The sequence below is a fragment of the Lathyrus oleraceus genome, chromosome 7 (genome assembly GCF_024323335.1).
Source record: "Lathyrus oleraceus cultivar Zhongwan6 chromosome 7, CAAS_Psat_ZW6_1.0, whole genome shotgun sequence".
NCBI classification, from domain to species: Eukaryota; Viridiplantae; Streptophyta; class Magnoliopsida; order Fabales; family Fabaceae; genus Lathyrus; species Lathyrus oleraceus.
Window position 1 is genome coordinate 172973355 of NC_066585.1, and position 72089 is coordinate 173045443.

A 72089-nucleotide genomic window follows, 5' to 3' on the forward strand; every position below is an offset into this window, starting at 1 on the left:
ACGATTCATTTTACCATTACCACCCCTTGTCTAAATCATTTTATCACCCCTAATTTGAACCGTATTATACTAACCGGTATATTTACACATGTATATATTTTTTGTTACTGGATATAGGATTGGCTAATATATCTATATCACGATCTCCTGTGAACAACCAGATTTCTTAGTAACGACTCATTCTAACAAGCTACCCAGCTAGAATAAGCCTTATATCATGCCATTGAATTTTGTAATTGACATTGTGTTCTCAAATAGAAGCTTAGGTACAATGAAAGAGAACACTTTTGGTGCTATAAGAATGTTGAGAAATGACATGATTGTTGTCACATAAAGAAATTAAGAAAAACACCATTTACTTGTTGTTCACTTCAAAATGAAAAGAAAAATTAATATTCTGCAACCTTGTTAAAAGGTTCTCATCTTTGTTCACAAAAGACCATCAAAGATTGATCAATCATACCTCGTTATGAAAGTAAATATAACATATAATGTACATCTATGAAGTATATAGAATAAATGAAATCTAAAGCGACCATAATGACATTGTATCATGAACTCTTAAATATATTATTTCAGAGAATATCTTATGCATCCCCTTTCACCATCTCTAACCATAGACATTGACATTTATCACAAGACAAAGTATAAATGATATGCTCACATGGGTTTGAGTAGCATTACATTCTTTTCGTCATCTCACCTCAAGAGAAATTTAAAAAAAAAGATTAAATTCAAATGAGGGGGAAATGCGGCTTTTAAGTTAAAAAACCAGTCATGTTTATTTATTTTTGTTTACAATCCTGATTTCCTGGGTTCAAACATCCCCTTCTTTACTACTAGTGTTCTCAAATTCATTAACCCGTGCGTATCAAAAATTATCAATACTTGTGTTTAATGTTTTAAAAATTAGATCGGAAATTGAATCGATGAAATTTGTGGTTTAAGATTTAATTGGTTTAACCGGTTAAACCTACGGTCGAACCGTTTATTAAATAAACTAATAATATGAAACTAAATTTTATAGATATGTCACATATAATCATACATTCACAACTTAATAAAATAAATATTTTAAAAATCTATAACAAAGTTACTGCAACAATATCGATAATACATATAATAACATAATATACTTCTACACTTCATTTAATAATAATGTGACCAAATTAAAAAATTACAATAAAAAAGTTAAATTAATTCAAACCAAAATTAAAATAATAGAATATAATCATTAAAATAATACAATATAATAATTAAAATAAAATTAAAATAATTAAGAATAGCTAATTTAAATAAGATAAAATACCAAAAATAAATAATACAATATATTTCATTAAACAACAAAAAACGAATTTGAGTTGAACTACGACAAACAAGTCTTAATTGACAACAAACAATATTGACTTGAACGATAATCAGTATTAAGTGGATATCGTGACTATGTTTAAAAGAGACGGCGTGATGAAGATGAAATATAGTTGAAAGAAAATCATAATAGAGTGATAAAATTTAGAAGTTCATATCATTGTAAAAAAGATATGATTTTTTTTTTGTGATTAGGGAATTTATGTTAAGTTTTGATATTGACATATTAAAATTTAAAAAGAAAATTTTAAAAATGGTTAATTTTTTTTTTTTTTAACCAAACGGTTTTACAAAACCGGCTCCGATTCTTTGCCTCGAATGATTTTGAACGGTTCAATCTGGTTTTTTCGGTTTTGACCCACTAATGGTTTTAAAAGGTTGATCAAACCACTGATTCTCGATCCAACTGGTTGAACCGGACGGTTCGGTCCGTTTTTTAAAACATTAGTTGTGTTACAAAATTATTAATCAACAAAACATACTAAAACCAGAAAGTATTCACATCTTCCAAATTCAAAGATCTCAGTGTTTCCTTATCGAATAAACATCACGACTAATATCATTATCATTACTCTGAAAAACCTAGTTTGGTTAATACTATTAGAATCTCTTGGTATTGGTTCTCTTGATGATTGAGTTGAATATATAACATTGCTAAGATTTGAATAAAAGAAAGAAGTTTTGAGTATATCCCGTCCTTCACTATTCAAACATGTCACATGTGTAAGAACAAAGTGAAATTTTGAGGAAAAGAAAGAAGATTTGATGGAGAACTAAAATTCACGAGGTTGACCTGTTGTAACCGGTTTCCGCTGATACTTTGAGGTTTCTTAATTTTCAATCAAATGTATTTTCCCTTTTAATATTTTGTTCTATGTCTTGTATGTTTTATTCAAGTTCTATAGAATATGTGTTGATTAATTTTGATTGATATATGTTTCATAATCGCGTTTGCTTAATTCGCGTGTGCTTAACTCGCTTGCTTAATTTGGAATCTATTTGCTTAACTCAGAAATTAGGGACACATATCATATATTAGTATCAATGTGTTTCTTATTGTTACTGTAATCGAAAAGGGATTAGAATCCGTTTAGGGCATGAAAATTATATTAACCAATGATAAGTTAGAAAACTAAATTAGTAGATCAACTTATTTCATAATCACTTATTCTAAATCAAATCGAAATCCCCCTATTTAGTTTTCTTATTTGGTTAATTTGTAAAGAGTCTTTGCGATACGATGGTCAAGTGTCACTTCTCTAAACTACCGTTCTTAGTTACTCGTTTTTGACCCATATGCGACAGCGGATCAAATTGACGTCGTTGCCGGGGACTCTTGTAGATTTTAACCATTATTATAGTTTAACCATTATTATAGTTATAAGTGTTGTGTTTTAGCATTTTTTGCCCTAACTTTCTTGCGTTATGGTCTTTTTGCGTTTTAGGATAAAAAAGTATGTTTTTTAAGAAAAGTGTCTCAAATTATTCCGATTCTTTGTCGATTCAATAAGAAAAAATCAAGGATCAAAAGCCTCTACTTAGAGACTAAATAGTGGAAGCTGTCATAAAAATCTGAAATTCCTTATTTTTCTATTTTTTATGATATTTTTCTGTTTTGATAGTTTCTGAAAATTGCGAAAAAATTCTCAAAATTCTTAATTGATGTTATTAGATTAATTTTTATATTTTTTCATTTTTTGTCTTCTATTTTAATCGTTTTTTCCGTATTTCAATTGTTTTTGCTTAATAGGGATATTGTCGGTATTTTCCTATTTGTTGCTGCATTGCTGAATTAGTTATGTGTTTTCTCATTGTTTGTTGATTTTTTTTATTTTCTATTGAGTTTAACATGGATGACCAAAGAACCCTGAGAGAACTTGTTGCCCCAGATGTTGATTATAATGCTTTGTGTATTGAATATCATGTTGTTGTTGTACCTTTCGAATTGAAATTTGGTTTAATACACTTGTTGCCAAGGTTTAGTGGTCTTGCAGGTGAGGATCTGTATAGGCATCTAAAAGAATTTCAGGTTGTGTGTTCGACACCATTGAGGCCTCAAGGAATTACCGAATATCATGTCAAGCTTAGAGCATTTCCATTCTCACTACAAGGTGTTGCAAAAGTTTGGTTATATTATCTTGAACTAAATTCTATTACAAGTTGGAATAATATGAAGAAAATCTTCTTAGAAAGATTTTTCCCTACTAGAGCTTCTTCAATCAGAAAAGAAATGTGTGGTATTAGACAGGTTGACATGGAATCATTGGCCGAATACTGGGAGAGATTCAAGCAGTTAGTGTCGAGTTGTCCTCACCACCAGATTTCTGAACAATTGCTAATACAATACTTTTATGAGAGATTGTTACCAATGGAAAGAAACATTTTAGATGCTTCTAGTGATGGAGCACTTGTTGATAAGACTTCAGCTGCTGCCAAATCCTTGATTGAGAACATGTCACTTAACTTCCAACAGTTCACAACAAGGGATAATTTTATGGTCCACGTAAAAGGTGTGAATGAGATTCAGGTTTCTTCCTCCAACAAAGCTCTAGAAACCAGAATTGATTAACTTACCTCTTTAGTGAAACAATTAATGTTACCCCTTCCACCACCACCACCATATAATCCTCCCCAAGTAACCACCTTTATACCTTCGGACCTTCACTTGAGGATCTTGTTAAGCAAATGGCTGTAAATAATATTCAGTTTCAACAACGAACAGATTCTAGTATTCAAACTTTGCAAACACAAATTGGACAACTTGTCACTTCGATGAATGTCATGCAGCAATCTCGAGGATTGAACCAACTACCTGCCCAAACAGTAGTGAATCCAAAATTCCTCAATGTGAGTATTTTCCTTGAGATCCGGAAAAGTTGCAGAATCAACCCCAGAAAAAAATAAAATAAAATATTAGTGCAACATCTTAACCTTCTGTTGTTGTTGAGGCTGAAAAATAGTATGTTGATAACATGAAATTATATCACATTTTAGGACTTAATTCAATTAAATTATATTATTATTTACTTTAATTTATTTCATTTTATCAGATATTACGCGGTATTTCCTTTCTATTTATCTCAGGTACCTATTTGAAGCAAAAGTAAAAAAAAGGAAGAAAATGAGGTGCAAAAAGAAGTTTCTGGAAACAAATAGCAAAAGCCAAGCCCAGCCCAAAGAAGGCACAGGCGTTGTGCCTGTGACGAGCGTCACGCTATATGCACTTGTGTGACGAGCGTCACACATGGTGTGACGGACGTCATACCATTCCCCTATATTTGAGGCACAAGGAACGCTTCAGAGACGTTGAGAGAGAGTTGAGCCCTATTTCCACGCCCAACTATTCTGCACGTTGAAGACTTTTGACGCGGAAGGCAGTTGCAGGAGGTAGCATACAAATAGTAGCTTTTCGGAATGCTCAGGGTTCCACGCTTTTTCCAGATTTTTGCCGTTTTCGCATTTTTTCTTCTTCCAGCAGCTTAGGCATATTTTTACAGTATTACTTTGACAAATTTTTATATTGTTTTCCTTTTGCAATTCTATTTTCTTTTCCAGCTCTTAATTATTTTTTCGCACAATAGTTTCTACACCGGAAACTATTGTGTACCTTTTACCGGATCTAACCTTACGTTAGAATCTAGTTTTTTTATTCCTTCGTTTTATTTTTCTGCCTGATTGAAGAACTCAAGAACAAATCCAACCGGTCTGTGGTGGAGTGTTCAAGACTGCTATTTAATTATTCAGGTTCTATATTTATTTGTTGAATTTATATATGCTTGTTTTTACTATTAATTTATACTGTTTGCCTGCGATGAGTCTGTTTATGCATGATATTTATTTAAGTCTGTTTAGCATGTCTGGCTAATTTATTTAGGTATCGGTATGTAAAGTAAGCGGAATGAAGGAATCAAAACTAAGTTGGTTTATCTAAAGTTTAAAATTAAAATCACTCTTTTTACGGTCTCAATTTACAGATTTATTAACAAAGTTTTTGTACGAAAGTAAAAGACATAAAGAAGTTAAAATCAATAGAGCGAGAGTTTGAGGTTTTGACTGGACAGTGTAAATTGGACATTAATTCTAGATCAGGGCGAGAGCAATTTTTAGAGTTAATTAAATTCTAACCTTTTTCAAAAAGTATTTTTAAAGATTGAATGTGAGGGCGAGAGTTAAGCATTTGAACTTAATTATATAACCTAAGTCAACAGAGCGAGAGTTTGAGATAAGGGTGTTTAAACGATTAGTGTTTTCTTAAAAAGAGTTTCTACGGATTCTATTGTTTTCAAAAAGTGGTTTTTGACTTAACTATAAGTGACAGCTACGTTAATATAAAATCATAGTTTATTCAACAGAGCGAGAGTTTGAGATAAAACTTTTAACCAATAGCGTCAACTGAAAAGATTTACTTTAAAACCAAGAAACCAATAAAGAATTGATTCCCTAATTACGACGAATTACATACCGATATCCGCTTTATTGATATTTAATCTAGAATTTAGTTTACTTTTAGCCTTTTCCCCCAAAAGTCAAAGTATTACCTGCCTTAGCTTTACGAAGTAACCTTAGATAACGGTATATCGATTCATAAGTCCTTGTGGGATCGATATCTTTTAAAACTACGCGATAGAACTGTGCACTTGCAGTTTGTACCCCAGTTCGACTCATAAAGTCGAGTGATCAAGTTTTTGGCGCCGTTGCCGGGGACTTTTATTTAGTCGATATCGTAACTCTCCTGTTACGCTGTAGAGACTAAGGCTTTTCTTTTTCTTTTCTTTCTTTCGTTGATTTGTATGCCACGCACTCGCTCACAAGGCGAACCGCTCTACTTACGAATCAACGATATCGAACTATATCTCCGAGTCTTACGACGAATTCGGGAATATCGTGCTGCAAACAATCTCCCTCCTGTAGAACTTCCTGATTTTCAAAAATATTTTCCCTTCGATACCCGAGATGGCAGAACCAGCTCGTGCTCTTAGAGATTACGTCGCTCCATCGCAAGATGAACCGCATTCAAGTATTGCTCCACCCGCAATCGAAGCAAACAACTTTGAACTCAAACCTTCACTGTTGCAGGCAGTGCAACAGAACCAATTCTCTAGGAATCCTACCGAGGATCCTAACCTTCATTTATCCGTATTTGTCCAATACGCTGATACTGTTAAAGCTAATGGTGTCACTTTAGAGGCAATTCGACTTCGTCTTTTTCCTTTCTCACTGAGAGATAGAGGCAATTAAACAACTAGCAAGTAAAGTAGATGCCCTCGCTACTCATAACAAAATGCTGGAAACGCAAATATCACAAGACGAAGTCGAATTGCCTCTAAAGTGACACCATTAGCTTTAACAGTATCAGCGTATTGGACAAATACGGATAAATGAAGGTTAGGATCCTCGGTAGGATTCCCAGAGAATTGGTTCTGTTGCACTGCCTGCAACAGTGAAGGTTTGAGTTCAAAGTTGTTTGCTTCGATTGCGGGTGGAGCAATACTTGAATGCGGTTCATCTTGCGATGGAGCGACGTAATCTCTAAGAGCACGAGCTGGTTCTGCCATCTCGGGTATCGAAGGGAAAATATTTTTGAAAATCAGGAAGTTCTACAGGAGGGAGATTGTTTGCAGCACGATATTCCCGAATTCGTCGTAAGACTCGGAGATATAGTTCGATATCGTTGATTCGTAAGTAGAGCGGTTCGCCTTGTGAGCGAGTGCGTGGCATACAAATCAACGAAAGAAAGAAAAGAAAAAGAAAAGCCTTAGTCTCTACAGCGTAACAGGAGAGTTACGATATCGACTAAATAAAAGTCCCCGGCAACGGCGCCAAAAACTTGATCGCTCAACTTTATGAGTCGAACTGGGGTACAAACTGCAAGTGCACAGTTCTATCGTGTAGTTTTAAAAGATATCGATCCCACAGGGACTTATGAATCGATATACCGTTATCTAAGGTTACTTCGTAAAGCTAAGGCAGGTAATACTTTGATTTTTGGGGGAAAAGGCTAAAACTAAACTAAATTCTAGATTCAATATCAATAAAGCGGATATCGGTATGTAATTCGTCGTAATTAGGGAATCAATTCTTTATTGGTTTCTTGGTTTTAAAGTAAATCTTTTCAGTTGACGCTATTGGTTAAAAGTTTTATCTCAAACTCTCGCTCTGTTGAATAAACTATGATTTTATATTAACGTAGCTGTCACTTATAGTTAAGTCAAAAACCACTTTTTGAAAACAATAGAATCCGTAGAAACTCTTTTTAAGAAAACACTAATCGTTTAAACACCCTTATCTCAAACTCTCGCTCTGTTGACTTAGGTTATATAATTAAGTTCAAATGCTTAACTCTCGCCCTCACATTCAATCTTTAAAAATACTTTTTGAAAAAGGTTAGAATTTAATTAACTCTAAAAATTGCTCTCGCCCTGATCTAGAATTAATGTCCAATTTACAATGTCCAGTCAAAACCTCAAACTCTCGCTCTATTGATTTTAACTTCTTTATGTCTTTTACTTTCGTACAAAAACTTTGTTAATAAACCTGTAAATTGAGACCGTAAAAAGAGTGATTTTAATTTTAAACTTTAGATAAACCAACTTAGTTTTGATTCCTTCATTCCGCTTACTTTACATACCGATACCTAAATAAATTAGCCAGACATGCTAAACAGACTTAAATAAATATCATGCATAAACAGACTCATCGCAGGCAAACAGTATAAATTAATAGTAAAAACAAGCATATATAATTCAACAAATAAATATAGAACCTGAATAATTAAATAGCAGTCTTGAACACTCCACCACAGACCGGTTGGATTTGTTCTTGAGTTCTTCAATCAGGCAGAAAAATAAAACGAAGGAATAAAAAAACTAGATTCTAACGTAAGGTTAAATCCGGTAAAAGGTACACAATAGTTTCTGGTGTAGAAACTATTGTGCGAAAAATTAATTAAGAGCTGGAAAAGAAAATAGAATTGCAAAAGGAAAACAATATAAAAATTTGTCAAAGTAATACTGTAAAAATATGCCTAAGCTGCTGGAAGAAGAAAAAATGCGAAAACGGCAAAAATCTGGAAAAAGCATGGAACCCTGAGCTTTCCAAAAAGCTACTATTTATATGATACCTCCTGCAACTGCCTTCCGCGTCAAAAGTCTTCAACGTGCAGAATAGTTGGGCGTGGAAATAGGGCTCAACTCTCTCTCAACGTCTCTGAAGCGTTCCTTGTGCCTCAAATATAGGGGAATGGTGTGACGTCCGTCACACCATGTATGGCGCTCGTCACACAAGTGCATATAGCGTGACGCTCGTCACAACCTCTGTGACGCTCGTCACAACCTCTGTGACGCTCGTCACAGGCACAACGCCTGTGCCTTCTTTGGGCTGGGCTTGGCTTTTGCTATTTGTTTCCAGAAACTTCTTTTTGCACCTCCTTTTCTTCCTTTTTTTTACTTTTGCTTCAAATAGGTACCTGAGATAAATAGAAAGGAAATACCGCGTAATATTTGATAAAATGAAATAAATTAAAGTAAATAATAATATAATTTAATTGAATTAAGTCCTAAAATGTGATATAATTTCATGTTATCAAACTCCCCCATACTTAGATCTTTGCTTGTCCTCAAGCAAAATACGGTATAGAACTTAAAAATTTTAGCCAGATGAAATTTCAAAACACACATCAATTCGTACTAGGTTGCATGTAAACTTTGTTTAGAAGTGACTTGAGTTTAATCTTGACATCGTCAACCACCGTCACAACCTCTGATAACCTCACCTCATGCAAACCAGTTCAAGTAATGCCATTATAGCTGTCCTAGTTCCTTTACTCTTATTTCACCCGTTTTCATTCTAGCGAAATCACATTAAGCCCTTTATCTTTTCGCGCACATAGTGGAGTAACCGGTTAGTGATTCTGATCCCCTTTCAGCCAGAAGTTCTGGTACATAAGTCGGATAACTTCGTTATTCAGTCCAATGCAAATTGCGGGGGATCGGACCGTAGTCCGCCCTACCAAGTTCAGTACCAGATACCTACTGAACCAACTCATAATGGATCTCTCGTATTATGCTTTTGTATGATCTGCAACCTTTAGATTAAATGATCTGGTAAGGATCACCTAACTTAATTAGTGCATTTCCTGATATATATATACATATATATATATATATATTTTTTTATGTCACTTTGGGAATCATTCACTTATATTCATCGGCTCTCCACGTAGTTTGCTATTAAGATGGTGCTGACTTCTCGTATAAACTACTTGGGGTTACTATAAGGTTAAAAGTCCATGGACTTGGTATAATAGGTGCTTATCCTGATCTAACGTGTTGAGGTTCTCAGAGCGTTGTTATGGTAATGATTTTGTTTTTGATTTCACTCAAGTTTTATAAAATAAGCAACCTTTATACTTATTGAGTGTGTTAAATTTTTGTTATGGCTCATGAAAATTTGAGGGGAAATAGATAATAGAAAGTTTTTCGCGCTAGGGACTTAACTTAAAATAAATCTATATTTTTTTTAATTTTTTTTTATAAGGGAAATAACAATGAAAAGAAAAGTACATACTTGAAAAGGGAAAAAGGAGGATAGAAAGAACATGGTTTTCCCCCCCATACTTAAATTAAACATTGTCCCCAATGTTTTAAGGAAACGAAATACAAAAAGGAAAAGAAAAGGGAACTAAAATCAATGTGGCCTTCCGCCTCTTGTTCTTGGGCCTGGTGATCGCTGACGTAAGTCTAAGTTGTCGAACCTGCTAAACAACTCAGTGAACCGCTGATTGGTTATGGTATTCCTCTATTCCTGCTGTTGTTGCATTTGACGCATCATTTGCATCATCTCGACATTATGTGCTTGCATACCATCAATAGCATCCATGATGTCGTCGTTGGTTGCAGGCCTTCTTCGTCGACGACGTTGTGAGGATGGGCCAGTTGCATTATCGAAAGGGTTGAGCGGAACTGATTGTTGTGCAGGAGCGTTATCACCTTGCTCCATTTCTTCGAACTCGTCTGCAGACGGGTTTGTATGCGAAGGCTCGGTAGCTTCGGGAGCATTCAGATCATAGAGGTGGCGGTTGGGATTGGTGACATCTGTTAGGGAAATGTTGGGGAGAACAACGCTTGGGACGGCCTGGTTATTCACCATAAGGTAATATTTTCCGCCTATTCGGTTCTTTATTAGGCGGCTGGACCGACAGTAGCCTATATCCATAAATAGGGGAGGTAAAGATTCTAAAGTTTGGAGTCGGTCCCCTAGGTTTAAGCCAAGTGCTATGGTGGTGATTAATCCACCAATTATAAAAGGTTGTCGGCCTCTAGCACATAAGGTGCGGATATGATGAAATAGAAAGGAGGCGGCGTTTACCTTAGTATCCGGTTCGAAGACGCAATGGAGGAAGAATAACTCCTTTGAGTTGACCTTGCTGTTGTTCGGTCTTCCAAAAACGGTGTTTTGCAAGATGCGGATAAAGTACCGGATAGTTGGGTTATGTATGTGGGAAAGAAGGAGCTCTTCCCAGTTGTTGGCATCTACACCGGAAATTCGCTTGAAAAGGTCGAAAACGGCAACTGTGTTCCAGTTTGAGTTTGGAGGTATTCTGGGGTGTACCTGACCTTCTATGGGAAATTGTAGCATGGTACTCAATTGGTTTTGGGTTAAGGAGTACTCGGTGTTGAATGTAACACCCTTCTAAAATACCCCAAATATTAAATTAAAATACAATATATCAATCAGAGTAAATATGCAATTAAGGGTGTCACACACTCATTTCACACCATTCACCATAATATTTAGTCATGCTCATTATTTAACTCAAAACATAAAACATTGCACAATACGCAGCGGATAGAGATCAAATCGATCATCCAAAACGTGTAACACATTCCATGTAAGAATTATTCAACAAGGTAAAACATCCCGTCCCGATGTTACATCTATCAGAGCATGACCCACTAAGGAACTACACTAGACTCCAAGCACTAGCTCCTACTCAATCACTGCTCGTTACCTGAAAAATAGTTGTAAGGGTGAGTTCCTCAATCGATATAATAAGCATTATGAAATATCATGTAATGCTAAGTAAATAACACATTAATCACCCTAACCATATCACACATTCGGTAACGGCTTATCAACTCATCATCACAATCATACTCAACATAAACATCAAAACACACGTATAATATTGGAACACATCCATTCATATTATACACAACACATACATTATGCAATGAGACTCCATGCATGCGGTACCGACTATTCGTGAACATATAGTTCAACCTCACCGACCAAATCCAGGTACGGCTACCAAGCCCACTAGTCCCACTCATTTGAGACCTAGTGACTCACTCACTAATTCCTCACCATGGGAACTAGCTACCACCCCAAGGGCCATGCAATGCACGCTAATTCACCTAGCATGCAAACATCAACAACAGTCCATAATGACTAACTCACTAATTCCTCACCATGGGAATTAGCTACCACCATAAAGGCCACAATATGCATGCTAAATCACCTAGCAATGCAAAACCATCAACAATAATCCACAATGGACATATGCTCACACTCTAAGCCATAAAACAGTCCATTCCACATAATACATACATTCACAGCATTATGCATACCATCATACATCATCAACATATTTATTACATAATCATATCATGTCAATTAATAATCACAGTATTAGTACACTCTACTAATACCTACACTGCTCAAAACAACGGGAAACGATCCCTACTATATCATACATCAGCTAAATTACATTACTCAGCTGAACAACCAAAAACTGCACAACAACAACACAGAAAAATCACAATCCTGCCCATACGCGTAATGCCTAGTCCCATACGCGTATGGCCCATCTCCTGACCAATTCCCATACGCGTAACACCATCTCATACGCGTATGCTACGCGTATCACTTCCCCATACGCGTACCAACCGAGACCAGACCACGTTCAGAACATCATCTTCCTCATCCATACGCGTATTGCCTAGTGCCATACGCGTACCATACCATCTCATACGCGTATTGCCTAATGCCATACGCGTATGACCAGAAACCAATTTCCAGATCTGCTATGGTTTTCTCTGCTACGAGATCTCTCCAATTCAACCTTCCACAGTCCAATTCTTACATAACATTCGTTCATATCATCTAACACAAATCATATCCTATTCCATTTCACAAATCCTAACATTATTACATCTAATTCTTACGAATTTCCTTCAATTATAATCCAAATTTCGTTCATCCCAAAAGTTCACAATTTCATCATGCATCATTCTAATCAGAGTCAAACCCATGGTTTATCACTACCCACTACATGTTATCCCATAATACCCATTAAACGATGATAAACCCCCCTTACCTGAGTTAATCCGGCAATATTTTAGCTTCGAGCTCTTCCTCTCTTCAACCCTTGTTCTCTGGCTCTTTGCCCTTTTCCCTTTTCCACTTTTGAGTCGTTTCTCTGTTTTCACGTGAAAACCTCTTTTTACCAAATGGGACCTTTTCTAATTCCAACTTTTATTCCAATAATAATAATAATAATAATAATAATCCAATAATAATAATCCCAATAATATTCCAATTATTTAATTAAATTAATAAATATAATATTAACTTAAATTAAATAATTATCTTATTTTTATCGGGGTGTTACAACTCTCCCCCACTAAAAGAGTTTTCGTCCTCGAAAACATACCTCAAGCGAATAACTCTGGATAAGACTCCTTCATCTGACTCTCAAGTTCCCAAGTCACATTGCCACCTGCTGGTCCTCCCCAAGCTACCTTTACCAAGGCAATCTCTTTACCCCGCAACTGCTTCAACTCTCGATCCTCGATCCTCATAGGTGATGTTTCAACAGTCAGGTTATCTCTCACCTGTACATCATCTACTTGGACCACATGCGACGGATCATGAATGTACCTCCTCAACTGAGACACATGAAAAACCTCATGCAAATTCGCAAGTGACGGCGGTAAAGCGATACGATAGGCTACCTCCCCTATCCTCTCCAAAATCTGATAAGGACCAATAAATCGAGGTGTCAACTTCTTCGACTTCAAAGCTCGACCAACCCCAGTTATCGGAGTAACACGAAGAAACACATGATCTCCCTCTTGAAACTCAAGTGACTTCCTCCTCTTGTCGTGATAACTCTTCTGACGACTCTGAGTAATTCTCATCTTCTCCTGAATCATCTTAATCTTTTCCGTAGTTTGTTGAACAATCTCTGGTCTAACCACAGCACTCTCACCGGACTCATGCCAACATAAAGGTGTCCGACATCTCCTACCATACAAAGCTTCAAACGGTGCCATACCAATGCTCGAATGAAAACTATTGTTGTAGGTAAACTCAATCAAAGGTAAATAACAATCCCAAGCACCTCCCTTTTCCAAAACACAAGCCCTCAAAAGATCCTCCAGTGACTGAATCGTCCTCTCAGTCTGACCATCAGTCTGCGGATGATATGCAGAGCTCAATCTCAGCTTAGTTCCCAAAGCCCTCTGCAAACCTTCCCAGAACTTCGATGTGAATCTAGGATCTCGGTCCGAAACAATACTCGACGGAATACCATGCAAACTTACAATTTTCTCAATATACAACTCAGCTAATCTCTCTAACGGATAATCCATTCTGATCGGAATGAAATGAGCCGATTTTGTCAATCTGTCAACAATCACCCAAATAGCTTCAAAATTCTTAATCGTCCTCGGTAAACCAGAAACAAAATCCATACTGATACTATCCCACTTCCACTCTGGAATGGCCAACGGTTGCATTAGCCCAGACGGCTTCTGATGCTCAATCTTTGACTTCTGACAAGTCAAACAAGAATAAACAAAACTCGCAATTTCTCTTTTCATTCCCGGCCACCAAAATAACTTTTTCAAATCGTGATACATTTTCGTAGCTCCAGGATGAATACTCAGGCCACTACGATGTCCTTCCTCAAGAATACTCTTCTTAAGTTCGGTAACATTCGGAATACACACCCGATTACCAAATTTCAAAACACCATTCTCATCAACTCTGAATTCACCACCTTGACCTTGATTCACTAGAGTCAACTTATCAACCAAAAGCACATCGGATTTCTGACCCTCTCTAATCTCATCCAGAATGCCACTCGTTAACTTCAACATTCCCAATTTAACACTATTGTGAGTACTCTCACACACCAAACTCAAGTCTCTAAACTGCTCAATTAAATCCAATTCCTTAACCATTAACATAGACATATGCAATGATTTCCGACTCAATGCGTCAGCCACTACGTTTGCTTTCCCCGGATGGTAATTCAAACCAAAGTCATAATCCTTCAAAAACTCTAACCATCTCCTTTGTCTCATATTCAGCTCTTTCTGATCAAACAAATACTTTAAACTTTTATGGTCACTGAAAACCTCAAATCTTGACCCATACAAGTAATGCCTCCATAACTTCAGAACAAACACCACAACTGCCAACTCTAAATCGTGTGTCGGATAGTTCCTCTCATGAACCTTCAGTTGTCTCGAAGCATAAGCTACAACCTGCTTATTCTGCATTAACACACCACCCAAACCCAACAATGAAGCATCACAGTAAACCTCAAATGGTTCCAACGGACTCGGTAATATCAGAATAGGAGCAGTAGTTAACCTTCTCTTTAACTCTTGGAAACCTTCTTCACATTTTGAGTCCCAAACAAACGCTTGCCCCTTTCTAGTCAACATCGTCAACGGTAACGCCAACTTAGAAAATCCCTCAATGAACTTCCTATAATAACCAGCCAAACCAAGGAAACTTCGAATCTCAGCAACAGACTTCGGAGCTTCCCACTTAGATACCGCTTCTATCTTAGAAGGATCAACAGCAACACCACCTCTTGAAATCACATGACCAAGAAAACTAACCTCTTCTAACCAAAATTCACACTTGGACAGTTTAGCAAATAACTTCTTATCTCGTAGAACTTCTAAAACCACTCTCAAATGTTCAGCATGCTCTTCTTCAGATTTCGAATACACCAAAATATCGTCAATAAACACCACAACAAACTTGTCTAGGTACGGATGGAAAATCCTATTCATATACTCCATGAATACTCCAGGCGCATTAGTCACACCAAAAGGCATTACAGAATACTCATAATGTCCATACCTTGTTCTGAAAGCAGTCTTCTGAATATCCTCAGTTTTCACACGTATCTGATGATATCCCGATCTCAAATCTATTTTGCTGAACACACTCGCACCAACCAACTGATCCATCAAATCATCAATCCTCGGCAAAGGATACCGATTCTTGATCGTCACTTTATTCAGTTGCCTGTAGTCCACACACAACCTCATAGTACCTTCTTTCTTCTTAACCAATAACACTGGTGCACCCCACGGTGACACACTCGGACGAATGAATTTCTTATCCAACAGTTCTTCCAACTGACTCTTCAATTCAGTTAACTCAACAGCAGACATACGGTACGGAGCCATCGATATCGGCCTAGTACCAGGTACCAAATCAATCGAGAACTCAACCTCACGCTCTGGCGGCAATTCATTCACTTCTTCCGGAAACACCTCAGGAAAATCACACACCACGGCTAGATCGCAAATCACCAGTTTATCTTTAGCCTCCAAGGTCGCTAACAGCATAAACAACTCTGCCCCATCTATTACTGCCTCATTCACTTGCCTCGCTGATAGAAACAAACTCTTTCCTTCCTCAATCTCAGGAAAGATCACAATCTTATCAAAACAATTGATAGAAACTCGGTTACACACCAACCAGTTCATACCCAGAATAACATCAATCTGCACTAGTGGAAGACACACTAGGTCCATCCCAAAGTCTCTACCAAAAATACTCAAAGGACAATTTAAACAAACTGAAGTAGTAGTCACTGAACCCTTCGCAGGAGTATCAATCACCATACTTCCATGCATCTCAGATATCTCTAACTTAAGTTTCACAGCACAATCCAAAGATATAAAGGAATGAGTCGCACATGTGTCAATAATAGCTACAAGAGGAAAGCCATTAATATAACACGTACCTCGGATCAAACGATCATCTGCAGAAGTCTCAGAACCTGATAAAGCAAAAACCTTGCCTCCCGACTGATTCTCTTTCTTCGGCTTAGGACACTGTGGACTGATATGACCCATCTCTCCACAGTTGAAACAAGTCACAGTCTTCAACCGACACTCTGCAGCCAAGTGACCACCTTTTCCACACTTGAAACACTTCTTCTCATTACTGGTACACTCATGGATACGATGCCCAGCCTGACCACATCTGTAACACTTAGCAGGTGCACTGGAGTCTCCCCCACTAGGCCTCTTCATCCCACTCTGCCTCTGGAAACCTCTGCCAGCTGCATACGGTTTCCCACGATCATTCTGATTCTTGCCTTTCCTATCAACCCTCTGCTGATAGCTCTCCGCTCTGGCTTTGGTATCCTGTTCAAAAATCCTGCAACAGTCAACCAAATCAGAAAACACTCTAATCCGCTGATACCCAATAGCCTGCTTGATCTCGGGACGTAACCCGTTCTCAAACTTCACACATTTCGAAAATTCCCCAGTAGCCTCATTATAGGGAGTGTAATACTTCGACAGCTCTGTGAACTTAGCAGCATACTCAGTAACAGACCGGTTGCCCTGCTTCAATTCTAAGAACTCTATCTCTTTCTTTCCTCTGACATCCTCTGGAAAGTACTTCCTCAGGAATCTCTCTCTGAACACCGCCCAAGTGATCTCAGCATTCCCAGCAGATTCCAACTCCGTGCGGGTAGCAACCCACCAATCATCTGCTTCTTCTGACAGCATATGCGTACCGAACCTGACCTTCTGGTTATCGGCACACTCAGTCACTCGGAAGATCCTCTCAATCTCCTTCAACCACTTCTGAGCACCATCTGGATCGTATGCTCCCTTGAACATGGGAGGATTGTTCCTCTGGAACTCACTCAGTTGACGAGCAGCTCCCATTCCCACAACATTCGGATTCCCTCCAAGTACTCCAACTAGCATACCCAGAGCCTCAGCAATCGCAGCATCGTCTCTACCTCTTCCAGCCATCTCTATTCTGAAAACCCAACAAGCTAAAACAATAAGTACTGATAGGGTTACACAACACCTATCACGTATAGAGGAACAGAATAATTACGACTCGACTCGACCGACTATGCTCTGATACCACTAATGTAACACCCTTCTAAAATACCCCAAATATTAAATTAAAATACAATATATCAATCAGAGTAAATATGCAATTAAGGGTGTCACACACTCATTTCACACCATTCACCATAATATTTAGTCATGCTCATTATTTAACTCAAAACATAAAACATTGCACAATACGCAGCGGATAGAGATCAAATCGATCATCCAAAACGTGTAACACATTCCATGTAAGAATTATTCAACAAGGTAAAACATCCCGTCCCGATGTTACATCTATCAGAGCATGACCCACTAAGGAACTACACTAGACTCCAAGCACTAGCTCCTACTCAATCACTGCTCGTTACCTGAAAAATAGTTGTAAGGGTGAGTTCCTCAATCGATATAATAAGCATTATGAAATATCATGTAATGCTAAGTAAATAACACATTAATCACCCTAACCATATCACACATTCGGTAACGGCTTATCAACTCATCATCACAATCATACTCAACATAAACATCAAAACACACGTATAATATTGGAACACATCCATTCATATTATACACAACACATACATTATGCAATGAGACTCCATGCATGCGGTACCGACTATTCGTGAACATATAGTTCAACCTCACCGACCAAATCCAGGTACGGCTACCAAGCCCACTAGTCCCACTCATTTGAGACCTAGTGACTCACTCACTAATTCCTCACCATGGGAATTAGCTACCACCCCAAGGGCCATGCAATGCACGCTAATTCACCTAGCATGCAAACATCAACAACAATCCATAATGACTAACTCACTAATTCCTCACCATGGGAATTAGCTACCACCATAAAGGCCACAATATGCATGCTAAATCACCTAGCAATACAAAATCATCAACAATAATCCACAATGGACATATGCTCACACTCTAAGCCATAAAACAGTCCATTCCACATAATACATACATTCATAGCATTATGCATACCATCATACATCATCAACATATTTATTACATAATCATATCATGTCAATTAATAATCACAGTATTAGTACACTCTACTAATACCTACACTGCTCAAAACAACGGGAAACGATCCCTACTATATCATACATCAGCTAAATTACATTACTCAGCTGAACAACCAAAAACTGCACAACAACAGCACAGAAAAATCACAATCCTGCCCATACGCGTAATGCCTAGTCCCATACGCGTATGGCCCATCTCCTGACCAATTCCCATACGCGTAACACCATCTCATACGCGTATGCTACGCGTATCACTTCCCCATACGCGTACCAACCGAGACCAGACCACGTTCAGAACATCATCTTCCTCATCCATACGCGTATTGCCTAGTGCCATACGCGTACCAGACCATCTCATACGCGTATTGCCTAATGTCATACGTGTATGACCAGAAACCAATTTCCAGATCTGCTATGGTTTTCTCTGCTACGAGATATCTCCAATTCAACCTTCCACAGTCCAATTCTTACATAACATTCGTTCATATCATCTAACACAAATCATATCCTATTCCATTTCACAAATCCTAACATTATTACATCTAATTCTTACGAATTTCCTTCAATTATAATCCAAATTTCATTCATCCCAAAAGTTCACAATTTCATCATGCATCATTCTAATCAGAGTCAAACCCATGGTTTATCACTACCCACTACATGTTATCCCATAATACCCATTAAACGATGATAAACCCCCCTTACCTGAGTTAATCCGGCAATCTTTTAGCTTCGAGCTCTTCCTCTCTTCAACCCTTGTTCTCTGGCTCTTTGCCCTTTTCCCTTTTCCACTTTTGAGTCGTTTCTCTGTTTTCACGTGAAAACCTCTTTTTACCAAATGGGACCTTTTCTAATTCCAACTTTTATTCCAATAATAATAATAATAATAATAATAATAATCCAATAATAATAATCCCAATAATATTCCAATTATTTAATTAAATTAATAAATATAATATTAACTTAAATTAAATAATTATCTTATTTTTATCGGGGTGTTACATTGAACATACGGAAGGTTGCGGTACCGGTTTAAAATTCGTCTTCACCGGCGGAAGTGGGTTGATTATGAGTGCAAAGGAAGGTTAAGTCGGCAAGGCGGAGCATCCACTCGATACCTTGGAGTAATCCTAATTGTTATAAACAAGTTAAATCGGGATACCTGGTGGAGACGACGCCTCGCTGTTGGAAACGCTCGAATTGCTCCCTTTGATAATTTTCATCTTCGGATCGGAAGATGATATTTTCGAAATTCTGGTTTTCCGCCATAGTGATGAATGAATTTGAAGGAGTAATTTGGAAAGAAAAGAAATGTATTTGATATTAGAGAATGGTTTGTGGTGAATGAAGGGAGGTTTGGTGGGTATTTATAGGAAAAAAATTTGGAAATTGGAAAGGAGGTGGTTGAAAAGTAAATAAATGTGGGTAAATGTGAATAAATGGGGAAGATAAAAAGTTGAAGGGTGTAACGTTCGTCTCCAACGACACTGTAACGTTCACCTAGTCTGGAGGGTGTTACGCTCGTCACGGATGCATGACGGGCGTCACAAGTACTTGGCGTGCCGTCCGTCATAGGTTGTGTGACGCTCGTCACACAGTCTTTTTGGCAAGGCTTCAGCTAGCGTTCTTCATAGTTACTTTGGTAGCATATTTATTTTTATTATTTTGTTTTGCTTTTGATTATTTTGTTTTGCATTTGATTATTTTATTTTGCTAATTAATTTCTCTTGCATGCTATTCTACTTTGCATAGTAGTGTATAAATATATTTTTCTGTAATAAGTCATGTAGGCAGCAAAAGTAGAGAGCAGATATTACATAATAAAAATGAATAAATAGCTTCAATAAAATAATCATAATGTAACAAGGAGAAAAACAAAAAGTGCGAAAGAGAAACAAATACGAATATAATTTGAAATAACATTAAATAATTAATCTAGCTTAAGACTAAATAACTAAGAAAAATAAATAAATTCTATCCATCTGCACGATCTCTGGCCGGAGGAGCAAAGGAGTTAACACGGTGTAGCAACTCGTGAAATTGGTTTGTCATACTGTTCATGTATCCCAGAAATTCGTGCTTCAGACTAGTGAACTCTTCTCTGAGGACATCTTGTTCTGACATCAAAGCTTCCATGACAGTGTTATAATCAGTTCCGGGCATATGATGTCTAAGGTCGGGTATTGCCGATTCTTCGGTCTGAGCAGGTTGAGGAGGAGGATCAATATCATGATATCCAGATGGTGTCTGAGGATCTGATTCAGCATAAGGAATTTGGTCATCATAAATCTCATAGTCATCACAAATCTCATAGTCCTGGATGGATTCAGTGGATCTAGCAGGAGAGGGGGTTTCGTTCAGATTGTAGAGCCAGTTGTTGCGGTTGTGAACACTAGTCCTAGGATCGGGCATGGTGAATAGGCAAAGAACTTGGTTATCAATAATAAGCTCAAACTCATCAGACCCTAGGTTTGCTATAAACAAAGTGTTGAAGAGGAAGGGTATACTCATAGTAGTAATGCCACAAAAAGGGCTTAAGTCAAGCATAGGCTGACGTAATCCAATAGCATTACCTATCATAGTTATCAAACCGCCTATTCGGATTGGTGCTCGCTCATCTTGGATAAGGTGGTCCAAATTTGCTAACATAAAAGTGGCACCGTTTACTGGACGGTTCTGAGAAGCACAAAATATGATGAAGAGTTCATCACGTGAAACTGTGGTACTGTTTGGCTTCTTCCCAAATAAGGTGTGGGTCAGGATCTTATGGAAATAACGGAAGGTCGGGTTATATATGTTTCCAGAGAGAAACTCATGTTCCTCGGGATCGTCATTTCCAGTCAAGTTACCCCAAAAGTGTTCAAGTTCTCTATATTCAAAAAGTTCCTCTTGGCTCACTGTGAATGTGTCAAAGGATGTAGGGAAGCCTAAAAGGTTGGTAAAATCTTGAATATTAAATTGGTACTCCATGTTAAACATTCTGAACTGTATAAAACCTCTGCTTATTCCTTTTCCATGGCTGGGTAGATAGATCAGAGAACTAAGGAATTCTAGAGTCAGTCTCCGGTAAGTGACAAATTGTCTACGGATAGGAACGGTTTCCCACCCTATCTGATTCAGCAAATACAGGACACTTTGTCTTAGTCCAAGGGCAGTCATTGCCCAGTCATCAGCATACAGGCTAGGTAGCATCTCTCTCGTGGCTAGTTCCTCAAACTTTTGTTTCTGAGCTGTTCCTCTGAATTTGATACCCATACGATCAATATGTCCCATCAGGTTAGTGTTAGCTAGAGAAAAGAAAAACAAGAGTTTTAGTCAGGATTTGGCCAAATGCCGAAAGAAGAGAAAAGTTTTTAATAAATTAAAATAAATTAAGAATGAATACTAAACAGAAATTAAAAGAATAATTAAGGAAGAAATAGAAAAATAATAATAGAATAATAAAATAATAAAATAATTTGTGGGTTGTCTCCCACTAAGCGCTTTGTTTAATGTCGCAAGCTCGACATAAAAACAATCAATTACAATCTATAATTTCTGGAGGCATTTCGTCTAAGTGCAAGACTTGCGAATCTTCATTGTTTTCTGCATAGTGATAATGTTTTAGATGTTGTCCGTTTACGGTAAATGGTTCCATAGATTTGCCTTTAATTTCTACTGCTCCACTGGGAAAAACATTGGTGATTTGAAAAGGACCTGACCATCTAGATCGTAGTTTTCCCGGAAATAACTTTAATCTGGAGTTAAATAAAAGGACTGTATCGCCTTGTTTGAAGATTTTCCTTGATATGCGCTTGTCATGCCATTGTTTTGTTCTTTCTTTGTAAATTCTGGCATTTTCGTAAGCGTCTCTTCTGAGTTCCTCTAATTCGCTTATATCAAGGATTCTCTTTTCACCGGCGGCTTTATAGTTTAAATTTAGATTTTTAATAGCCCAATAGGCTTTATGTTCTAATTCTACCGGGAGGTGACAAGATTTTCCATAAATTAGCTTAAATGGGGTTGTCCCTATGGGTGTTTTGTAAGCAGTTCGGTATGCCCATAAAGCTTCTGGTAATTTCAATGACCAATCTTTCCTTGAAGTGGAGACTGTTTTTTCTAGTATCTGTTTGATTTCTCTGTTAGATACTTCCACTTGCCCACTGGTTTGAGGGTGGTAAGGTGTCGCTACTCTATGTCTTACGCCATACTTAAGCAGTAGTTTTTCGAGTACTTTGGATATGAAATGCGATCCACCATCACTGACAACTATTCTTGGGACACCAAACCTTGGAAATATTATATTCTTAAAGAGTCTAGTTACTACTCGTGTGTCGTTTGTTGGGGAAGCTATAGCTTTAATCCATTTTGATACGTAGTCAACTGCCACGAGTATGTATTTGTTGCCGAAAGAGGATGGAAAAGGTCCCATGAAGTCTATTCCCCACACGTCGAAAATCTCGACTTCCAAAACGCCCTTTTGTGGCATCTCGTCACGTCTAGATATGTTTCCTGTGCGTTGACATCTGTCATATTTCTTAATAGTTGCATGTACATCCTTCCATATACTTGGCCAATAAAAACCGGCTTGTAGGATTTTAGAGCAGGTCTTGGATGTACTTGCGTGTCCACCATAAAGAGCGGAGTGACAGTGTTGGATTATACTTTCTACCTCTTCTTCGGGTATACACCGACGGAAAATACCATCGGGACCTCTTTTAAAAAGTAAGGGGTCATCCCAGTAATAATGTTTTATATCATAGAAGAATCGTTTCTTTTGCTGGTACGATAAGGTAGATGGAACTATTTCGGCAGCTAAATAATTGACGAGGTCAGCGTACCACGGTGTAACAAATATTGCTAAGGTAGTTTCTACCTGTTTATCAGCGCTGTTTTCTTCTAAAGTAGCTATAAGCTTATCGTACGAGAAATCATCGTTAATTGCTGTTCTTTCCAGTTCAAGGTTCTCAAGTCTAGAGAGGTGATCTGCTACTACGTTTTCAGTTCCTTTCTTGTCTTTGATTTCCAAATTGAACTCTTGTAGTAACAGGATCCACCTTAGGAGTCTAGGTTTTGCATCTTTTTTAGTTAAGAGGTATTTGATAGCAGCGTGGTAAGTGTAGATGATTATTTTGGCTCCGACTAAGAAAGAACGAAATTTATCTAGCGCAAACACTACTGCTAGAAGTTCTTTCTCGGTTGTGGCGTAATTCATTTGTGCTTCATCTAGAGTTCTACTTGCGTAATATATAACATGAAGCTTTTTATCTTTTCGTTGTCCTAAAACAGCACCTACAGCGTAATTGCTGGCATCACACATTATTTCGAATGGTTCATTCCAATCTGGTGTCTGCATTATGGGTGCGGAGATCAGTGCTTGTTTAAGCGTTTGAAATGCTTCTAAACATTTATTGTCGAATATGAATTCAGCATCTTTCATCAATAATCCGGTCAACGGTTTAGTTATTTTAGAGAAGTCTTTAATGAATCGTCGGTAAAAACCGGCATGTCCTAAGAAGCTTCGTACTTCTCTCACAGTCTTCGGAGGTTGAAGGTTTTCGATTACCTCTATTTTGGCCTTGTCTACTTCAATTCCTCTATTTGAGATGATGTGTCCTAAAACAATTCCTTCTTGTACCATAAAGTGGCATTTTTCCCAATTAAGTACTAGGTTTACTTTTACACATCGCTCTAGAACTTTCTCTAGGTTTTCAAGACATTCTTCAAAGCTTTGTCCGCATACGGAAAAGTCATCCCTAAATACTTCCATGATGTTTTCTAGGAAATCGACGAATATTGCCATCATGCATCTTTGGAAGGTTGCAGGAGCATTACACAAGCCAAACGACATTCGTCTATAAGCGAAGGTACCAAAAGGGCACGTGAACGTTGTCTTTTCTTGGTCATATGTACCATCAATCCCTTTCCCACAAAGAGTTATGAAAAATAAGAAAATTGATGAGGAAGACAAAGAGAGACAGAGATTTTGGATGTATTTAGAAGGTGGCAGTGAACATTCCACTACTTGATGTGATTAAGCAGGTCCCAAAATATGCAAAATTTCTGAAGGATTTGTGCACACACAAGAGGAGGCTTACTGGAAATGAGAGAATGAATTTGGGACAAAATGTTTCGGCCATTATTCAGCCTAACACTTCACCTATCAGTTCATCCCTCACTCAGGATATGCCACAAAAGTGCAAGGATGCAGGAACTTTTGTTATTCCTTGTACCATTGGGGATAGAAAATTAGAAAATTGCATGCTTGATTTAGGAGCGAGCATTAATGTTGTGCCTACTTCTGTGTATGATAATCTTGATCTTGGTTCTTTGCAGCATACATGTTTAATCATTCAACTAGCGAACAAAAGCAATGTCCGCCCTGTCGAAGTAGTGGAAGATGTGCTTGTTCAAGTTAATGACTTGATTTTTCCTGCAGACTTTTACATTCTGGACATGTATGGAGAAACAAATTAAAGCAGATCCCCGATCATTTTGGGCAGACCGTTCATGAAAATAGCTAAAACAAAAGTTGATGTTGACGATGGAACCATGTCCGTGGAATTTGGTGACATTGTCGCGAAATTCAATATTTTTGATGCTATGAAACATCCCTTGGAAGAACATTTTGTTTTTCAAATAGAGTTGCTTTCTGTAATTGTTGATGAAGCTTATTCTGATTTGTTTTCAGCTGATTTTCCAACTTTATCTAGTTTTGATGATATTTACTCATGTGATGATTGTACTAACACTAACCTTTCTGTTGTTTGTGCTGAGATTGATGTTGGCTTGCAAGGTGACAGTGTAAATGAAGTTGTTTATGTAGCTGAAGCTCTTGACATTCTGGATGCCCCAAACATACCATCCATTGAACAACCATATTCTGTAGAACCTAAACCATTTCCCAAGTATTCATATTATTAATCAAAGCTTCAACTTAAGCAGAAACATAAGAAGGGAATTGGATGAACCTTGACTGACACTCGTGATATTATCCCATCCATATATATGCATAGGATTTCACTTAAAGATGAAACAAAAGTAGTGAGGCAGCCCCGTAATCCTTTGATTATTGATATTGTGAAAAAGGAGATCACTTTCACGTGCCCATTCAACACTTTTACTTATCGAAGATTCTTCTTTGATCCTGGAATACAAGGCAAATGCACTAATCAAAATTTCAAGGTCAATGGACACTATCCAAAGCTACTCCATGAGAACCTGACTTTGGAAGAAGAGATTGTAGAAGAGCTCTCTTTGGGAAAGCCTGCTTATGTAATCATTTATCCGCCTTGACTCCTCGGGTGTGTTCTTTCCTTTCTGTCACTCTTATTTTATATTTATGATCTTTCATTGAGGACAATGTATGTTTTAAGTGTGGGGGAGGGAACCATTTATTTGTTTTGTTTTCATTTTTTCTCTATTTTGGTTTTTGTTTGCTTTCTTAAAAAAGAATTGCATGTTTTTTCCTTTGGTTTTTGAGTTATAATTATGAGTATTTTTCTTAGTTCTCTTGACTAAAGTCTTGTGATGTGAAAAAGTTGTTGTGCATTTTTAGTATGATAGGTAGGACTAAACTATAAATTGTACATCATTTGTGGTAGATCAATTAACCTTGTGAGATTTTGAGCCTTATATGGATAACATAAAAAAATCCATCTCTTTCTTTCTTGTGTGATTCACTCATGCCTGTTAGTTTCTAGAACTTGAACTGACTCTTGTTGATGCCGTTGTTTACTTGTGCACACTGATATGATAAAGGCAGTTTGGTTTTTTGTTTTTTTAGCCAGTTAGCCAAAAAGTTAACCCTGAAATAATATCATCCCTTGTTTGAAACCCCCTTGAGCCAATTATCCTTTTTTTTGTTTAAACTCATTACAAACATGTTATATCATCATATTCAAAAGGTTGAAAGAGTCTTGGTTGGAGTTGTGTGGGGTTGAATAATTATGTTTGTAATATTTCAGAAGTTGGTAGACAAAGAAAAGAAAAATAGAAAAAGAAAATACAAAATTTTAAAAAATGAACGAAAAAAAATAGAAGGGTGTATATATGTCAATACATGCTCCTTATGAAAAGAAAAAAAAGGAGGAGAAAAATATGAATGAAAACAGTTACTATAGAGTTGTTGAAGTGAATGAAATATTTTGTAAATTCAACTCCCGCAGTTTATTTCAAGTCTCTTTTGTCTCTTTGAATTTTAGTCTAGTATCCCTTAGGATTTTTCACACTATTACCTTGGTCATATTACAACCAAATAAAAGTCATTTTGATCTTTGTGTACATGTATTTCAATTGTGGATGTTAGAATCTTTTCAAGCTTATGGTAGTACTAACTTTCATGTTGTACTTTGAGTGTAAACAGTTAATCTAAACACTTGAGAGTTGAGTGAATAATATCCTGTGAGGATCTTACTACTTTTGAATGTCACAAGAAGTTGCTCACTAACATCATATTCTTGAAGCTTAGACTTAGAATTCTGTTTGTACCTTGTATCTTGATAAACTTTGAAACTGCATGTTTTGTTTGTTCTTGTTTTTTTTCTGTTTTAAGTTTTGAATTTATAATTTTGCTCGGAGTACAAAAGTTCAAGTGTGGGGGAATTTGATCAGTGTATTTTGATGCACCTTCTTCTACTATTGTACTTAGAAAAATCTATAGTTTATTATATTATTTTTACTATTTTAGTGTGTTTTAATATTTAAGTTTATTTTTGGCTTTATTTTATTTTCGTATTTTATTTTCAACATAAATAGTTATTTGATACCTTATTACTATGCAGATCATAACTTGAGCTATGAGGATCAAATTGATGCGTTCTGATATGCGTTGGAAAGCTGAGAGGATAAGCTAAAAGTTTCATGTTGAAGTCAAAAGATGATTCTAAGTTAAGGAGGGTCGAATAATTCGTTGAAGTTCCATACTTAATTAAAATAGTTAGTTTGGGTCAGTTTTTGTAATTTTCTGGCCGGATCCTATAAGGGCCCGAATTTACCTTTTATTATATTAGGTCTTTCACTAATATAGTAATCCTATTCTGAATTTTGATGATACAATATTTCTTAGAAGATTCGATGGAGAACTAAAGTTCACGAGGTTGATCTGTTGTAACTGGTTTCCGCCGATACTTTGAGGTTTCTTAATTTTCAATCAAATGTCTTTTCCCTTTCAATTTTTCGTTCTATGTCTTTTATGCTTTATTCAAGTTCTATAGAATATGTGTTGATTAATTTCGATTGATATGTGTTCCATAATCGTGTTTGCTTAATTCGCGTGTGCTTAACCTGTTTGCTTAATTCAGAATTTGTTTACTTAATTCAGAAATTAGGAACACATATCATATATTAGTATCAATGCGCTTGTTATTGTTACTGTAATCGAAAATGGATTAGAATCCGCTTAGGGCATGAAAATCATATTAACCAATGATAAGTTAGGAAACTAAATTAGTAGATCAACTTATTTCATAATCACTTATTCTAAATCGAATCGAAACCCCCTATTTAGTTTTCTTATTTGGTTAATTTTTAAAGAGTCTTTGTGATACGATACTCGAGTGTCGCTTCCCTAAACTACCGTTCTTAGTTACTCGTTTTTGACCTATGTGCGACAGCGGATCAAGACACGTGGAGGTAATTTACAAAGAATTGATGAGTTTCATCCTAGCTACCTTATTTTTCAATATCCATTACTATTTCATTTGGTGAGGATGAATATAGAGATAATATTCTCCATGCATACCAAGGTGAAATTGTCGTGACAAAAATTAATCATCAAACTATTATGGAATGGCTTTCATTTAGATTGCAACAAAGAAAAAGTGAAGCTACAACAATTATTTCATCACGAAGACTATTTCATCAATTTTTGGTTGATAGATACACAATGATGGAAACTGAGAGACTTAATTGGCTAAGGGAAAATCAATCTAAATTGAGGGTTGGGAATTATCACAAGCTTAAAGAAAATGACATCAACCCCAGTTAAAACAAACATGCCAAAAATGGAAAAAGAGTTGTTCTTCCTTCGTCATTTGTTGGCAGCAAAAGATATATGGATCAACTTTATTTTGATGGTATGTCTATCTCAAGTACAGTTGGGTTCCCTGATTTGTTTTTGACATTCACATGTAATCCCAATTGGCATGAAATCCCAAGAGAGTATGCAAAATACAATTTAAAACCTCATGATAGTCCAAATATTATATCGAGAGTGTTCAAAATCAAATTTGATGAATTGATGGTTGATATCACACGCAGACATACACTTGGTCGGGTGTTAGCATGTGAGTAATTTTCTAACTAGTTTCAATATTCCAAAAGTTTTTGTTTGCATTCTTACAATACAAACATTCACATTTTTGCCACAACAATATTTCACACCATTTTTCAATATTGTAACTATACCATTACTATCATGATGAATGCATACGGAAATACTTACATTATTATACCGGTTTTAACTTTTTCTATTGCATGTTCACTTTTTAATATACACATTCTTTCAAAATTTTATCATTTTATAGTACTCATGCAGTACTGATGCAGTATGACATCATACTTTAGAAATGTTGTGGTAACATTATGCATTTGTCATTAAATACCTTTCAAATTTGTAACACACCAACTGCCATATTTTTATTGCACAGTAACATTTTTTTATGTTTACTATTTTAATGATGTTTCAATATTTTGCCCTGACTAATCATATTCATACATTTCATAACAGTTATATATACAATTTAGTTTCAAAAAAGAGGTCTGCCACATGCTCATATTCTCATTTTTCTGCACCCTCAAAGTAAGTATTTGAACCTTATTGGTATTGACAAAATCATTTCCTATAAAATTCCTAACCCCGATTTACATCCAAGACTATATAATCTAGTGAAGCAACATATGATGCATGACCCATGTGGGTTGTCTAGATTATCATCACCATGCATGAAAAACAGAAAATGTTCAAAATTCTATCCCAAAAAAAGTTCAATGAAACAACAATTGTTGACACTGATGGTTTCCCTCAATATAGAATACGGTCAAACACCCACACAATTGTCAAAAATAGAGTTTCTCTTGATAACAGACATGTTGTGTCGTACAACAAAAGGTTTTCGTTGAAGTTTCAAGGACACATAAATATGGAATGGTGCAATCAATGTTCAGCCATTAAGTACTTATTCAAATATATTCATAAGGGATTTGATAGAATTATCGCTTCAATTGTCCAAGCCAAATGAGGAAATTCTACATCGGGTGGGACTATAGATGAAATTCAACCATATCTTGATTACCGTTATGTATCACCAAGTGAGGCATGTTGGAGGATTTTATCTTTCAAGATTCATGCACGAAAATCTATCGTGGAACATATGTTTTTCCATTTGATTGGAGAGAATACTATTTTTTTACTGAGCATGCCACAATGGAAGATATCCTTGAAAAAGCAAGTGTAACCGAGTCGATGTTTATATCATGGTTGATTGCGAATGAAAATTTTGAAGATGCTTAACCCTCACATATGGCCATTTTGTATCAAAGTTTGTTTATGATAAGAGAATTAGAAGTTGGAAACCAAGGACAAAAGGTTTTACAATTGGCAAGTTAATATGGGTTTCACCTACAACAGGGGAATTATTCTATTTGAGAATGATGCTAACAGTAGTTAAAGGACCTACAACTTATGAGGATATTCGTAAAGTTGGTGGTACACAATACTTTACCTTCAAAGATGCGTGCTTCGCAATGGGGGTTCCTTGAGGATGACAAAGAATTTATTTTGGCTATAAAGGAAGCAAGTCAATGGGGGTCAGGAATATTTTTGAGAAAATTATTTGTCATTATGTTGTTGTCTGGTACAATGATTTTGAGAAAATTACATGACATTATGTTGTTGTCTGGTACAATGAATAGACCATGTCATGTATGGAATAATACTTGGACATGACTATCGGATGGTATTTTGCATGAACAACGTATTTTGTCTTGCAATTCAGGTACAAAATTTTACATAGATTGCATTTTTGAATTTTTAATTACGTCGATGTATGAGTATATAGATTATAAAAAATGGCTTCTAATGCAAACCTATGTTCTTACTGTAGAACTTATATTAAATGATGAAGAACTTCAAATTTTGACATTACTTGAAGTTGAAAAGATATTACAAACAAATCTACGTACTTTGAAGGATTTTCGTCCGATTCCATATCCTAATGGGTATGTTTTGGAACAACTTGGTAATCGGTTGATTTACGACGAACGAAATTACAATGTATCTGCACTTAAAACCGAATTTGCAAATATGTTTGCATCACGTATAGGTTGTTACATGAAATTTCCATATCTGAAGCGCATGTATATGTTAGTTTCCATCATGTTTTTTTCCAACTATTTTACATTCTCTATTATATACCTACAATTGTTTGCATCACTAACAAGCAATTGGAATATTGAAATTATATTTAAAGTGATACTATTTCTATGCAATTGTTAATTCCAACTGATATTACTACAACTTATTCTCATTCCTGGTTGTTAATGTTTTTAACTTCCAGTACTTCATCAATGCCATTTACACTACATGTTTTTTTTAATTGGCAATTGATACATCATACATGTCATTCAATTCATAATAATTATTAATTGTAATCCAATTTTTGTAGTTGAACAACACATGGTTTTTAATAAAAATCATTAATGCTCTCACAAAACAAAAAGGTGGTGTTTTCTTCCTGCATAGGCATGGCGGAATGGGAAAAACATTTATGTGGAGAACTCTTGCAAGTTATTTGAGATCAAAACATCAAATTATCATAATTGTTGCATCAAGCGGAATTGCACCATTGTTGATCCCATGAGGGAGAACAACCCATTCCAAGTTTAAAATTCTTGTACCTACTTTAGAGAATTCTGTTTGCAACATTGAACCAAAGGATGATCTTGCAGAAATGCTGAGACAAACACAATTGATAATTTGGGATGAGGGTCTCATGACTCACAAACATTGTTTTGAGTCCCTTGATAGGACACTAAGAGACATTATGGATAATCATCCTAATTCAAATTCCATCTTTAGTGGTAAAGTCATTGTTTTTGGAGGTGATTTTAGACAAATTCTTCCTGTTGTACCAAGAGGAACCAGTTCAAATATTGTACACGGTTCATTGAATGTTTCTTACATTTGGAATGATTGTGAGGTACTTACACTTACAAGAAATATGAAACTTCAAAGTGGTTCAAACCCAACTGAATGTCTTGAAATTGAACAATTTTTAAAATGGTTGCTCAATATTGGGGAGGGAAAAGTTTCAGAACCTAATGATGGATATGTTAAGTTTGATATTACTTCTGAAATCTTAATATCAAGTTTCAATGATCCAATTAAGGCAATTATGGAGAGTACTTATCTGAGTTTTATGGATAACTACCACTCGTATGATTATCTCAAAAGTCGAGATATTCTAGCAGCAAAAATTGAAATTGTTGATCAAATCAATGAACATGTGCTTGCTCTAATGTCAGGTACATCATCTCATATACCGCATTCCATTCATATGTATTTAAAATGTATACCTTTTCTTAACCAGTTGAATTTAATTCCTTTTAGGTGAGGCAAGAGACTACTACAACTCTAACTTAATAGATAGATCTTAAATACATGACATGAATGTTATAGAACTACTAAGTCCATAATTTCTCAGCACTCTAAGAACTTCGGGCTTACCTGGACATCACATTAAATTGAAGATAGGAACTCCTATAATGCTAATGAGGAATCTTGATCAATCTGAAGGTTTGTGTAACATAACACGTTTAATTGTGACTAAGATGGCGAACCATGTCCTTGAAGCAAGAATAATGGATGGTAAAGGTCACGAAAACATTATTTATATACCATGTATGGATATGTCATCATCATAATCTCCATAGCCATTTAAATTGAATCGAAGACAATTCTCAATTATTGTCTCATATGCAATGACCATAAACAAATCACAAGGACAATCTCTTAATTGGGTGGATTTATAGTTGCCTTAAGATGTTTTTAGTCACGACCAACTATATGTGGAAATTTCAAGGGTCACTTCTAAGAAAGGAATCAAGATTTTAGTTCATGACGAACAAAATAATGTCAAGTAATCAACAACAAATGTTGTTTATAAAGAGGTCTTCCATAATATATAACAGGTTCAAATCTTTTTCACACTATGCAATGAATTACTATAAGGGTGTTAACTTATATTTACTATTTCTTTCCCTTTCACTATTCATAATTTCCTACATCTACTAACCATTACACTTCTTATTGCATTTCAATTTGTTGTAGTGGACTGTGTTGTGCAATCAAATTGGATTTCAACATCTATCACATGTAGCTTACCTCTGTTATGGGTTTTCATTTTGAAGACTATGCTTTTTGTTTTTAATATTATTTGCATGATTTGTCTATTGAACACTACAATGAAAAATATCACATCTACTACATTGAAAGTTATATGAATAATGTGTGTTTGGCCATATATACCACTATTGCATACTTCATGTTACAAACTTGATCATAAATTGTTACTTGAAATAGTGACCATATCTACTTTTCAAAATAATGTATTTTCAATATTATTACTTTTCCAACATGACCACTAACATATAAAATTCATTTTTTCTTCATCTTCCTTTTTAGGTCGAAACTAAGTAACGATTTTAATGTTATGTGTGCCACCTAATCAACGCTTTTTCAACAACACAACATGTGATTTCTTATAAAACAGCACTTCATGCTTACTGCATACATATGAATTATAACTAAGTTATACAATTATACATTTCATTAGTAAAAACCTACCATACATGAAATTGTTTCAAACCTTAAACCAAAATATTAGAACAAACCATTGTTTCAACATTGCCATTATCCATAAACTCCATATGATTTATGACAACTACTTTAAATAGAAACCAATATACACATCTAACCACCTTTAAGAATACTACAACTACTACATTGTTTCACCAATCTTTTTCATCGATTAAGCAACGACACATACAGGTCATGCGGAGGATAGGTTATACAACATGTTGTTTTTTCGAAGCCCATGAAACATCTCCAGACCCTATCATAAACACTAAACTAGAAGTGCTTCTTCGATCATCTAAATCTCTTGCGTAATTGCTGTCAGAATAAGCTATAAGACTTGTTTTTCTTCCTTCATTCTTATAGAATATTCCGTGCTCCGTGGTTCCTTTTAAATATCTTAAGAGTCTTTTTGTAGTAGTCCAATGTGATTCTTTTGGATTTGCCATGAACCTGCTCATCAAACTCACTCCGAACATCAAATCCGGTCGAGTTACCGTTAGATACATGAGGCTTCCAATGACTTGTTTGAACATCGTAGCATCTACTTCAGTGTCATCCTCATCTTTTGATAAAATTGTTCCTGGAACAATTGGATTCCTTACTGAGTTAGCATATATTCTTTGACAAATAAATATCCCAGCTTCACATTGTATCACTTTTATTCCAAGAAAATGTCTCATCTTTCCGAAGTCAGTCATGTCAAAATCTAACTTCATTGAGCTTTTAAATTCATCACACATGCTTCTATTATTTCCAGTAAAGATCAAATCATCAGCATAAAGACTAACTATCAAATGTTACCTTCATTTTTCTTGGTGAACAAAGTGTGTTCACTAGAGCACCTTTCAAATTTTTCTTTTGCCAAGTATGCCTAAATTTTGTTGTACCAAGCTCCTGGTGCTTGTTTAAGGCTATATAATGCTTTCTTCAACTTGTAGACTTTGTCTTCTTCTCCTTTCTTGACAAATTCTTCAAGCTGCTGTACAAATACTTCCTCCTTGAGCTCACCGTGAAGAAAAGTGCTTTTCACGTCAAGTTGATATACTTCCCATCCACGTTGAGCTGCCAAAGCTAATAGGACCCGCATAGTATAGAGTCTTGCGACTGGTGCAAATACTTCCGTATAATCCATTCCATACTGTTGTACATATCCTTTTGCTACCAATCTCGCCTTAAACTTTTCAACTTTCCCACTTTCATTGAGCTTGGTTTTGAAAATCCATTTAACTCTAATAGGCTTAACTCATTTTGGTGCATCAGTTAGCTCCCATGTCTTGTTCTTTTCTATTTCCTTCATCTCCATGTGCATTTCTTCTCTCCACTTCCTTCTCTTGAATGCTTCTTCGAAGAGGTAAGGATCACTTCCATTTTCAGCCATCATCATCACCATTAAACTTTCTTCTTCCTCGGAAAGATTTGTTCCCTCTTCATAATCTGCCATCCAAACTGGTTTTCTTCTATTCCTTGCCGCCCTCTCTAAAAAATCTTGTTCAACATCATTTGTTTCATTTCCCGGAGACCCGGTCTCGTTTCTGCTTGAGGATGCATCTTGATTGATATCACCACTGTTTTGTTCATCATTTTGTGCAGGTCCTTGGTCTTCACTACCTTCTTCGTTTTCTTCTTCTTCCCAATCTAAAACATCAGCTTTGCATTCTTCTTCAGTTTTTCCCCAGTCCTAACTCTTTTCTTCTTCAAACACTACATCTCTATTCACAATGACTTTCTTTGCAATAGGATCAAATAATTTGTAAGCTTTAGACTCATCACTAACTCCCAAAAATACACACCTTTTGCTTTTGTCGTCTAACTTGCTTCTCTTTTGGTCAGGTACATGAGCATGAGCTATGCATCCAAAAATCCGAAAATAGTTAACTCTTGGTCTTACACCAGTTCATGCTTCTTCAAGGGTTCTGTGATCTACTGCTGAAGTTGGACTTCTATTTTGTACGTGAACACACCATCTAACAGCTTCAGGCCAAAATACTCTCGGAACTTGTCTCTCATTTAGTACAGATCTTACTGCATTCATGATCGTCCTGTTTTTTCTCTCGGCAATTCCATTTTGTTAAGGAGTATATGCAGCCGTCAATTGCCTACAGATTCCTTGATCCTTACAGAATTCTTCAAACTCATTTGAGGTAAATTCACCACCTCTATCAATGTGGTAAACAAGATGAAATCAAATGGTGAAACAATGGAGCAAAGTATGGTGGTGAGCAAGATACTCAGATCTTTGACCTCTAAATTCAATTATGTTATGTGTTCAATAGAGGAATCAAATGATTTGAGTACCTTGAGTATTAATGAACTGCATGGCAGCCTCCTTGTTCATGAGCAAAGAATGCATGGATTTCAGACAGAAGAACATGTATTGAAAATAACCAGTGATGATAGATCAATCAGAGGCAGAGGAGGTAGAGGTGTATTTAGAGGAGGACGTGGCAAAGGAAGAGGAAGACTATCTCTAAACAAAGCAATTGTTGAGTTCTTTAAATGTCACAAGTTGGGTCACTTTCAGTATGAGTGCCCTGACTGGGAGAAGAAGGCCAATTATGCGGAGCTGGAGGAAGAAGAAGAACTCTTATTAATGACGTATGAAGAGATGTGTCAACCCACACAAGAAGAAGCTTGGTTCTTAGACTCCGGCTGCAGCAATCATATGACGGGAAACAAAAAATGGTTTTCAAAAATGGAGGAAGGATTTTGCAGAATTGTGAAGCTTGGAAATGATACAACAATGAATGTTGTGGCAAAAGGAAGCATACGTGTGCAAATGAATGGCATTACTCAGGTAATATACGATGTTTACTTTGTTCCTGAGCTTTAGAACAATTTGCTAAGCTTAGGACAACTCCAAGAAAAAGGGTTGACAATTTTAATTCAAAATGGCACCTGCAAAGTATTTCATCCGGATAAAGGTTTAATTATGCACACTAATATGAAGGGAAATAGGATGTTCTATTTGGCAGCTTCTGCAGCACCAAACAAAAATGCCATGTGTCTACAAGCTGACACGGTGTCGGAGAAAGAAACTCAATTATGACATTGCCGCTTTGGACACCTTAACTACAAGGGGCTCAATACACTTTCGGGCAAGAAGATGGTCATTGGATTAACTTCCCTGAAGTATCCAAAGAAGATATGCACTACATGCCTAATTGGAAAACAACATAGAGAGTCAATACCAAAGAAGTCTCACAATGTTCAATACTCCCTAGTGAAAAACTCCCCCAACAAATGGTATCAGAGCCTTTGGTTTCAGAAAGTGATCAAATTACTTGTATCGAAAGTCAACGGCGTCAGGATGGTGAATAAGAAACGTTCCATTGAAGAGTGTCAACGGCGCCAGTGTGGTGAATAAGAAACGTTCAGTGCGAACTCAACTATACAAATTGGTATTCTTCTTTCTTCCTCCTAGCTTTTTCTCCTTATTACAACACTTTGCTTCTTCGTATAGTGCTTGAAGTGTCTCTTGAATAAACTATCAGTCTCTGTCGGTTTCAGATGATGAACTATACAAATTTGAACATATCGATTACATTTGCATTTGTAGTATCAATTTTAGAAAATACTGAACCATTAAAAATAGACTACATGTTTCATCGTTAATTTTACCCACTAGAGACATACATCACATTTGGGAAAATCATGTTTGGTCTGCTGCACACATTTCTGTTTTCGTTTACAAATGGCTACTTTGGCTCTCTAGATAACCCTAATAGTGTTTGTATAATACTTTCTTGGACCCTTGTGGGAGTACAATAAAACAAATCTATTTGCGATAACTCAACCTTTACTAAACCAATTTTTCTTTTTGAAATTACTAATTTCAACTTTTTCAATTTTGCCTTTTATTTTATATTTATCTTAAATTTGATTTATTAATTTTTAACGTATCTTCTAATTCTCCTGTTGAATTTTTATATTAATATCGTCACTTCTATTATATATGTCTATAACATTATCCATAATAGATTCATTTTTATGTTAACTCAAATGATTTATTTATTGTTTCAATTTCATCATATATATATATATATATATATATATATATATATATATATATATATATATATATATATATATATATATATATATATATATATATATATATATATATATATATATATATATATATATATAACCTTCTATTTTTTCTTATTTGATTTTCTATTACAATTTTTCATCATCAACACTTAATTTGTAAACATATATGCTTTTTTTTCATTCTATTATGATCCACAACTATTTCTTATATTTACCTATATCAAAATTTCATTCTATCCATTTTAGATTTTATTTTTAACTTTTTTTTTACTATTTGATTAACAATTTCACTTCCAAATCATAATTAAAAAAGTGAAAAAAGCAATAGAATATTTGAGCAAGCTAAGTCCAGAAAAGAGAAACACAATCCGATTCGAATTTGATGAAACATGAACAACTTACCCAACCTAAGAAATCCTAAATTTAACCAAAAACTAAACAAATTTGATTTACACTTCTCTTACGCGCACCAAAATCAAATTCAATTCCTAAATTAAGCACAATCATTTTAATCTATTCCTTTATAAATTCCCTTTTTCATCAATCCACAAGCATCAATCAATTTCTCTTCCTCTGTAAACACCCTTCATTTTCTCTCTCTCCGGTGGTGTTTTCATGGCAGCAACAACTGGGTAAAGCTAAGTAACCAAAACGACGCCGTTCTGATAGGAAAAAGAGAAACCATGGAAGTAGAGAGGATGAAACTGTTAATGCTCCTCTCTTTTAGAAAGCAGAGTACACGTGTTGCTCTTGTGGGTGGAAACCACACCGCTTCAAGGTTCTGCACTCGCTAAATTTCCCACCTTTTTTCACTTGTTTCTTCATCTTCTCTTTTCTACATCTGGCTCCTCTTTGTTTTTAAGCTTAACAAAAATGGGTAAGCAAGGTAGAAGAGTTAGTTTTAGTTCTGGTTCTTTCTTGGTGATTAAGGTTCCTGATGCAAGGTTTTTACGTATTGTGTCACGGTCTTTGTTTTTGTCTTTTGTTCTTGTTGCATTTCCTGTCTTTAGGTTCTTACTGAAAAGGTCGGTTTTGTCTGGACACGATGCTACTGTTGTTACTGCTTCAACTTCTGTGTCCATCAATGTTGAGGTTTTGAATTCCATTCTTCATGATTTGGGTGATGAGGGTCTTCTTAAAAAGGAAGATAAGGCTCTTATTATGAGCCCTCCACGTGGATTTGAAGGTGGTGATTCTTTGTTGAATTGGAACAGTGAGGTTGTTGATGTGGTTATGCATCATGAGTCTTATGATTTTGTGTTCACCACAAGCTTTGAAGATGCTGTTTCTGCTGATACTGTTCTGAAAGTTAATGGCATTGTAGCTTTCCCTTTGAGCGTTGATGATTACTCATCAAATGCTGGTTTTAGAAAACAATCTAATTATAGAGTTGTGTATCTTAGGCGATATGATTCTATTTTTGTAGCGTTGAGGAAAATTGGTGTGGAAAATAACTTAGTGGATTCTTCACCGAAGAGGAGGCTTTGTCAGTTTGCAAAAGTGGACAAAACAACTGCTTTAGAGGGTCTCGAAGACGCGCTCCATGAGCCGTCAAGACAGGCTTCTGCCAAAGCAAACAAGAACTTGAAGATCAAATACCTGCCTGAGTTGTTGGGCGATTCTCTTGATGGTGATAAGCGAAGAGTGTTTGTTGGTGTGGGTTTGCATGAGGAAAACAAAGCAGCTATTGAATGGTTTGAGAGAAACTACCCAAAGAAGGGTACCAAATTTCAAATTCACAGTTTACAGGTTGCATTGGAAGAGCGAAATTTGCCCCAAACTGATGTTTCTGCTTGGTTATCTAGGCATGTGAAGGAGGATGAGTATGTTGTGATGAAGGCAGAAGCGGATGTTGTGGAGGAAATGATGAGGAAAAATACTATTTACTTGGTGGATGAATTGTTCCTCCAATGTAACAATGAGTGGTGGCAGAATGGGAAGGGTAAAAAGAATGGTAGAGCATATTGGGAGTGCTTGGCTTTGTATGGAAGGCTGAGGGATGAGGGAGTTGCAGTACACCAATGGTGGGACTGAATTAATTAGTGCTAGCTATTATGTGTTGTTGTGATATGCTTGTAGCATTTACACACTTGGCTTCTCTGTTATCTGGTTTGATCTGTTTCTAGTTTTTAATACTGTCTAGTTAGAACTGAGTATGCCATTGATGCAACCTATTTGTACATGTTTTCACAATTCTGACTATATCAACGATGGTATTGTCCTACAGATGAATTGATTGTGTTTCCTCTAGTTCTTCGCTGCTCTTTTTTCTGCCATTATACACACTTGTTCTTCTTATGAATTAATGCAAAGAAAAAAGTGTCTAATTTAATTAAGATTTGAGATCTGAATAAAGCTTAGTAGTCCGCGACTCAACAGTAGATCTTCTCACATATGGGTGATTAGCTATATATTACCTACACCTTTAACTCTGAATATGAGACATCATTGAAACCTTGAAAAGTTCTGATCAATCAAATAGATACTCATGTGTGATAATCGAGAAATGTGAGAATTGGAATGCTAACATAATATTATCACCGTAAAAACATTGCCTTGAAGGACAATACTTATTGCCCTTGTGACCTTGTCATGCTTAAATTACGGTGGAGATTTCTGAAAATAATTGAACTACGAAATTGAGGCAGAAATTTCATTATTTGAATATTATTGATTTGTATCAGAGTGGGTAGTGCATTTCCTCACAACACACTTTTGACACCACATGAATAACGCATCAAACATGAAGCTATTTTATTGACGTTTCTCATCCAAAAGAAAGAAACCTTACACAGGAGAACCCCATCCACCACCCCCAGGAGTCAAAATCTGAAGAATTTCTCCAGGAAGCACCTCAACAGAATTTTTACCACCAAGATATACCTTTCGGTTATCTTTTTTCAGAATATAGTTAGCACCACGTGCACCGTCTTTTCCTCCCTTCAGCCCTCTTGGTGCATGGACACGTCTCTCTGAAAGAATACTAACAGTAACTGGCCGCCTAAACTCTATTTCCCGGATAAGCCCATCACCGCCTCTGTGAAATCCATCCCCCCCACTGTTTGCTCTAAGTCCAAACTTGTGCAGAATCACTGGATATCTTTGCTCAAATATCTCTGGATCAGTCATTCTTGTATTTGTCATATGGCACTGTACCCCACTGGTTCCTTCCCATGAAGGTCCAGCCCCACTCCCACCTCCAATGGTTTCATAGTACCCGAAAGTATCATCTCCAAATGTGAGATTATTCATACAACCCTGTGAACAAGCACAGGCCTGAAATGCAGTAAATACAACATCAGTGATTCTCTGAGATGTAAGGACATTACCTCCTACTACAGCTGCGCTATCACTAGGAGAGAGAAATGAGCCTTCTGGAATAAGAATCTTCACTGGAGCTAGACAGCCTTGATTGAGAGGGATATCAACGTCCACTAAACAGCGAATGCAATATATGACAGCTGCAGCTGTGACAGCTTCTGGAGCATTCCAATTACCATAAACTTCAGCACTTGTCCCACCAAAATCAAAAACTGCTTCTCCTTTGTTAGAGTCAATACTCAGTTTTAAATGAATAACAGATCCATCATCCATGTAATCCTCTTCTTCGATTGTCACAGAGTTTTCATTTGACTCTGATGAAATTCTACGACCAACTGACTTCAGCATCTCTCTTACAGCTCCTTCTGCATTCATCTGTACATAATTCATGTAAGCTTGAACGGTTTCCAGTCCATACTGTTCAATAAGCTCAAGGACTAGATAAATTCCTCTTTGATTTGCTGCTACTTGTGCATGCAAATCAGATAGGTTATCTTGAATCCTGCGAGTTCCTCGGATCTTAGTTCCACTGTTATCGGAACTTGGGAACTGTAAGAGTTTAATAATTCCCTGTTCCTGAAAGACGCCTTTTTCAACAAGCTTAAATGCCTTAATGGCAGCTCCTTCCTCCAATATGGACTTTGAAAATGGAGGCATGCTTCCAGGAGTAATACCCCCAATCTCTGCATGATGCCCTCTATTTGCAACAAAAAATACCAACTTCCCATTGAAAAAAACAGGTGTGACAACAGTTATATCAGGAAGATGACTACCTCCAGCTGAAGGATGATTAGTAACCAAAACATCCCCTTCATTCAAATTGTCGCTCCAGTAATTGAGTTGCCACCGAACTGTACTAGACATCGCTCCTAGATGGACAGGAACATGAGGTGCATTTGCAACTAGGCCCCCGTTCGGATCAAATAGAGCACATGAAAAATCAAGCCGTTCTTTGATATTTGTTGAAATTGAGGTTCTTTGCAAAGTCCTTCCCATCTGCTCGGCTATACCCATAAATCTGTGATTAAAAATAGAGAGCTGTACAACATCTGCAACTTTATCTGATATTTTAATGCTGCTCAAAGGCGAATCAATTTCAATTTTGATGTTTCCATATTTGGTTATAATAGCTCTACAATTTGGTTCTACAATCACAGTACTATTACCATTCATAACGATTGCGGGGCCAGACATCATATGGCCATACCCCAACTTTTCAAGCTTATAGAGAGGTGTTTCCTGCCAACCATTTCCAAAGTAAACCTTATAGTAACCTTCAACTATAGGACTGCCAGAGGCAGGTTCTATCGCCTGTGGCCTCAATATATTGGTAACTCCTATACCACGAACTCTAACATCACAGATCACAATATTTCTGTTCTCGAGTTTAAAGCCGTATTCCTGCTGAAACAGTCTCACAAACTCAGTAGCATAGTCAATCGGTTTTCCATCTTCAGCTATCTGCCTCTTGACCATGATGGCAGTGTCTGTGCCTTCATATCTCAAGTTTAAATATGTCTCCGTCGAAATACTCTCCTCTTTAAATCCTTGACTTTGCAACTTCTGCTTAATTTGTTTCAGTAACACAGCTTCTCGTTGTGAAGCCTCAAAAATAGATTCAGTTCCATAAACTGCAGCATAAGGCTCCTGCGCCTCTTCTACAACATTTGCCAATCCCATTCCATACGCGCTTAAGATCCCACAAAATTTATGAATAAGCACTTCTTTCATGCCTAGAGACCTAGCTATAGCACAAGCATGCTGAGGTCCAGCACCTCCAAAGCAAGCAAGTGCGTGATTCTTTGTCTCGTGACCCTTCATTTCAGTCAACTGCCTTATTGGACGGCACATTGTCTCATTAGCAACATCCACAAAGCCAAGTGCAATCTCTTCCACCGTCATGTCTTTTGTAGATGGATCCTGATTCTTTCGATAAGCATTTATATTCCTGGCAAGCTTCTCAAATTCTTCTCTTGTTGACTTGACATCAAGAGGCTGGTCCTCATTTGGCCCAAATATGGATGGGAAATAATCAGGAATGACATAACCTAGAACTAGGTTGGCATCTGTAATTGCCAACTCTCCACCTTTCCGATAACATACAGGACCTGGGTGTGCTCCAACTGATTCTGGCCCAGCTTGAAAAGCGCCAAATTGGAACTTCAACTTTGAACCACCTCCAGCAGCCACAGTGTTTATGTCAAGCTGGGGTGCTTGAATTATGGCACCAGCAATTTGTGTTTCCAGCACTTGCTCATAACTTCCAGCATATCGACTCACATCTGTGGATGTACCTCCCATATCAAAGCCAATCAATGGCTTTTCTGTTTCAAGACCAAATAGAGTTTGTGAGTAACCAACAACTCCCCCAGCAGGGCCAGACAGAATTGCTTTGTGCCCCGAGAAGGTACTCTCTGGTGCAAGTCCTCCATCTGATTGCATAAACAAAACATTCAACTTGCCAAGTCCCTCATCAAATTTGGAGATGAATCCTGACAGGTATTCTTTTATAACTGGGGTCAGATAAGCATCTACACTAGCTGTTAGACCACGAGGAACAGCACGAACCATGGGAGACAAAGCAGACGATATAGAAACATGTCTGAATCCCAGATCCAATGCTAACCTCTCAACCTGTTGTTCATGCTGCGGGAAAGTGTACGAGTGCATCAAAACAACAGCCAGACAACTAATTCCTCTCTCCAGTAAATTTTTCAGTACAGGCCTCAACACTTCTTCATCAAGAGGCTTTACAATCTTGATAAGCTCTCCAGAAACACCTTTAACAACAGGTAAAGCATCACCCTTGTTTTCTTCTTCACTTTCCTGAACAAGTTCAACTCTCTCATCCACCTCCACAACCTCTTCATAAAGATTCGAATGCTTTGACACAGTAAGGTCAAATATGCTGGGACGAGCCTGGTTACCGATCTGGAGCAAATCACGAAAGCCTCGAGTCACACACACAGCAATCCTTTCTCCCTTACGCTCTAAAAGCGCATTTGTCGCCACAGTTGTACCCATCCTTATCCACTCAATCTTCTCAGTAGGTATCTTTGAGCTCCGCGGAATTTTCTCACCACTGAACTCCTCAAGAATCCTCCGTATCCCTTCAACCGGTGCATCATCATAGTTCAAAGGATCAACCGACAAAAGCTTCAAAACTTGCCCATTACGATGACCCGGGATTTCTGCATAAACATCAGTAAACGTACCGCCTCTGTCAATACAAAACCTTAACTTCCCTTCAGCAACACTCCCCATCCTATTAGAACACAATTACAAGACCCTGCAATTATAATGCATAATATTATAAAGTGCAGTGAAATTAACCTAGCTGCATATCTTTCATAACAAACTAAAAACTACAGAGAAGAATCAAAACTGCACAGATTATAGATCCATCGAACAAGAATCAAAATTTAATTTTCCCTAATTAACACATAGCATCAACTAGAAATGAATCGGAAGAAGAAGTAACAAGATATCGTATGAAGAGAAGAATTACGCAATTGGAGAATGCTGCGATTGCGTCGCGTCGTTGCTGCTGACGCTGAAATTTGTGGAGTCGTGGTTGGTTTGCTCACTTCTCTGCTCTATGTGTGTATTTGATTTTGATGTAAACCAATTAAAAAGCCATGCACTCATATTATATTTATATCATAATTAGTTCCAATTATTTCAATTCCAACAACCACAACAATCCATCCGTGCATTATTATTATTCGTGCATTCTCATTCTCATTCTTATCCTTTCAATTTTATAGGGAAAAAATACTTTTTTCAACACTGGTTACTTGAGAAGTTATATAAAATTGATAAAACATCAACCAAATAATCAACTTATAATAAATTCTAACTAACTCATTTTTAATTTTTTTTTAAGATTAAAATTGAACAAGTGATCACGGATTCAAACCTGTATTGTATTTGATATTTTTAATACAGCTATTAACTAAATTACTTTAACGAACAACTAACTTTTATATTTTATTACAAGTTCTAAAATGTCTATTATTGTCAATGACATATTAAAAAAACCTTGTTACGAATTTTATTTTATTAGGATTTTTTAATTGACAGTTTACATATGTGAGATTTATAATTTAGAGATGTCATTATTTAGACCGGGTGAACCATTTTAATAACCACACGTGAGTATTAATTTTTGATTTCTACTTAACCACTCATCTACTGTAATAATAAGAAAATCGATATCCAACAAACTTACTTAATTAACAAAATTAAAACTAATATAATGGGGTATTTCATACCCTTAATTATAATTTCTAATTATTAATCATTATTACTATTAATTTGTGAATCAAATGTCACTCTTTAGACACATAAAAAAAAAACCTTTTCATATATCAAGATGCACTGCAATGCTTCATTGGAATAGGAATTATCAACGTTAAGAACACTTAAGGTTATTTTCTTCTCGAATGCAGAACTTAAATTCAAACCAGTATTAGTATGAAACATTTACAGTTTGCAAGCAATCATACGAAACATATGCAATTTGCAAGCGATCATCCGAAACGACTATGACCCAGTTTGCAAAGATACTTTCAATTTAGTGTTGTATGTACCTTATTGTTTCATTGTTATCCATCATTTCATTATTTTACATGAATCTGTTTCATGATTTTAGTTGGCAAAGGTGTTATTTTTATGCTTATTTTGCTTTTTTATTGTTGTTCGTGTTGTATGTACCTTTTTGTTTCATTGCTATCCATAGTTTTTTTATTTTGCATGAATCTGTTTCATGATTTTAGCTGGGAAAGGTACCGCGTTGATGCTTATTTTCTGATTATGTGCAGCACATAATGCCTCGAAAATTCGTCTGTGCTAAGGACATCGATGATTCCAAAGAGACATGGCGTCTTGTTGTAATGAATGCAAAGTTAGTAATCAAATAGAAATTATTTCTTTAATTGTATAATAGTAATTTATCAATAATTTGTAAATATTGTGTTTTTCCATTAGAATGTGATAGAATTCAAAAATTGATTCGTCATGACCATACACAAAAGTGGAAAGATTTTATATGACTTGTGTCATTAATAACGGTAACCTATATGATAATGATTTTCAATGAAAATTGTGTGATCATTCGAAAAAATTTGTATTTCTAAGTGGCACAACAGTCAAACCTATTGCGCTTGCCAACATCCCCCCTAGGAAGTTTTACTTCAAGGATTTTGTTGATATCCTATCGGGGAACCGTAAAAGTGTAGGCTTGAAGGTAAATTTTAGAATTTGTATTTTTGTTTACTTAACATTTTTTATAAACGGACTCATTTTGCATCATATTCAATTGTTCTTAGTATACATTTTGTTTATATCATATTTGATTGGTGTTGCTCATGAGATTAACAACATTCAAGAAAAAACAAGCGGGAAGAAAGTTGTTGTGTCATTGAAATGGAGGGATTTAAAGTAAGTTAATCAATCAACTATATTCCATTTTTATTGTTTATTTGTCATGGATTTTGTATATCAATTTTTTTAGCAATAATGTTTTTGTGATACAGGGGGAATATCATAAATTGTAGTCTTTAGAAAAATTATGGATCTAAGTTCATAACTTATTACAATGATGTTGCAAACTCTGGAGGAATAGTCATTATTTTAACACATGCAATGATAAAAGATGCCCCAGATCATTAAATCATAAACTTTCATACATATACTTTTATATTTCCCTATATTCTCATTACATGATAAAATGTTCCACATTCCTGGAATACAAGATTTTCTGTCAAATTATGTGTATTTGATTCTTTTAAAACTCATTGATAGATTTTATTATTTCTGGTATATGTTGCTTATATTTATATGATGATTCAGGTTACCTTTATCTCAAAAGAATGAGAAACCTACACAGTTTGGTGGTTCGCAATTTAAAAAAATATATATGTTTATATATAATGCCAAATGCATGTACTTAACCGATTTTGCAAAACTAAAACAGGTAATATTAGCAAGAATTTGCGTTTTCAATTTCACAGTAAAGTTTTATTTAACTCAATTATTGTTTGTGCATATGCTTAGGAAACTTTCTACGTTACGGTAGCAACTACTTTGAAATTTGTTATTTCAAAATACGGATGGTTCTACTATGGTTGCACCAAGTGATCCTTAAAGGCTCATAATTCTACTAACTCTTTTAAATGTGGTTGTGGAGAAAATATATAACAGCCTACCCCAGGTCAATAAAATGATTCAGTTATGTTGTAGTTGTGGAAATTTATTTTTCTTATATCACATTGTGTTTCATCAAGTACAAGGTTAAAATATGGTGCAACCATGGAGACACAAAGTATCGATTCGTGTTTTGGAATGCTGATTATGCAAAAATCATTGGGAAGACCGTTGTTGCGCTTTGCACGGCAATGTTGGAGGTATGGAAATTTTAAGTTAACCATTTGTATTTTATTCTATTTGTATCATTAATATATAATAACAATTATATATCTATTAAATCATCGGGATGGAGAAGACGATCCTATGGTTTATCCAGTTGATCTTAATCTGTTATTAAAAAAAAAGAATGACTTTGAGAGTTAAGGTTCAGCCCATTTTTAACCAGACTTTTGTTTTTAAACTTGAAGTAGACGAATCATTTGTTAATAAAATTGAAAATTATTTCATCCTATGAGAGGTGTAATAATTATTCATGTATTTTTCACCGCCACTTCTATTAGTACCTTTATTCTACATATTAAAATTAATTTATTGCTACAATTTTCATCAGAATCAATTTAAACCGCAAAGTTCAAAGCATAATGGTAGTGAAGAGAAAGTTGATTCATTAGTTGTAAGTATAATTTTTATGATTTATGTTGTTACCAATATTAACATTCACCATACAAGTTTTAAAATCAGAACTTCTTATCATTAATTCACAATAGTAACTAGTTTTTGAGTTTAAGACCACTATAGGACATTTAATGAGTCCTCCTTGCATAACTTTTCAGTATGAGTCTAAATCCCAGTATGTAAATGTCAATGCAAGCGAGAAGAATATTGATTTCTCATCTGTAAGTTAATATCAATTTGTTGTGTCATATGCCTTATTTATAAATCTACATTGCTCATAAATTTAAATCTTCACCATGTGTGTTTATATATTTTTCTTAGCATTCAATTTCTACGTGTGGAGAAAATGAACCTGATGTTAACAGTGGCTCAACACCGGAAAAATTAGTATCAACAGTGGCCACCAATGTCGATATAGATTGTGAAATAGTTGAAGTTACTCAATACTCAGGAACCAAGCCATTGAAGAAAATAAAAACGAAGCCAAATAATCAACAAATATGAACCTGATTTTTTTCATGACAATTTTCTGTTGTTTATCTTTATGTAGTTTAGTAATATCCATGTTCAATTATTCCATTTCTCATACATGTGTTCGTGAAGTTTTTTTCATCTTAGAGTGTTATGTGAATTATTTAAACACAGTTTTACGATTGCTGCATAGTGACAAATTTGTCTGCGTATGCACAATTTGGCATGTTTCATTAAGAACTGACAAAAGTATCAATCAATTGTATGATGTTACGAATTTTGGATTGAGTTTTGAATATTTCATGACATGAAACTTTGTTTATTTTGTTCGAACAATGAAACTTTGTATTTTTTCTTGCATAACTGTTGTGATTAGTGTTATTAATTGTCAGTTGAATGAGTTGAACGACTTTCTATGCATTATTCAATTAGTATCAAAGAAATCTAAAAGGTCACCATAAATAGCCATATCAATAACCACACTAAAGTTATGAATAACTACAACATGCAATTACTTTACATGTTGGGAATTCAAAACAATTGAAAAATCAGATAATCATTCCAAGATGCAAATTAAATTGATGACATATTTTTTTTAAACATGAAATAGTCATGGTCTTAAATTAAAACTTATATTCCCACAGTAACATATAATCAACCATTAAAGAAAATCCATTTTTAGAATCACCATAAGAGTTGTCATTTGCTTATTTATATACTTTACAGACACATCAAATCTCTTCATTGAATTTAAAAGGTCTACTGTGTGCACTGCATTGAATTTGAAATAGTCACACTATGTCTTCTTCTACTTCTAATGGGTAACATACCTTCAACGTGTATTTTATGTCTTTGTATTAGGTTGCATGCAATTGTCATAGTTGATAAAAAGTATCATTCGTTTGCATCCCTGTATTTGCATATTTTTATCTCTTTACACGAATGATATTTATGAAATCCTTCAAAAAACTGTCCAAGAAGTGAACCAACCTCAGAATGATGTTCAAGTGGATGAAATCTGAGACAACCTATGTCCCATTAGTGAAATTCTAATTAAAATTTAGAAATCTTTATAAAAAATACGACTTTGAAACTTTTAAATAACAAGATTGAATTAATTAAAACATACGGCTTCACATATATATACTTCCAATATATTTTACATAGAGTTTGACGGTAATATTTCATATTCTCTTAAACGCTCAAATGGTTGTCAGAGTTGGACAAATAGAATAATCAGTTGACTCATAAGAGATCAATTATTATTAAAGGAGACTGATCATTATTAATAAGTACAAAAGGAAATATTTTGATAATATTAATAATTAGTCCATCGATATTAGAAGACAAAATATCAACTGGGATATTTTCTATCATTACCAAATATTATATTTATTATATAGTATATATTTATATGGGTAAGAAGAAGAAGTGGATAGGAATAAAATAAAAAGAAAGAAAAGTAGATAGGAGATGAAGAGAAATATCAGTAAGAAGAAGAAAAGAGGAAAAAGAAGAGAATAAGAGAAATAGAGAAAGAGGAAGAAGAAAGGAAGAAAAAGAAGATCATGGGGAGCATTATCATCCCCACCAAATCATCTCATCTTTTTTATCATCTTCATCATATCCTTGTGCTAAAGGTGAGTTCCTAGGTAGATTTAGCTTTGGTGGGGAAATTCATGTTTTGGGAAATTAAGTTTTGTGTGATAACATGCCAAATGTGTTTATTTTGTATCCTACATGATGATTTTGATGAATTACATGTATTATTATGTTAATCCATGTCAAATTGAGTGATCGGATGCTATATGGTCATGTGGGTTGAGGTATGGAGCCATTTTCACCTTCCAAATCATGTTTTGAAGATTCTGAGTTTTTTAAGCTTCACCGGGTGAACCCGGGGCGAGATGGTCTCGATGGGTCTTCGTCGGGAAACCCTGGGGCATGTTGCTATTGACTTGCCTCACCACCAGTTCTTTGGGAGATCTCGGGGCGAGCTAGCTCACCTTCTGTTCGTCGGGCGACCATGACAGAATGCAGAAAACTATTATTTTCTTGTTTTCCCCGTAACTTGAGAACCGTAACTCAGAATAAGGCACGATCAGAAGTGTTAGAAAGCTATTCCAATCATCTATGTGATAGTGAATAAGAAACATGGAAATATTCCATTTATGGATATGATAGTGATGAATTTAAGTGAATGTGAATTATATGATTCTTGTTTCCACCATAATTCAAGAATCGAGAACCCGATAAATATGGGACTTGAAGCATTAGAAAGATAATCCAATGAGCTATTGCATGGTGATATGAGATCATGGACTAACCAAGGATGATTGGTAGAGGGTAGTGAGGACTATATGACTTAAGTGTATTATTTATGTGGGTCATTATTGACTTGTTTATGTTACTATATGTGTTGCATATATGGGTGTGTTATGCTATTATGTATGATGTATATATGGATTGGATATTTTGATTGTGAAATAACATGTTTAAAACATTATGAAGATGAGTGAGGAAACCTAGGCTTGTAACTAGGTAAGTGACTTAGTAAGATAACTTAGGGTATTAAATGGCCTAGATAGTGATGTTTGGAGGTGATTGTACCACGGTGTGTGCAACGGATAAATAGTCACGTGATTGATGAATAATATGTTTTGTATGAAACATGTGTGTTGTTATGTGATTAAGGTGAATGTGATTACCTTGCGATTGTCAAATACGGTCATGTTATGTTATATTTTATCACATAGTCGAAAACAACCCCTTACTTGTGTCGTCCCGAGAGAGATGCTTATCCAGAGCTCCATTGGGATGTACACACCATTTCTTTGACCAGGGCTGGGTCCCAAACAAAAAGGATGGAACCTTAAGTGGGTTAGAGTCTCATACGGGTGAAAGGCTTGAAATGGGTTTAGAGTCCCATAAGAAGCGACGATTTATAAGGTTGAGGAGTCCCTTAGAATCTGAAATATATGCATATGTCAAAGTATGATACAAGGATCCGTGACCCATGTTGATAACCCTAGACATAGGGATTTTTGGGGAAAGATGCCTTGATTTGGTTTTCGAGCTAGTGATTGTTTGATTTCGTGAAGTCAAGAGACATGTTTCCATACATTGCGAGCTTTGTGAACTTAAGTATTATTCTCCTTTGTGAATTGAGTTAGGATTTGATTAGAACCCTGTAGAGCCGAGTGAACCCATAGGATAAGGGAACTCACTGAGATTATTATCTCACCCCAATATTTGTTGTTATTTTTCCAAGTATTGTATGCAGGTTTCGTATGCAAGACTAACTATGAATTGATGTTTCAAGGGAAGCTTTTATGGTGTTCTTCCATTGTAAATCATGTACAATGATGGATATTATACTTAAATATTAGATTTTTCACAATGAACTTTCCATATTTTGGACCATATGTTGTCTTTTATGTTTTGTAATTTGGTCAAGTATGTAAGTGTTGCTAATAGGCACTTATGATTGTGTCAGTACCAAATAATAACACTTGTAAGATATTATTCTAGATATATATTTTACGGGTTGTTACACCGAGCTAGTGATTGTTTGAGTTTGTGAACTCAAGAGACATGTTTCCATACATTGTGAGTTTTGTGAACTCAAGTCTTAATCCCTTTTGTGACTTGAGTTAGGATTTAATTAGAACCCTGTAGATCCGAGTGAACCCATAGGATAAGGTAACTCACTGAGATTATTATCTCACCCCAATATTTATGTTATTTTTCCAGGTATTATATGTAGGTTTCATATGCAAGAAGAATTGTGCATTGATGTTTCAAGGGAAGCTTTTATTGTGATCTTCCAATGTGAATCTTGTACAATGACGAATATTGTACTTAGAACTTGGATTTTATTTTTGGCACTTTCCATATCTTGTACTATATGTTGTGCTTTATATTTTATAATTTGGTCAAGTATGTAAATGTTGCCGATAAACACTTATGATTGTGTCGGTACCAAATAATAACACATGTATGATATTATTCTAGATATATATATTTTACGGGTTGTTATAATTTGTATTAGAGCAGGTCGATTCTCGACCTAGCCTAGAAAAATCATAAGTAAATCTCTTCCTGCCTCATATGTGTGTTTTGCCAACATGATTCTTAATATCACTCTATGTAGTATTATGCTTGATAAACCTGATTTTATGTGCGTGGTAGGTAGAATTATGGTTGAGCGACCATCAGGTCTCCGAAGTATTGGTGGAAGTTGTGCTTTGAGGATAGGCTCTAACCAAGAGTTAGAGTAAGGAGAAATGGTTAGCTCAATTGAAGTTTCAATATGAGTTTTGATTCGGGTAATGTGGAATTGAAGCATAGTGTATGGTTCAAGAAATCTTGTAATGCTAAAGGAGTTGGTAATTGAGGATTTCTATTGGATGAATTTGTCGGAGTTTAGAGAAATATGTGAATTATGAAAATTGAAGCATTTTCGATCTATTCTGACTGCTTTAAAATGGGACTTTCTGCACTTTTTCAATGAGAGAGCAAGGTTTACGAAAATTAGAGATTGAAGCATAAACTAGAGAGCATAATGAGTGATTTTTAGAGGATTTGAAGCCATTGGAGGCCATCTCTTCAAGAGACTTATTATGTTATATTTGTCTATCAATTGTGGTACTTTTAATTGCACTATGAGTAGCTAAATTCTCCTAGGTTAGGTTGTGTTAGGATGAACATATTTCTATATTGTTGGATTCTATGTTAAGTTAACCATTGTATGAACCCATTGATATATAATCTTATTCATTTGCTTCTTGTTCGTAATTCGTTTTATATGAGATACTTTTTTAATTTGATTTTGGGCACGTAGGGAATACATACCTGATTTTGGGCACATAGGGAATACTGACATGATTTTGGGCACATAGGGAATACTGACCATTATTCTATGTGTTGGGCCTAGGGCAATTATTGTACTTACACTGGTTAAATAAGGAAATGAGACTCCGAGCATGGCATAGAGAATTAATATTCTATACATCGTCTAACCCTGCTTACGTTGGCGGACTAGGGATAGAAAGCTTCGAGTAGTGATTAGTGAGTTATTTTGAGAGGGATCAACTATAACGGTTTTGTTAATTCACCGCAGGGTTATAGTGATTAGATAATTCATACAGGGCATCAAACATCAACAATAGAGGAATATGGGATTCTAACACACAACCTAACCACTTTCGTGATATTGTTTACTCATTTATTTACTTTCTGCACTGAAACTTGAAAACACCCTTTTTTACTAGTTTTTATACATTGCACGCATTTTGTCTTACTTGGAGGCAGTCCCTATAGATTCGATATTTTTTTTATTACTTTGACATTATAGGTACACTTGCTGAGAAGTCACCAGTATGCCAATGCGAAGTAGTAAAATAGGTTGTCGAACTTTAGAGACCAATTGTTTAAGTATTAAATTCTATTCTATCAATGTAAAGCAAAAATGACCAATTAATGGATTTTTGAGTGAAAACAAATTAATTTTAATGAAATAAAAACTTATAATAACAAACAGGACTTAAGGTACATGATATTCGTTCATACATATCTAAATGATTCTCCAATTATATTACGAGAAACTGATTAAATTATAGAAAATAGATAAAAATGGATAACACATACTTTCGTCATTGTGTTGTCCCTTCTAAGGTGAAGAATTTGTATGCTTTCGCTAGCTTGGATTATTCACCAGAGAGATGTTAGTGGCAAGAAAATCATAAACAAAAGTAATGAGAAAATGATAAGTTATTATTGCTCAGAAAATATTATAGATCCAGAATCAATTACAACAAACATAAGCACTACAAAAGGTTACAACTCTTAGACTTGGTCGCCAGTCCAACCACCTTACTTGATAAAAGTCCTACAGTCCTCATTAGTGTATGATCCACCATTATTAGTTGGCTTCTTCATCTTAAGGTTCTTCATCCTTTACAAAGAAGATCTTCCTAACACATATGCTTTGGTAAATGTAGCAGTTTGTGTTCTTGCACCTTTAGAGGAATTGAAGATATCACTTTGAGTCTTTTAACAACTTTGATGACTTCCTTGGAGGATTCCTTCTTAGATTCCTCTGATGATTTGCTCATATTGTCTGATATGAGGAGAGCTAGATGGTAAAGAGAGGAATGTGACCTTACTAGTAACGAAACTTCACTTATATAGAGAGTTTAGGATAAAGCAAAACCAGCTTTGTGCACAAATGAACATATGAGAGAGACATATTCTTGGTCTTCAGGCACATCTCCCCAGCTTTGTCTACTACCGATTCTCTCAAATGCTCAATTGTCATAACAAGATTGGACCTACTCGAGAGTTAAAGAGTAGTTAACAACCATTATAGCCAGATTACTACCCGCACCATAATGTTTTTTACTATTTTTCTTTTTGTATCTGAATTCTTTTGGTTTATCAATCTATATAAGTATTATAATTTCTACTTCTTCTTTTTGATTGATTATTGTCTCATGTCAAAAAATATGATCCTTCGCGGGTGTTCACGCACTCATAGAAAATGATTCAAATAGAGTCGCCACCGAACTTTATTTATTCCAAATAAGGAAAGGGAAAATATCGATAAAACCCTTAAAGTTAAAAAATAAGATGGTCATAGTAACCATATTCAGGTTCGGGAGTCGATTACGCAAACAGAATGTATTGATATCTCTCACGTCCGTTTTACTCAACAAAACCTTTTAGTTAAACTTGTGAATGAATGTTAACTACCGTTAATTATTTTCTTCAAGTAAGAAAAAATGTAAAAGGAAAATAAAAAGGGTCACAAAAAGGTTTTTATTAGGTGCTTGAGAAGATTGCAGGTCTTGCTCCTAAGTATCCTCAAGTGCGACATGGAATTCAAAGTGACGTAGTTCTGTGTGAAAGCTACATTTTGTTGATTGGTTTGTTTTAATGAACAAGTGCTTATATCGCATTCTAACGGTTAAACCTTAGCTTGCATGATCGCGATGGAGACTTAAGCGCTAGTTTATATATGCATTAGAAAGGATTAGGTAATGTTCTTTCGTAAGGGGTTTTCGATCGCGCAAGGGCGAGAAAATAAGTTTGATGCATTGAGTATTTTTTAGACAAATAACGAATGCTCAGTGAGAACGAGACGTGAGCTTCGGGACCAATTATTTGGGGTTTCACTGGAATGCTAGACTTCAACGAATCTTTTTCATTCAATGTATTTATGAAACTTGTTTTATGGACAATGAACATTCAACAAGAACGATATGTGTGCCTTGAAGTTTATTTGTTCAAAGTTCCACTAGAATGCTAGACTCCAACGGTCCTTTTTTTGTCCAAGTTTATGTTAAGTAGAAACGAAAGAATGAACAAACGACCATCCCAAGATATGTGCCTGGAGACCGATCATTCGAGGATTCAAGGAATGCAAGACTCCAATAGTCATCTTCTTTCGTGTTTGTTAAGAAAAAAAGGTTAACGTTACATCTAATCGGGAAAAGATTTGAATCACATTGAAATGATTTTAGTCGGGTTTGAGAAAGTCACTTGGCGTTGAACAAAGATTTTTTGAGAAAAAAATCCACTTGGCGTTGGACCAAGGATTTCAACATTTTTAGAAAAAAAATAATCATTTTTATATCATCATTTATTTACTCAAATTTAATCTTAACAAATAGTGACAAATATAATTATAAATGACCAATGATACAAATGAATGTATGAATATATGAGAGTGATAATCATGATGATTAAACAAAAGGAGTGAATTAATTAATTGATTTCTATTTAAATTAATTATTTAGGTTTATTAATTTTAATTACTTTAATTAATTAATAAAAGATTAATTCCATTATTTAGTTAAGTTAATTAAAAAAATAATTACCCTAATTAATTGATTAAACAATTTATAATTAATTAATTAAAATAAAAATAAGAGATAAAGTAACTAATAGGTGAACAGAGAATTCAAATGCGTTAAAGATCAAAGGAGATGGGGGTGCTAACAGAAACAGGGACCAAGTAAACAAACCCAGTCTCCAAAACAATGAGGACTGAAGAAGAACAAAATATGGGGGTGCAGAAATTGGAACCACCCAAGTGGAGGTCCAAAAAGCATGATAAAAGTCCCCATAGGAGAGAGTCAAAGGCTGCTGACTTTTCCCCAGCCACACGATCAAGGACACAGTAGATCATAGGGATGGGAAGGTGATACACATGATAGCTAATATGAGCCTCCTGCGTACAATTCTCACTTGACCCAGTCTGCTACTATGTATGATGTAGGTGTGTGGTTTGATGTTCCTTTTTTTCCTGCATGGTATTGATGAAGATGAGGTATACGGTGGTATGATGAACACATGAGGGAGTGATCACCTTGCTGCAAAATAGAAGCTTAGTTGTCCCTTTTTATTTTCTTTTGTAATATTGTAGACTAAAAAAAACTATTTGGCATAAAGTTTTAAACAAGTGTACTGTAAAACATGATATTCAATAAAATTGCTTCTTTAGTACTTTCCACTATTATTAATATTTGGATGCTTTTGTGATAGAATAATCTTCTATCTTGGTACAATATGAGAACAAAGGTTAATAACTTTTTTATTATTTGCAATATGGATAAGAAAAGCTTCTTTATTATTTGTAAGATGGGAGAAATATATAAAAAGTGATGTAATATCAAAGTAGCATCTCTCTAAACCATGAGTCTAATTATGATTAATGACCTCAAAACTTTAAAATGACCAAAAATTAAGATAAATCATAAGAAATAACAAAAGGTTAAAAGCTTGAATAAATACTAATGGTCTAAACAAATGCCACCAAAAGATTAAGAGTCAAAAATCAAAACCAGACTTTGATTTTAATGCAAAATAAGGAAGGACTCAAAATGCACGTGAAATCTATGCAACTAATGTAAGATGTAGGAGTTTGATCAAGGATCACAAACAAAATGATTTTATTGCAAATGGACTATTTTGACGAGTGAAGGCAAGCATAACCAAATGAAATGGTCATGAGAATGCAGATAAAAAGAGATAATATCATGCAAATTAGGTAGAAGATAAAATTGGAGTATGACAATTATAAGGGGGGAGAAAATATATGATTTTGATTTATTTTTATCTCAATATTAATCCTAAACATTTTAACAATTTATTGGATAAACTACAAGACTATCTGTGCTGATCGAAAATCAAATTTTTTTCTAAGTCTTAAACTCACGAGTAGCTTGCAAACATCACTTTGTGAGTTTAAGTTAAGAAAATTTTGAAGTCAAAAACTCAGAGGGAGCATACAAATCTAACTCATATTTTTAGTAAATTATTTGTTAAGTTAAAATTGTTCATCAAAATTATAATATTTGTCATCATAAAAAAGGGGAGATTATTGGAACAAGTTTGGTTCTACATTTGTAATCCTTGAGTTTTAATGATAACAAAATATAAAGAATAACTTTATACTCTAATAGTGTTGTTGAGTATGAAAAATCTGAACAAGTCAGATGCTGGATAAAGCAGACTCTGAACAAGTCAGACGCTGAACAAAACAATCTTTGGACTCTGGATATAAATACTATGGACTATGGATAGAAAGAATCTGGACAAAAAGACTTTGGACTCTGGATAGAAAGACTTTGGACTCTGGGTAGAGAGACTCTGGACTCTGGACATCATCAGATTCTGAACCAAAATTAGAATACGAAGAAGTGCTAGATTAAAGTCAATTATGAAAATCTTAGTCAATGCTTTTGAAGTAACAATCCAAAATTACTCGGATGAATTCAATCCTCATTTTCACTAGACTTCAAAGCCTACCTTCAAGGCGCTAAACTTTGATCAAGCTTCAAATCATCTCTAATACGAAGCTATTGATTTAGAGAAAATTACTGAATGAATAATCTAGAAGATAATACATTTTGAGCAGCGAAATCAAAATGAAAGATTCAGTGATATTCCCAAGGACTATACTACCAAACGACTATCAAATATTTTCTCTCCACTATCCATGATTTTTGGCTAAACATCGTACCACTATTACAACGGTAGAATGGAAGAAGTTTCAAATTCTATCCTTCAACAGTATTATTCGATATCTCTATAAATAGGACAAAGAATGACGAAAAACAATAACAAAGACGACGAACTTCATTGACAAAACATTTAACACTTTATTTCATATATTCTTAAATGTAAAGTTTGTTAATCAATTTGTGTATCTGCTTATTTAGAAGCAATATTGTAAACACAAACCTTGTATTTAATAGTTGTTAAATTCCTTGAGGACTAGGTTTTAGTTTGTAGCCTCAAGAAGACATTGACATGTAGTCTTTGATTTGTAATTCCTTAAGGGATTAAGTTTAGTTAGAATCATTGAGAAGTCATTAAAGGGTAGCCTTTGAGATTGCAATAAGTTTGATTATTGGATTAAACCCCGTTGAGAAGGCAAAATCACTCTGATGAGTGGACTAGACTAACCTAATTAACAGTGAACTGAGATAAAAATAACTTATCATTTTTATCAATGTTATTATTGTCTTTGGGTCGCAAAAATCTGTCATATTTAAAATCCAATTCAATCCCCTATTTTGTGTCTTTCCGAACCTTCAGAATGTGCAAGATCAGAGGCTTAACACGGTCTGCCCATGTTAGGTGGCACGACCCATGTTGGAGTTGCGAACCCCTCCCTCATACTAAAAACCGAGGGGGACATGGCTGACCTGTGTTTGCCAACATGACTCGTTCTAGTACCAATACGCCCCTCATACAACAAACAGAGAAGGACACAGGTGCACCGTGTTGGTGGACATGGCCCATGTCTAACCTGTAATTGGTCATTCTCTCTTTTGGTGTACTTCATACCTCTGCTAATGAATAAACCTGTATCAAATTAGCAAAACTAGCCAAACACAATCCAATTTCATGCAAAATTCAATGAAATTTACTGTCAAACAAATAATAAAATGCATGACAACAAGATACATGCATTATCGTGGACCAATCATGCTCATCAAATAGGGTTTTCATGTTAACCTAGTCTCAATCCTAATCAAAGGAAAGAATGCATCAACCACATCATTGAGACATCGAAAACACATAACATGCAAGTTTCATGGAAAAACAAACATGATAAAGAAAGAGATATCCAGAAAAATACACATTGATCAAGCTATTTAACCCTCCCTACATGCATTGCCCTAAATTGGTTCTACCCAAGATTAAAGCCTAATGAAACCCCACATTGCTTTGATGAATTCTGATGTGAAGGTGATGAAGGAGCTGAATTGATGATTAAACATTTTTCTTGAGTCTTCCTCTTCAAGAAATCAGAGGATCACACACATGTAACTTGACAATGGTGATGCTTGATAAAGAACTTCTTCTTCTTCCTCAAAATCTCGCCTAACCTCTTTTTCTCCACCCTAATCTACACTTCAAAGTTTGATTTCAAAAGAGAGAAACACAAGAGGAAATGAATTGACTTTATATTTATATAGGATGGGTAGACAATTACAAAAAAGCCATTGGACTTAACCCCAATTCTCTAATGACGCCACTAGGGTTTCTCCAAAAATCTTAATAATCTTCATTAACCACCTTAATACATCATTAATCATATGATGATACATGTTTAGAAATTTAGGGCATTACAATATTAACGAGTAATGACTGATCCATCTTGATCCTTTAGATGATAATTTATGAGTAATGACTGATTTATCTTGATCCTAATTTGTGGTGCTCCACTATTTGTTTTCACTCTTTGTTTCCTTTCTAAAAGATATCCCATCCCATCCATACCCTCTCAAAATTACACGTTCTTATTCTTTCTCTTTCTTTGTTAACTAATGATACCACCTCACCCCACTCTTACACACTCTCAAAATTAAGTCATAAAGACAAGTTCATCTCCTCTTTTTCATCAATCATAAAACTACAACTTACCCTCACCACCGAATTCTCCTCGCACCTTTTGGATCAATCTATCCCACAATAAAATTAAACACCACAAAAGTCTTCTCTCTTCTTTGATATGTCTATTTTATAAAATTTAGTACAAAAGTTTTCCCCCTCTTAAGATTTTATCCTCTCATTTGCAACAAACATTTTCTCTCTTTCATGCGAAAATGACATAGATCTAACACGATGGAGATGAGACATAAAATTTAATATCTTTCTTCTTGTAGATCTATTTTTTTTCTTTCCTGAAACGGAACCAAAAAATTAGTTTTTTTCATGCTTATTAGTTTTTATTATTTTCATATATTTTTTTAAGCAAAAACTTTCTATTAAATTTGTTTTCTTTTATGTTAACTCTCTTTTCTTACTTCTCCCCATAACTATTATTATGTTCTAAAATCAGGTAGAAAACATATATTTTCTTATATTTTTATTTTTTTTCAAATCTAACAAATATAATAAAAAATTATCTATTTATTTTAGTTTAATGATTTTTACTTTAAATTTTCTTTAGATCTGAAATATTGATTAAAAGAATTATTTTTCAAAATAGCGCACTAAATATTTAATTTTTTTAGGAACAAATATATATAATAATATTTTTTGAATAAAAAACAACTTACACCTAATTAGACCTCATTTCGAAACAATATTAGTTTTAGTTTATTAATTATTTTCCGATTCTATTTTTTTTTAAAGATTGGAAGTATATAGAAGATGAAAATTTTCTTCTTCTGTACATGTTGGTTTAGAGAGACGAAGCTAATTTTTGTTGGCAACTTAAAATAAGATTTGTAATGAATTTATATCATAATATTGTCTTTTAGTGCAAGACAGAAAAAAATTCCAGTAGAATGATCTTATATTATTTATAAGAAATAGATTAATAAAAATAAAAATTGAAAAAGAATAAGTAAAAAAATTGTTTGCCATCTACCAACCCATTTATTTCCATCTGAAATAATATGAGAGAAGAGGGAAAATGAGAGAAATAAATATAAGAGGTATAACAAAAGATAATTTTAGTATTAATACAGTGAAATTTGAAATAAGTGAAAGATTACATAACCATTCAATCAGTTGTCTAAGTTGTATTTATTAAATTCGACCAACCATCATCAAGTGGCTGTAGTTTAGTGGTAAGAATTCCACGTTGTGGCCGTGGAGACCTGGGCTCGAATCCCAGCAGCCACAATAATTTTATTTATTTTGTACACAGATCATGGTAACACAAATATCTCTAGTCATAGAGTTTGTGCATATATAATAGACATGAAACTTTTATTCCACTGATTAATACATATGAACATTGAAGAATGGCACCAGAAATACAATGCGATCATGGTTTTGTAGTAGTTGTTTTTGTTTTGGCAGTCACTGGTGGAATAGTGATAATGGGTGGAGGCAACCTGTACTCCGGCCATTCAGTCACCGGCTGTAAAGGAGGAAGCCTCAAGCCTGGAATTCTGCCTATATTGGGAAATGTTGGTGCCAAAAGTTTTCTGCTGCTGCTACCACTTTCGACTTTGGCTATGCTTGAAAGTGACAAAAGGGTTAAAATAGCTAAGGAAAAGAAACTGATAGAGGCCATTTTTGAATGTGAAAGTGTAGTTTTGGACTAAATAAATTAGACAAGTGACAACTTAAGTGCTAGATCTAGAGATTTTATAGTCCAGCTTAGACCATGTTTGGTGGAGTTAATTATTGCATTAGTACAACAAAAAACCACTTACACAAAATTAGATGTACAAGGAAAATTCTAGATTTTCTAGTCTGTTTAGTCAGATCTCAAGAGGTTGTCTTGGCAATGGCATTGATATTTGGCTATTGATCCATTGGATTGTATAGCTTGACAGTAGTCCAATTATAACAAGAAATTCAGTAAAATTATCAAATACAGATCACTATGATATCACAAGTTTCTGATTTTGTTTTTGGTTACAACAAGTTATCTAGTTTGGTGACTTTAAAACCAGATGAAAGAATGCTTAAAAAATGTTAGTTTAAAATAAGGCACCGAAAAAGCAATACCTACATTTGATTTTAAATGTTGTGAAATATTGGTGTTCATTGATCCACGTTTTAATGAGCGAGGACAAAAGTGGATGCAAAAAGTGACCCACTAGATGACATTTTAGAGGTCTATATAGGGCCGTTTGCTTTTATTACAAATGATTTTTTAAAAGTATATTAGTATATTTTTCTTTAAAAAGTTAAATTTATGTTTATTTGGGTTTATTGTATCATCATTGTCACCCGGATCGAGTCCTCAATTTTTCTAGATTTAAAATTATTTGTAACTATGAAATCATTCTAAGAACGAGTGAGTTTCTTGTACCTAACAATTCTAAAAAAGATATATATGTTAAATCAAAAATATATTGGTTAAAAATACAAGTGTGTATTTTCCCTTGTAAGGATAAAGAGATTCAGATGTTTTAGTAGGTTTATAAAACGATATGATGGTTAGGGCTTTCGTGAGGTCTTAGGTGTAGCGATAAATTCATGACCATCAAATTATGGATAAACTTGACGTCAGTAAAACCAGAGTCGTCACCGCGCTTTTATTGTTTCCAAAGGAAAAATGACAAAAGTACGAACAAAACTCAAAGATAAGAAGTTTTCAAATCAAAACTAATAAAATGTCAAAGATTACGGGTAAAGGGTTGGTTACACAGAGGAAAGTTGTTAACACCCAAAGTGTCCTAGGTACTCCTAGGGATCCCTTTTTGTGTGCATATGTTTATGATATAAATGATGTTTTATAAAATATGGAGTGAGGGGATGAGAAGAGAATTCACTAATTATATTTTTGTGTTTGACAAGACCTTTGGTCTTGTGCCTACTTACCAACATAAAAATGAGGGATCAAAACTTTTTAGTTCGTGGTAAAAATATCAAATAAGTTGGTGAGTTAATTTTAACAAAAGAATTAATAAGAAGGCACAAAAGGCCAAAGTTGTGAATGAGATTGTTAGTTCTTTTTGTCTTTTTGAAATTCAAGTCAATATTGTTAAGCTTATAAGTCTATATAGAGTCGTTTGCTTTTATTACAAATGATTTTTAATAGTATATTAGTATATTTTTCTTTAAAAAATTAAATTTATGTTTATCTAGATTTATTGTATCATCATTGTCACCCGGATCGAGGTCTTCAATTTTTATAGATTTAAAATTTATTTGTAACTATGAAAACATTCTAAGAACGGGTGAGTTTCTTATACCTAACAATTCTAAAAAGATATATACGTTAAATCAAAAATATATTGGTTAAAAATACAAGTGTGCATTTTCCCTGGTAAGGACAAAGAGATCCAAATACCTTAGTAGGTTTATAAAACGATATGATGGTTAGGGCTTTCGTGAGGTCTTAGGTGTAGCGGATGACAAATGGCTTACCAACAATTCCTTTTCTCCACCTACAACGATGAACTTTCCATTCTTCATAAATTTCAGCTTTTTGTGCAGAGTAGACGTCACAACGCCAACTTCATGAATCCAAGGTCTTCCTAATAAACAACTGTAGCCGGGTGAATATCCATTACTTGAAAAGTAATTTGAAAATCACTCGGACCTATCTTAATCGAAAAGTCCACCTCTCCAATGATAGTTTTTCGAGAACCCTCAAACGCTTTAGCCACCACGCCTTTGTACCTCATCAGGGCGCCTTGATAGAAAAGTCTTGCTAGGGTTGACTTTTGAAACACATTCAGTGATGACCTAGTATCAACCAACACATTGGACAAAGCGTCCTCCTTATAGTTCATTGAAATGTGAAGCGCTAAATTGTGATATCTACCTTCCTCAAGAAGCTCTTCATCATAAAAGCTCAGATTATTATAGGAAGTAATGTTGGCAACAATGTAGTCAAACTGATCCATAGTCACATCATATTCTACATAAGCCTGCTCCAACACTTTTTGTAAGGCTTCTCTGTGTGCCTCTGAATTCATCAATAATGATAACACGGAAATCTTTGACGGCGTTTGAAGAAACTGCTTCACAACGTTGAATTCGCTTCTTTTAATCAGACATAACACCTCATCATCATCATTAGCCTTCAACTTGCTAGATTCACCAGACTGACACGTTGGAGCACTAACTGGATTAACTGCAGGAATCCCTGCCTTATTACCCACAGAAACATCTTCCACAACTTTAGGAAAAACCATACTGAACACACGACCACTACAGGTCACCTTCACTACATCTGTAATGTTCACCATTGAATTTGCAACTGGGAGAGGAACCTCTTGACCCTTTTCAACCATAGTGGCATTATACTGATATGGCACAACTTTATCGGATGCATAGGGGACAGGGCCCGCCAACCGTATAACCAACGATGATACCGATCTTTTGACATTATTAATGTTACTTCTATCGAATTGGATGACTACCCGCTCAGGGGTCTTGAACACTGGCACAATGACGTTCACATCATCTTCTATATCTTTTGACTGTTCAATCTGAATGACATTCTCATCCATCAACTTTTGAATTTCCCTCTTGACAATTATACACCCATGAGGATTCACACTGATGTAAGACCCTAATTTTGACCCTAAGACCCCTCATGGCATCATATCATTGCTCATTGCATTGCCTCAAGGATTATAGCATGTGTGACTCCTTAACCCTTGGGTTGGGACTTGTGTGAGTTGGTTTGAGACCACCAAGCATGCTTGAATTGTATATTATTGCTTTTCTTATTTTGTTTACTAACCAAAAGCACAAAAATATGTCACTAACCTCTTTTGTTTTGAAGCTTAAGCAATCATGAGATCCCTTGCTCCTATGAGGCTCCTATACTCAATGAAGTGGCTAGATGAAGATGAAAGCAAGCATGACAATGGTTCCCAAAGATCTCAATCATCATATATGTCTCCCAAGTGTCTCAATTTGCCAATTTGATCAAGATAAATCAAAGGGCTTGAGGATTGGTTCTCAAGGAAACCCTAATTCATATGTGCATTGACTGTGCCTTGCTCATGAAGCAACCTCAACCTATGATCAAATCCAATCAAGGGAAGTTCTTTCATTCATTATTTTATGCATATATGAGCCTATGTGAGTATCCTCAATCATTCATTCATCAAGATTGGAAGTTTGGACTTGAGAAGTTGACCAGTCAAGTCATCTGACTATTTTGAGATCCATTGAGACCTAACTTTTGATGTGTTTGTCAAATGAAGATGACCCCAAGAGAAAACATGTTCTTAAGAACCATATGAACAACTTCCATGTTCATAAAAAATTCATTTGAAACTTGGAAGGTCATCATTCATTTCAAAACATTATAGGTCATTTTGATTGAAACCCTAATTTTGGGTCAACTTCCCAAGGACCTAACTCCTTCATTTTTTATGATTTTTAGGTGATACCAATTGAATTGGAAAGCTTAAGATGTCTACTTAAAATTTTATATTTGACAAAATTTCATAATCCTAAAAGAAACACATGTGATAATACAAAATATTATAGGTCACTTTGGACCAAACCCATTGAATCTTGAAAAAGTCTAACTTCAAGTGCCCATAACATTCTCATCAAAAATCCAAATGATGCAAAATTTAAGTCCAAATTGATCATCTTGAAAATATATACAACTTTTATGTTGGAGGTTTTTCCATTTGAGGCCTGCATCATTGAAACATAAGGGCTTGAAGTTGGTCACTTTTGACAAATTTTTCAAAGGCATGTTTTGTACTTCCAAACTCCAAATGTATTTTTGCCCAACATAACTTTTGTTCCTTATGTCAAGACCTTTCCAACCATTACTCACATGCCTATGTTTGGATTTTCTATGTGTGACTTTCGAAGAGATGAATATTTGTGACCAATTATGGAATTCACATGGAAGCTTCATGCACAAGCAAACACCATTCAAATTACACGTCCAATTCAACTTGAAATGAGTTCAACTTGCATTTCCACTTGAGTTTGGGCCTCACATGCGCCTGTACAGGCCCATGCATGGAGGACCCAAAGCTTCATGCACACGGATTCTTCACCTCATTGCTTGCACTTCATCTATAAATACCATGCTTGCTTCATTCAATTTTCATCCTGGAATCAACCTGAAGCTCTACAGAATTGGAAACCCAACCATACCAAAGGAATTCTCATTTTTCATTTCTCATTTCAAGTTTGAATTTCAACAAAATCAATTGATCTTCAATACTAATTCCTTAGCCTTGCATTCACATCATACCTCAAGATCAAACTGCAAGCAAGAATTGGGGCAGATCATGTTGTTTAAAGCTGCACTTCAAAGGTTCATTGCTCAACTGTTTTGATCCATATCTCATCATATATTGTGATTTGCTTGTGTTTATTTGGTTCTCTGAAGTCCTCGTGTTAGAGGCAAGCCAATGATGGCTTTGATTTTGTGAATTGATGCATTTCAGATTGAACACCTGGATTTTCCATCTCAGATTTCTCATTCCATAGAAACTTTGAGCATAATCCAAGGTTACAGGTGTGATGTACATCACCCTAGCTTTAATTTGGTATAAGGATCATGCGTTTTGGTTGAGGTTTAAAAATCTGCAACTGGTGGCCGGAAACAATTGGCTCACCGGAGAAGACGGTGGTTTCCACCACCGGCCCCACGCGGTTGAACCTGAACCCTTGGATGAGGCTCCCACGATCTAATCTCAGCCATGCTTTCATTTGACTTTGTTTAATTCGTTTTGTTTCGCGCTTGACTCATGTACATGGTACGCGCGCGCTTCTGGACCATTAGATGTGTCCACGTCAATTAACGAGTTCCATCCAAGCGCTGTGGATTTTTCATATTTTCTAATTTCTGTTTTATTTTCTTTTATTCCATTTATTTTCAAAAATTCATAACTCTTTTATTTGGAATCACAAAAATATGGGACCAATTGCAAATTTTTCTTTTAAATCTAGTTTCATAATCTGATTTTTAATTATTTTTGTGATTCCATTTAAATTTTTTTGTGAATTATTTTGTTTCTAATAGTTTTTAATTCATTTTAAATACTTTTTGATATTCAAAAATTCCAAAAATATTTTCTTAACACATATGGATGATGATAAGTCTATGAAAAATATTCTCATCAATTTCTTAATTGATTTGAGATTTATTTGAGATTTTAGTTCATTTGTGTTATTTTTCTTAATTTTTAATTGTTTTAAAATAGTTTCTGTTTTCAAAAAATGTTGAGAAAATTTGTCAAACTTTGTTTGACCATGTTAGACTTATGATGATTCAATTGGACTTATCCAAGTTGATTTGAATTGAATTTGAAGTTTGACTATACTTTGTTCATTTTATTTTATGCATTTATTTTAATTCTAAAAAATACCAAAAATATGTTTAACCTTTCTTGACTTCTAATCTTCATTTCACTTCTTTTTACCATTGATTGATGTTGATTTCATTCACATTTGATCATTGTATTTTGATTATGTCATTTGAATTCTCATTTTGTCCATTTCATCTTCATCTCTTTTCTTCTTCTTTTTCTTTTGGTCAATGAGTTAATGATTTGTGGTTAGTCTAGACATATGAGAGGCTTAACCTTCTTTGATCCAAATCAAATTCAATTTGATCAAAGATCAAGTGAATTGCTTTGTGTCAAAGATAGGTTGCTTCTTGGTCAAGCAAAAAACCTAAAATCCATACAAGGTCTTTCCTTCTTTTCTTTTGGCATGGCAAGTTGTAGGAGCTTGGCTTACTAGTCATGATCTCTAACTTGTGTTTATTTTCCTATAGTTTTATTAACCGGCCTCAGATAGGTGTGACTACTACATTAGTCCACTTACGATTGCTTAACATAGCGCTAAATTGCCTTATGGCACACTAACATTAACTACTAACACTAACTTTAATTCAAGCATTTAATTCTTGCAATTTACTTTAATGCAATTTAATTTCTTGCTCATTTATTCATATTGCTTTTTTACTTTGCTCACTTGAGCTCATATTTTATGTTTATGCCATTTTCATTTTGCTCATTTGAGCATATTATTGTGTAAATATATTATGGCTTTGTGCTTGTTTTGTCTTTGTTTGTGTGAACCCAATGCAAAAAGGAGAAAGGACTTAGAATTAGGACCCTACCTATGCTTAATGGAGTTCAAGAGAAACTAGGCCTCATGCCCTTAGAAGTGCGGTGGCGACTCGAATTGTATGCTTACTTTTGATTTAGTCAATAAATCTAAAGGTAACGAATACCCCGCTACAGAAAAGTGGCGACTTTGCTGGGGATTGTGTTTCACCCTAGTGGGTTTAGCCTACTTTTTTTGCCTTTGTTGTATTGTATGTTTATATTTATTTATGCCATATTTTTGTGCAAATTTAAGATGACTGTATTGTTTGTAATGTATGAATTGCTTGATATATATCAATTACTTATGTGCTTGGTGGTCTCTTGTGAGATGAGCTCTATACCCGAACTCAAGTGCACTTATGATAGGAGAATGACATAGTCTTGTTGACTTGTGTGGAGTTATTACTTAGCAAGTTGACTTGCAAGCCCATTCACTTGGTGGAGGTCTTATTGGGATCAATAATGTCACACAAGTAGTTGTGGTTAGGCATTACTCTTTCCAATATAAACCTTAGAAGCCAAGGACCTTAGATTATCTAGCCCATCTTGGCCTATTTTAGGACGTAGTGCAAAGATCATTCAAGTGTAAGATTTGATACGATTGTTACGCGATACTACACTCATAAGAGTCTCTCTTGAGAATATTTTTGGAATACGAGTAGTCGTTTTATCCGATAATATCCGAAAGATGAGATGATGACTATGGGAACCTCTTGTAGAACATGATTGTCAGGTTTAACCATAGTACACTCCCTTTAGGTGGTTCTTAACCGAGACTCCATGCTTGTGACTTGCAACAAACCCTTGATTCGCGGTTGATCCATTCTCGTATATCCTCAATATCAATGGAACTTGGGTGTTGATAAGGTGTAAACCATAATCCACCAAAATGGATGATTGATATTGAGGATGACTTGATCTATCCTGTGACCTTTGTGTGGCGTGACTTGCTTGATCCTTGAGTGTGATTGTTGCATCCATGCATTCATGCATTCATTTGCATCCATATCATCAATGAGAAATTTTTCAAGAAACTTAAGAGGTCTATTTGCAAGTTTTCAGACATGGATAAGCAAAGAAGGAATACGAAGAAGTACAGTTTCAGACAACCCGACTTGAAAGAGTTAAGGAGTTTGACATCCTATGTATTAGATCCCTTGGAGTTCAATGCTCGCCATGGGAAGCTTCTATCTATTCTTTCTACTCAGGTGGATGAAGGTCTGATGAGTGTGTTGGTGCAGTTCTACGATCCTCTGTACTGTTGCTTCACTTTCCCGGATTTCCAGCTTTTGCCTATGCTTGAGGAGTATGCCTATCTTGTGGGTATACCTATCTTAGATCAGTTACCGTTCAGTGGCTTGGAGAGAGCTCCTTCTTCCCAAGAGATTGCTGATCTGCTTCACATAGATGTATCTGATATTGGTGCTCATATGACTACCAAAGATGGAATTCAAGGTCTCTTATCTGATTTCCTTATTGCCCAAGCTACTTTGTTTAGGAAGGCCATGAATGAGGACGCCTTTGAAGCCATATTTGTACTTCTCATCTATGGGCTAGTGTTATTCCCCAACATCGACAACTTTGTGGATATGAACGCTATTAGGATTTTCTCTACCCTTAATCCCGTTCCGACTCTGTTGGGTGACACTTATTTCTCTTTGCATATGAGGAATGCAAAGGGTGGTGGTACCATTGTGTGCTGTTTGCCTCTGTTGTACAAGTGGTTTATTTCGCACTTGCCACAGACGCTTGCCTTCAAGGAGAACAAAGGATGTCTACGGTGGTCCATGAGACTTATGTCTCTCACTAATGATGATATCTTTTGGTATAACTGTGCATATGATGGTGTTCAGATTATTGATTCTTGTGGTGAATTCTCCAATGTGCCTCTTCTTGGTACATGTGGTGGAATTAACTACAACCCTATCTTGGCTCGCCGTCAGCTTGGGTTCCCCTTAAAGGATAAACCTAATAACATTTTGTTAGAAGGTATATTCTTTCAAGAGGGTAAAGATCCCCAGAACTTGAATGGCAGAATGGTTCGCGCTTGGCGCAAGATTCATAGGAAGGGAAGGAAAGAGCTTGGTTCGAAGAATTGTATTGCTTTGGAACCCTACACCTCTTGGGTGAGGAAGAGAGCTTCTGAGTACCGCATGCCCTATGACTATCCGAGACCTACACCTATGGTTGTGGTTGGGCCTTTAACCCTCCCTAACCAAGGAGTAGAGGAGTTGAGAGATGAAGACCATTCACGTGCTTGGGTCCGTGAGCGAGAGGAACTATTTCAGCAACTCAGAGATAAGGATGATGTGATAGAATTTCTGGAGCATCAGATTATTGATGAGCCTGATGACATGGTCACTTCTCTTCTTCCTCAGTCATCCAGGTTTTGGAAGAGGAAGTATGATCGACTCGCCAAGGAGAAGGCAGATATGGAGGCAGCCTATGAGAGAGAGGTGAAGAGGCTTCGTGCAGCTTATCTTCCAGTCTCGAGAGCTTTGGACGATTGTTTCTAGGGTTCCATAGGATGTTTATTTTCCTTCTCTCTTGTATTATATTTGGTTACCAAAACTGTACTACTACTTTGGTGTAAAATTTATTTTCCAAATATTATTGATATGAATATTCCATATATGTCTTAAAAGAGTAATATTTCCAAATATTTCCAAATAGATCTCTATAAAGTCCCTCAAATAAAAATAGACCATATGCACAAACATTGCATGCATCATGTGCATAAGCAGGTTTTGTTCAGAGCTTCTTGATCAATGGTCTAACTCTGTGTTCTTCATTTATTTTGAAGACAAGCTGATGCACCGGTATAACACCAGGGCAAATCTTCCGAAGTTGATGTATAATCTTGAACAAGAGAATTGTGAATTGAAGGAAGAAGTAGCTAGGCTGACTTCCATGATGGAGTCAGTGCTGGCTGCTCAGAGCCAGTCTTCTCCAACACCTACAACTCCTCCCGCGAGGACAATCATCTCAGAGGTAGCTTCCTCTACTGTGCCTACCGCCACTGCTCACTTCGCACCGACTATGCCAGTCGGGTTTCCCTGGGGGATGCCCGCAAACTTTGTGCCTGAAGGTCTCGCTCCTACCTTCGCTTCTCTGCCGACATCTAGCCTAGTCCTTGCTGTGCCACCTGCCGTTGTGCACACTTTACCGAGAGTCGAAGACACCATCTATCATTCTGAGTCATCTGAGGGCCCAGATGTTTATGAGAAGATGGACGCCATGAACGACCAATTCCTTGAGCCTCGCAAGGAACTGAAGACTCTAAGAGGGAAAGATCTCTTTGGTAAATCTGCTGATGAGTTGTGCCTTGTGCCCAACGTCAAAATCCCTATCAAGTTCAAAGTGCCCGACTTTGAAAAATATAAGGGAAACACTTGCCCTCTCAGCCATCTTGTGATGTACGCTCGCAAGATGTCAACACAGGCCGAGAATGATCGACTCCTTATCCACTACTTCCAGGAAAGTCTGTCTGGTGCCGCACTCAGATAGTACATGGGTCTGGACAACGCAAAAATCCGCTCCTTCAACGACCTTGGCGAAGCTTTCGTCAAGCAATATAAGTACAATGTTGATATGGTCCCTGATAGGGACCAGCTGATGGTTATGTCCCAGAAAGAGAAGGAGACTTTTAAGGAGTATGCCTAGAGATGGCGTGAGTTGGCCGCTCAAATCGTGCCACCCCTCGAGGAGAAGGAAATGACCAAGATCTTTTTGAAGACCTTGAGTTCATTTTATTATGAGAGGATGATAGCTAGTGCTTCCTCGGACTTCACCGAAATGGTGAACATGGGAATGAGGCTAGAGGAAGGAGTCCGGGAAGGACGTCTGACCAGAGATGAAGGCTCTTCTGCAAAGCGATATGGGGACTTTGCAAAGAAGAAGGAGGGAGAGGCACATGCCGTGTCTTCCCATACCAAGAGAAGACCCTCTGTGAAGAGGAAGACTATTTGCCCTGCCAGTA

At 35.6% G+C, this 72089-nt stretch overlaps 4 protein-coding genes and 1 non-coding gene across 6 annotated transcripts; 3 read left to right on the forward strand and 2 right to left on the reverse strand.

The window, feature by feature from the left end:
- The first annotated feature begins 30593 nt into the window (after positions 1-30593).
- On the forward strand, positions 30594-32206 carry LOC127102683 (uncharacterized). The gene is made up of 3 exons (XM_051040023.1): positions 30594-30867; positions 31457-32074; positions 32160-32206. The coding sequence occupies exons 1-3, from the start codon at positions 30594-30596 to the stop codon at positions 32204-32206; spliced, it is 939 nt and encodes a 312-aa protein (XP_050895980.1).
- Positions 32207-33616: 1410 nt separating this feature from the next.
- Positions 33617-34123, reverse strand: LOC127102684 (secreted RxLR effector protein 161-like). The gene has a single exon (XM_051040024.1). It carries the CDS (start codon positions 34121-34123, stop codon positions 33617-33619), a length of 507 nt encoding a protein of 168 aa, XP_050895981.1.
- A 3667-nt stretch (positions 34124-37790) lies between these two features.
- Positions 37791-39707, forward strand: LOC127107788 (uncharacterized). Its single transcript, XM_051045105.1, has one exon. It carries the CDS (start codon positions 38331-38333, stop codon positions 39489-39491), a length of 1161 nt encoding a protein of 386 aa, XP_050901062.1. The 5' UTR covers positions 37791-38330; the 3' UTR covers positions 39492-39707.
- A 376-nt stretch (positions 39708-40083) lies between these two features.
- Positions 40084-44514, reverse strand: LOC127107786 (5-oxoprolinase 1). Of its 2 annotated transcripts, none has more exons than XM_051045103.1 (2): positions 44287-44514; positions 40084-44067 (listed from the first exon to the last, which is right to left on the reverse strand). In XM_051045103.1, exon 2 carries the CDS (start codon positions 44040-44042, stop codon positions 40245-40247), a length of 3798 nt encoding a protein of 1265 aa, XP_050901060.1. In that variant the 5' UTR covers positions 44043-44067; positions 44287-44514; the 3' UTR covers positions 40084-40244. The 2 variants fall into 2 exon arrangements, with proteins under 2 accessions (XP_050901060.1, XP_050901061.1); XM_051045104.1 differs by having other exon boundaries at positions 40084-43969; positions 44287-44500.
- A 16637-nt stretch (positions 44515-61151) lies between these two features.
- On the forward strand, positions 61152-61223 carry TRNAH-GUG (transfer RNA histidin (anticodon GUG)). The gene has a single exon. It is a non-coding gene; the product is annotated as a tRNA-His (tRNA).
- Positions 61224-72089: the final 10866 nt, after the last annotated feature.

What these genes read in the sequence shown, in the direction of transcription:
- LOC127102683 (XM_051040023.1), top strand. Translation starts at nt 30,594, where the DNA reads ATGTATGAGTATATAGATTATAAAAAATGGCTTCTAATGCAAACCTAT. An exon ending in TGCAAATATGTTTGCATCAC is followed by an intron (nt 30,868 to 31,456) that starts GTATAGGTTGTT and finishes TACCTACTTTAG; the next exon opens with AGAATTCTGTTTGCAACATT. An exon ending in TGTGCTTGCTCTAATGTCAG is followed by an intron (nt 32,075 to 32,159) that starts GTACATCATCTC and finishes AATTCCTTTTAG; the next exon opens with GTGAGGCAAGAGACTACTAC.
- LOC127102684 (XM_051040024.1), bottom strand. Translation starts at nt 34,123, where the DNA reads ATGAAGTTAGATTTTGACATGACTGACTTCGGAAAGATGAGACATTTT.
- LOC127107788 (XM_051045105.1), top strand. Translation starts at nt 38,331, where the DNA reads ATGGGTAAGCAAGGTAGAAGAGTTAGTTTTAGTTCTGGTTCTTTCTTG.
- LOC127107786 (XM_051045103.1), bottom strand. Translation starts at nt 44,042, where the DNA reads ATGGGGAGTGTTGCTGAAGGGAAGTTAAGGTTTTGTATTGACAGAGGC.